Genomic DNA, 72089 nt, shown 5'->3' on the forward strand with positions numbered 1-72089 from the left:
ATTGAAAAAAAAGGAAAAAAGAAAGATCGATCCCCAAAATGGGTAGGACATCGATCCCATTTTCTTGGCAGAGAGCAACAAAAAAATAGGCCAAGTGGATTGATCCCCCGTCCAAAGGGATCGATCCCATTTTACTTATGTTTCTCCCTTCTTATTAAACAGTGAAGGGGACATTTTTTGCCTAAAATTGTCGATCCCCCATCAAAGCAGATCGATCGCACTTTAGCCCTTGAAACCACGAATACATCCCTCTCTGTTGCTTGAAATTCTGCTTCTTCCCCCAAAAATCTCTAAACCCAATTTCATTGTCCAACCCTCACGGTTCGCTTTTCTCTTCTCTTGGCTGTTCATAGTTCTTCTCTGGCGTTGAGGCTGAGTTTTTCCAGCGATTTAGGCTGGTGTTCTCCAGCGATCAAGGCTGTTTCGGCCTTTATTTTTCCGCCGTCAGATCTGGGTCACGGCTATTTCATATGCCGGCGAGACCTAGCAGCGGATTCGCAGCTGGGTTCATCTTTCCGGCGATCTGTTTCGTCATCTGATGACGCGGTTGTTCGTTGCTTTCTTGCATCGCATCTGGGTTCGTCTTTCCGACGCCATTTCTGTTTTCTGGGTTCGTTAGCCGGTAATTCCGGCTGGTGGGTTCGCGGCTCGTTATTCTCCAGCGAGGTCGCGGCTGCATCGGCATCATATTCCAGCGATCTCGGCTTCATCGGCGTCCCTTTTCTCCCAGCGATCGCGGCTGGTTTACGGCTGCATCGGCGTCGTCTCTCCGCCGATTGCTGCTGGTTCGTCCAACGGCGTAGTGGCTGGGTTCTTCTCCGATCGCTGCTGGGTCGCTGTTCTCCGGCGAATGTCGGTTGCGTCTCGCCGGCAGCTTTTGATTAGGCTTTCTCCGGCGACCTCGTGTTAAAAAAAAAAAAAAAAAAAAAAAAATGGTGTCTGAGCCATTTTTCCGGCGTCGCAACTGGGTTCGTTCTCCGGCATTGCGGCTGTGTCTCTCTAGCAATTTCGGCTGGATCTCTCCGGCGTTTTCGACTGGATCTTCGCCGGCGAGTTTGCAGGTTCCTTCCAGCCGTGCTTCATTCTCCGACGAGCACGTGTTGTCAATAAATTAAAAAAAAAAGATAAGAAAAGAAAAGAAAAAAAAATTTAAATAATAATAAAAAATGAAAAAAATAAAATAAAATAATAATAATAATAAAAAATAAGAAAAAAAAAACAAAAATAAAAAAATAAAAAAAAAGTGTTAAATTGATGATTAAAAATAAATAAATAAATAAATAAAAATGGACTTGATTATTTAAAAAAAAAAATGTGCTTTCATGATAAAAAAAAAAAACAAAAAAAAAAAACAAAAAAAATAAATTTTTAAAAAAAATTTAATTAAATTGTTGACTCAAACTAAATAAATAATAATAAAAAAACCAATTCAGTAGATTTTGAAATAATGTTTTTATTTATTTAATTATTTCTTTTAAAATGTCCAAAAAAAAAAAAAAAATTTCAAAATTTTTCAAAGTCGCATTCTGTCTTACTAAAGACGTTAAATTTAGTCCATGTTATTTATTTATTTATTTATTTATTATGTCTTGTATACTTATTCTTTTTCACAAAAAAAAAAAATAAAAAATATATTACTAGTATACCCTTATGCTTGGTTATACATGTTCATCTTTTATCCAGAGTTTCATCTCGTATCTCTTTGCATCCTGTTCTATATTGTTTTTGATTGTATGCATTGCTTATCCTATATGATATTTGATGTGAGTTTGCTAGTATGGTTCTACGGCTAGGTTTTTGCATCCAAGTTTGGGGGAGACATCTTTCCTACTGGATCATTGCTGGACTTCATAATCTTTGCCATCACGGTATACTCTTTCCATCATTTTTCATTGTTCTCTTTACACATTGGGGACAATGTACAGTTTAAGTTTGGGGGTAAGGTTATCATGCTTCATTCTATTTTAAGTCGAGTTTTAAATGCATGATGCAATTTGAGATGTATTTGGCAATGATTTTGAACTTTTGAAGCATAGTACTTTTAAAAAACAAGTTGTTAAAGTCTAATACTTCTTGTATGCTCTAGGATGCCATTTAGGGGTAAATTTTTAATTTTTGATATCATGTTTGGTCTTTTGGTACACATCATCTTGTTGGTTGAAAATGCTTTGAGAGTTGATTCTAGAATTCTACATTTGCACTTGCGCACACTAGCATTCAATTTGTGGGGTACATGCTTAGTTGATTATTGTCTTGGTTTGTTCCAATTGAGCTAGTATGCTTTGAAAGCTTTCATTCTTGATAAAATGACCTTGCAAAGAAAAGAAAGAAATAAATTAAAAAAAAAAAAAAATTTGCATTCTTGTCTACTGATTAAAAAGGAAGACAAGGGAAGAATGTAAGATGTATGATTAGTTTGAGTTCGTAGCCTAGCCATTCCGAGTCATTACGCCCTTAGGAGTGTCTTTACACTTAACGCCCTAAGACCATCTGGTTTGGGAGTCGTTGGCTCAACGCTTGTTACATGGGGTGATTAGAGAGCTTAATGAACTTGGACATTGCACATAGTCATACATAAAAAATAAAAAAAATAAAAAAAAAAAAGTAATTAAAAAAAAAAAAATGAAATCAATAAAAAAAATGTTTGATTGAATAACAAGGTTCATTCAATGTCTTGATGTCTGGTACTATATCTGTATGCTAGTTTGAGGGTAAGGCTATGCCATTACTTTGATTTGCTAAGATAGCAACACATTTTGATGCCGGTTCACTAAAAAAGGATGATAGAATTGATTCAATTTGCATGATTAACTTGCTTGATGTGTGGAGGACCATTGTTGCTTACATGATGTTGAAATATTGAGAATAGCTTAGAAATGGCAGAAATTTGCATACTTGAAGTAGTCTACTTTAAACACTTATTTGATATATGTCGTTGCTTCTCAAGTAAGAAAGAACTGTTGATGTTTGTGGGTATCATTTCTGCAAACCCTCACGAGACTTCACTCGTCCACTAGGGGTAACCTAGGGGTTTAAAAGGCTTGTTACATATGCTAAATGCAACCGTGATCCCTACGAAAGTGGTGTTATCTTTATTTGCTTTATTAGTTCATAATTGTATATATGTTTGTTTCATTTCCATGCTGTAGTTTATTGCTAGGGACTAGCAATATCTAAGTTTGGGGGCGTGATAAGTGCTTAAATGTTGCACATTTCAGCACCTAAGCTAAGGTATTTTAGTCTTTGGATCTATCTTAATTTTATGTTTTAGTCCTAATTTATGTTTATGTGTATTTCATGGCAATAAAGTTAAAATGAGCTAAGAACGGTCCAATTAAGCCTCTTTGGAGTTAAGCAAAGATTTTCAGACAATGGCACAAAGTGGTCAATTTCGGGCCTTTGATGATGTTCCCAAAGATGGAGAAGCAAACCAAATAGCCCGGGACAAAAATGGAGCTGAATAAGGCTTAAAGGAATTTGTCAACTCTGGGGGGATCGATCCCCAGGGTGGGGGATCGATCCCCCAGGACTTAGCAACATTACAGTTTTTATTTAATTTTTGGGCTCATTTTGGGAACTGTTGGGCTTTAATGAGATTGTTACTTAAGGCCCAGTGAGCCATTAGATTAGGGTTAGTTTTAGTTTTTATTTAAGTAAAGATTATTAGAGAAAAAAGGAAGGAAGTTTTTGTTTTATTTTATTTTTTTCCTGTATCGTAGTATCGTATTTTCTCTCTGGAAAAACACGCGAAGAAAGGGAAAAAGCAAGAACAGGCTAGGGTTTGGAAGAAAAGTTCAGAGAAGATGAAGCAGATGATGGGGATTGTCCTGTCTTCGACTCTATCAACCATGAGTGGCTGATTCTTCTACTTAGGGTTGGATAAACCCTAAGCATGTAACCTATTCTCTCTCTCTTTTCATACTTTTTGGGGATTAATTTATGTAATTAGTGTATAGTCTTGAATATTATGAATTAAATTCTTCCAATTGATTATCTGTATTAATCTCATATTGTCTTATGTGTGGTTGATTGATAAACAAATTTTACACATGAATTCTTTGTTAATTGATTCTTGTGATGGCTATGCATGGTATTGCTTAGTTGTAATTGTGTTTCAAATTGATGAAAAATGCTTCCATTTGATAGATGGTACTACATGTTTAGGTTAATTTGTTGTCTAATTAGTTTTAAATTCATGTTTAATTAGTTTAATTTAAGTTTAATTAATTTAATTGCAATTCAATTATTATGTAAGTAGACCATCCATACTTATGTTTGAATTCCATACTTTTTGTCACAATTGCATTATCTTCTAGATTAATGTGTGTTAAATTTGTAACTTGGATTGATAAATCATACTTTGAATGGGTGAATTGCACTACACTTAGTTTAATTGTCATTAGGTAGTTGATTCATGCTTGAAATTGATGGTTTACACTTTTCATTGCACTTGTTAGCCACATATAGATTACATAGTATTATTTCCCCAATTAGTTGAAAGTGAGTAAGTTAGGGAATGTGCTTAGTGGTGAATCCTACACCCTAAGTCTCTTTCCAATCTCTTAAACTATATTTCTTTATTGCAATCATTTAGTTTAAAATTAGTTTTAATCACAAACAAAACCCTTTTGGCAATCACATAAGCACTAAAGTAGAATTCAATTCTGGAAAACCTATAATTGTTTAGATCTCTTGGGACGATCCCTGCTCACTTCATACTCCATAGTATAAGTGTTTAGTGGTTTTATAAATTTTAAAATATGGTGCCCACTTGACATTATTTCTAAACTTAAAGTGTTGTGCATTATTTTGTGCACACGCTCGGTCGCACCAACATAGATTCTCAAAATTATCAACTTGAAATCTAAAAGTGTGAAATCAACTAAATATAGCAATTTAGTATAATTAGAATTTCTAATACCACACATCAAAACATAGATTCTCTAAGTTATCAACTAGAAATCTAAAAGTGTGAAATCAGCAAAAATGGATATACTTGGATATCAGACGGATCAGACAGACACAGGACTTCTTTTAGGCTACTAAACCCTGGGCAGTCTACCCAACGCGCGTACTTTTGACTTACAGGACTCTTGTTCCCGTACTAGAGCCAAACCCTAGCCATCACACAATGTCCCAAGCAGTTCCAAAATAAATAAGTTAACAACTTATATACGTATTAAATAATACATGAAACTACCTTTATGCACAAGTAGGTTGAAACCACACAATACATGCCCTAAATCCACAACTACTATAGGATGACAATGTCAAATCTTCATAGCGCGATTCGTTACGCGCTATAATAACATCACATGTCGAATCTTCAGTATGCGATTCGTTACACGCTATAACAATATATTCCAATATTGAAAACATAAAATAAAGAATCTAATACAAGTCCAAAATCATGCTTTAAACATACTACCAATGTCAACCACATGATTTAAATCAATAATGCAATAGAAACGGAAATTAATCACATAACCTAATTAATTTCTCTAAGTTTCAAATCTCAACTAAATGATCCCTAATTAACACATGTTAACAACATAGCATGGTCATTACATATACCACATCAAAACTTGATTAGGTCCTTGAAACAATATGATGGAATTTAATTAATCATGATAATTAAATTCCTAGATTCTAAAACAACATTAAATGGTCCCAAATTTATGCATGCTAGTACACAAGTCCTAGTCATCTCAATATCAAGTCAAAAACTTAATTAAACCAATGGACCTTTAAAATAGATTTTAATTAATCATTTTAATTAAAATCTCTAGATTTTCATACTCATCCAAATGCTCTCAAATTAAAGTATATTAAAGAACATGCGAAGACTTAATTTAATAACCTATCACAAGTTAATTCCATGCAAGGTACGTCCATGATAATTAAACTTTCACAAAAGATAATTATTAAATAAAAAGTGCAATTCTTTATCAAATACTTCCAATTTAATATATGTTAACAAACATACCAAAGTCAAGCTTTCTAGCATGCCACAATTTAATTCTAAGTTATACATCATCATAAGAATTAAATCTTAACCATAGAAAATAATTAAATTAAATTCTAATACTTATACCAAAGCATGCATACAAGTTGTATAATCATGGGAAACGCTCAATACAACACATATATAATCCTAAAACATCCCCTACCTCAATTTGAGATGAAAATCTTAAATGCCACCAAAATGAAACGGCCTCGAATCCGACAATACTTCGGGGTTTTATCGGGGACAACGCCGTGAACATTAAACTCCAAAGAGGAACTACCAAAATCCTAACTTGACCTCAAACCCGAACTCAAAAATCGGCCAAAAACGGGTTCTAGTAAGGGTGAAAGAAGCGCGTAGTCAAGACAAACACAAAACGTGAAGGTACTATGACTTTATAATAAAGGGAATGAGATATAAATGAGAGGAGAAGGGTGGCAGCCCCCCTTGGGCTGCCATGGAAGATCCAGGTCGTGCATGAAGAGGGGAGAAGATCACTTTTTGACTTTAAGTCCCCCTATTTATAGAAAATCTCAAAAAGTGCCCCAAACGGGTCCCGCTAAGTCCGGAAAAGTGGAATTTGAGTAGATGCGCTTAAACGGATAAACTCTGTGAATGAAAAAGATTCAAAATGAAAAAATATGAACAATAAAAGAAATGGCATTGAAAACCGAGTTCCGAGCAGAAAGATATGCCTCGAACAAGTTCGGCGGCAACCGGGGCCAGAAACTCTGAAACTGGAGAAAAACGACCAGAAGGGAATTCTAAGAGTACATGACTCGACAAAAAGTGAAAATGAGTCCCGTACGAGGACCCAGGCTCAAAATGAGGTATTTTTGCAATAACTTTCATTAATTGCACAATGGCCACTCCAAAAAGTGAAAACTGCACTAATGACCCAGAATGAAAATATCTTCCAAAAATATTTTCTTAAAAACCCCTAAAATAAAATATCTTCAAAAGATATTTACGAAAAACACTCTAAGAAAAGAAAAAGATTCTGAAAAACTATTCATCCATGCCCTATGGACATCGGGAATAACTAGAGAGCTTTTCTACAAAAGCTAAGATACGTATTTCATGGAAACCACTTAGAATGAAGATACGTGAAGTCAACAACTAACTCTGAGCATGAAAAGTGAGGTTGTGCCAAAAAGTGACAAACGGGAAAAAGACAAAATAGGGAAAAAGACGAAATAGGGAAAATGATGAAAAGTGAATAGTGTCGAAAAATGAAAAATGTGAAAATGACTCGGTCCTTAAAGGAAGTTGTCAATCCAAGGAAAAGAGTCTCGAAAATCAATCCAGAGCACTCGAGACGACACTAAGTGATGAAAAACTGAACTCAAAGGAAAAGAACAACGGAAAAAAAAAATATCCGTGAAAATCTGAGGAAAAGGAAAGGAAGGAAAATGACCGGGTCATTACAACATATGTTGGGATGGCACTTAAAACTGCCTTAATTAACACTTCTTTTCCACCCTAGAGAGCATTTTTTTTCTTCCACGACGCCAACTAATCTTGTACCTTTTTAGCAAAGAACTTAAAAACATCTTTCTTGGAACGTCCAATAATTGCCGGCAAACCCAAATATCAAGCTTGTAATCCTTCTTCTGTAATGCCCAGCAGACGACATAGTTGTTGCTTTAAAACCTCATTTGCATTTTTAGAGAAAAAGACAGCTGATTTCGAGTAGTTAATCTGCTGACCTGATGCGTTTGCATATGACTGTAAGATTCTTTTGAGTGAGAACACCTCAAAATATTTTGCCTTGCAAAAAATGATTGAGTCATTCGCAAAAAACAAGTGCAATAATTGAGGGGCTCCACGACAAATCCGTAACCCTAACAAAATTTTTGCCTGCATAGTGTGATGACCCTGTGGATGGGTGTACCGTGGGCGGGTGCGAAACACGAGCTATGGGTGCACAATCCCACATCACCTGGGTAAGGGAAAGGTGAAGTGCTTATATGTAGGTGTGTCACTCCAATTGGCATGAGGCCTTTTGGAGTAAAGCCCAAGAGTAAAACCGTGCGGGCTCAGGCCCAAAGCAGACAATATCATACCATGTGGTGGAATGTGTCATTACAAATGGTATCAGAGCTTGACCCAGCCGAAAGTGTGCCGACGGGGATGTCGGGCCTCTAAAGGGGGTGGATTGTGATGACCCTGTGGGCGGGTGTGCCGTGGGCGGGTGCGAAACACGAGCTACGGGTGCACAATCCCACATTGCCTAGGTAAAGGAAAGGTGAAGTGCTTATATGTAGGTGTGTCACTCCAATTGGTATGAAGCCTTTTGCGGTAAAGCCCAAGAGCAAAACTGTGTGGGCTCAGGCCCAAAGTGGACAATATCATACCATGTGGTGGAGTGTGTCGTTACACATAGCTCGGTGAAAAGTGTGAGACAAACTCTCTGTGCATAAAATAAATTAATAGGGAGACAATGGGTCACCTTGTCTTAAGCCCCTGGAAGGGTTAAACAAACCCACAAGGTGGCCATTCAAAACAACAGAATATCAGACAGAAGTAATGCATACCTTTAACATAGTAACCCATTTAGAATTTAAACCCATTTTTGTGACCAATTTAAAAAGAAAAGGCCATTCTAGGCGGTCATATGCTTTGCTCATATCTAGCTTTAAATCCAAAAAAGCATTATCACCCTTGTGCTTGTTTTTCAAATAATGCAACACTTCATCGGCAATTCAGATATTATCCGTAATATGTCGTCCCGACACAAAAGCACTTTATGTCTCACTAGTAACAGAATGCATGATGGATTGTAATCTATTTGCAAGTATCCTAGCAATTATTATGTAGGCAACATTACATAGTGAGATTGGGCGATACTGAGTCACGTTTGTCGAAGAAGCAACTTTTGGAATAAGAACTAAATTTGTATGATTTAAATGTGAGAGCATAAATCCGGAATGCATAAATACAGAAATTGCATTAAAAATGTCATCTTTCAGTAACAACTAATATTTTTGGTAAAATAATGGAGTCATACCATCCAGACCCGGAGTCTTGAGAGAAGCCATGCCAAAGATTACATGATGGATTTCAGCCTCCGTCAAAGGAAGTTGGAGCTGCCTATGCATTTCTTTAGTAATGCATATTGGAATATACTGAATAAATAGAAGAGGGTCTCAAAATAAGATAGGAAAATATGATGCATCTCTGTTTCCTCGTCAACCCATCCGCCATTCATATCTTCGACTCCTGAGATTTGATTCCTTGCCCTCCTCCTGATTATTGTGGCATGGAAAAACTTTAAATTATGATCACCTAACTTCAGCCATTGAACTCGAGATTTTTGCTTCCAAAACAATTACTCCTCTTACCAACATTTGTTAAGCCTTCTCTCTGCTGCCTGAACGGCTTCATGGTTATATGACTGCCCATTATCTTTTAATTTCTTCAACAAGAGCTCAGCATCCGCAATATTTTCTCTTGCATTTTGATTTCGAGTTTTTGCCCAATTCACCAATTATAGCTTACATAACTTCAACTTAGTGGCCCAACCAAAAAGTCTGGACCCTAACACCCTAGATTGCCAAACATTTGCAATAATTTCCTGGCAGTCCAGATCAGAGATCCATCTAGCATCAAAATAAAATTGTCTAGCCTTCTGATGCCATGGAGGGTGAAAATTTAGCAAAACAGCGGTGTGATCAAAACTGGCCACAGCTAGGTGAAAAAGCATTACGTTTGGAAAAGCCAGTTGCTAATCCGGTGAGACCAAAGCACGATCCAACCGTTCTTTAATATTGGCCATGCCATTCCTTTGATTGTTCCACGTAAACGGATACCCTTGAAAACCCATATCCAACAAACCACAGACATCAATTAACTTTCAAAAGTTCTAAAGGACCCAAAGTGGTATATCATGACCTCCCATTTTTTCCGAGTTATTTGTTATTTCATTAAAATCCCTTATTAAGAGCTACAGAAGACTCTAAAGTTGTAATAGATTCTGAAAATAAGACCATTGTGCTGCTCGGATACTATCTTTGCCACTGGCATACACCACCGAGAAACCCCATTTCTTACCTTGCACGTCTGTTACTACCCCTGAAATATGAAAATCCATTTGCGCAATTATTTGAACATCCAAATCCTCTTTCCACCACAATGTAATACCTCTAGCAAGACCAGATGGAGGAACAACACAGCAATTGCAAAATACATCTGGTTTTGGAGATTGTCCAAAAGATGTGGTCTATTTTTAGTTTCTAAAATGGTGACCATACTTGGGGAATAAAGCTGCTGTCGAACTATCAGGGGGTTCCCCAAACCCTGACAGTTCCACCTCAAAGGCTTCATTGATCCCCATGGGGCGAGTTTAGGTTGGCTACCACCACCGTGAGTCGGTAAGCCGGAGCCACTCGTCATAGCACATCCCGCCATAGAGTCCAACAACTCGTGTTTCTCCTCCACTGCCCAAACACCAACAACTCCAACATAAAAATAAATTCCCACCCAACAATCAAACCACAAACACAATGGAGTATTGCAGACCTCTACAAAACAACCCCACAAAGATAGACCAACACCCAAAAGAATGGTTGCCACACAATCAGGAACTCGCCCTAAAACACTTGTAAAACACGCAGTCAATAATATAGACTTTTCACGACTCCTTCAATAAGAGAATGCCTTTACATGTCGTGAAAACCCTGTAACGACTTGCATCACATGTCATTAAAAGCCTTTTTCCTTGTATTGGTGTTTGCGTCTAAAAATCAAAACCTTTCTTCTTGAATGTGGAACTCTTGTAATAAGGAGATGAAGGATCTTCTATAAGACTCAATTGCATTTCAAACGTTTGTTTTTAATGCTCTCTATTTTTTTATTTTTTTTTATTTGACGAAAAATAGGAGACTTTTAGATTCAACGGAAATCCTTCTTTCAAAAGCACATCATTATAAAATTGAAGAAAAAGAAGAATCTAGAAAATAAAAAAATGACGTGGTCACCCTCCTAGAACTGATGAACTCATATATATGAACTAAAAAAATTGGGCAATGTAATTTACTTTTTTTTTTTTTTTTTAGGTGTAGCAATGTCGTTCTGAGCAATAAAAAATCTTAGCCTTAAGTGTTTTTCACGGTATGTGTTTCCCAATTCCTCATAACTACTAACTCTCTTAAAAAAAACTAATAATAATAATAATAATAATTTACCTTCCTTCACAAGTAGAAGCTTGAGAAGTAATATTAGTAAACAGTAACAATAACCTTTAAATTCCTTTGCAATTTGAATTTGGAATTGGAATAGGAATTGGGTGGTAATTAAAATAGAATTCTTAATTAAACTAAAATTCTCTTTCAGGTTTTGAATAGACTGAAATTAGTAAAAATAAATTTTGTACGACATAGAATTGTGAAATAGAATTGTGAAACATAAAATTGTGAAAGAAGTTTATAAGTGTGAAATTAGTTTATAAAAAATAATGGGTAATTTGAACACATACCCCTTTAGGTTACAAGTAGATACAACTTAGGGCAAGTGTGATCCAATTACCCCTCAAATTTACAAACTTGAATAACAACCCCAAACTATGATAAGAGTACCTAATTGTCTTTTGACTTCTAAATTAACTCATTTAAATTATTAAAGTAGAATATTAATCTTTATAGTTCTTTTATTTGAACCCAAAAAAAAGCAATTGATCAGTCATTCAATTGCAAATGGGAAAAAACACTACTATAGTTTGACTAGCGAAATCTCGGAAGTGATTCATTTCCTTTGAAATGGCTTATATTAGAGAATATTTTGTATGAGTTGATTTATAAGGCTCCACTTTCTGTTGACGCCTATTTTGGCAAGTCTAAAATGATGACGTGGTGAAAAATTGTTTTATTGTGTGGTATAATTTTATTGCAACCAGATTGCTACGAGGGTTGATATAACGTTTCGAAAAGGTCCAGCACCTCCCTAATTATTGCCTAATTATTGGGTATAATTCTTCCAGTTTAATTTAGTTTCCTTGTTAATTAGATTGGTTATTGCATTCCTTTTTGCAGTATTCCAGATTGTTAGCATATTCCTAGTAGTATTATAGCTTTCTATTTCAAGTTCAGATTTATAATTTTCAGTTTCTCTAGACAGGCGTAAATCTTTTATATCATCATCAATTCATACACAAACTAACCCCTAAATACGCAATAATAATAATAATCAATTTCTTTTATTTGAATAAAAAGGGTTGTACCAAAACGTGTCATAAATATAATAACTTTATTTTGACATTAAATGATGCTTATATTAAAATATCATTCACGAATATGTGACCTATAAATAATGATTTAAGGTTATGTTATTGACATCAACAATTAAGGTGATATCTGAAAGAAAATTGAGGTATAGAAATGAAATACATGAAAGCATATATTTTGATGATGGGGCTGGTGATGTTGATACTCATAGAGCATTCAACAGCAGCTGTATCGTGCGAAGCCGACTGTATTGTTGGATGCTTTGACCCAATCCTAGGTCGCATCAATGGATGCGTGAATGACTGTTTAAAGAGATGTTTTTCTCCTCCTCCTCCTCCTCCAATGGTATCTCTGTCTCACAATAGAGATGCTCATATTTAGTGTACGTTTTTGTTTTTATGTTTATGTTGCAGGAAAATCCAAAAGGTGCAAGAAAAGTGATTGAAAAAGTTCTACAAATATAGAAACATATACGTATGTTTTACGCCTCCATATTCAATAAAAGATTTTCTCTGCTGGGCTAATCTTAATGTGTGTGTTTTTTTTTTTTTTTTTAGTTAAAGGGGTAAGCTTGTGTAAATGTAAAAGAATGTACAAGAGAGTCCTATAAGATAGGAACAAGAAGTTGCACAAGGAATTTTAATGTGTTGTTGTCTCTTCTGGATTGGACGATTTCCAACTTTTTTTTTTTTTTACCTGAGCAACCAAGAGACATGAAATATATAAACCCAAAAACCACTCTCAATTATATATATGTATCACTTCTGCAGATATATATTGACAAACAAATGAGGATGTATCATCATGTTCCTACTCCATGTCATGTTCTTATTTTGTTGGTTCAATATGAACAACAACAACGTTGGTGTACGCTTGCTTCTATATCACTACAAGAATAGCAAGGAGAAATATATTATTGGAAAGATTTTCCTTCTCCCTTTTGTTGCAAAATAAAATTGGATCACAATTAATTTTGAAATTGCCATAATAGATTTAACAAAAACTTCAACTTGATAAACATAATTTAGTGCACCTACATTTGTACACATATTTAAATCCTAACATAAAAAGGCATACTACGTAAAGCCTTGCAAAATTTTAAAATAAAAAATAAGAAGAACTAAACACATGCCAATGTTTATTATCACAAGCAAAAATATCTTCACAAATTAGAAAGCAAGCTAAATCAAAGAATAATCTATTTAATAATAGCGCATATATATTTCACTCAATTACACGAGCAAAACTTTAATTTTTTTTTTTTTAATTTAACGAAATATAGGAGACTTTTAGATTCAACCGAAATCCTTTTTTCAAAAGCACATCATTATAAAATTGAATAAAAAGAAGAATCTAAAAAATAAAAAAAATAACGTATATAAAAAAAAAAGGACAGTGTAATTTATTACTATTATTTTTATATAAGTGTAGCAGGGTTGTTCTGAGTAATAAAAAATCAAGTTTTTAGTGATTTTCATGATATGTTTTCTATTCCTGGCTAACTACTAACCTAAGTCATATAACCATTTTCAACAGGTGTCGCTCTCACGCTCCAAGCGCGCTCCCGCTCTCATACACCCTACGCTTGTTCTTGCTCAAATTCTCCCACCGCTCTCACGTTCCCACTCTCGAATTCGCTTTCGCTCCCGCACCTACTTTACGTGACTTAGTTACTAACTCTCCTAAAATAAAATTAATAATAATAATAATAATAATTTACCTTCCTTCACAAGTATAAGCTTGAGAACTAACAGCCACAATAATCTTTAAATTTCTTTGCAATTTGAATTTGGAATTAGAATGATCGATCCAACTGGGACGGTTAAAATTTCAAATATCGTGCTTTGGCGTTTACCTCCCAATCCTAAATTTTTTATATTTCTCTCTCCCTCCTCTCTCCTCTTTTTCTCTCCCGCCTCCATTTTTCTTTCTCCTCTTGCCCTTCTCATCTCTCTCAAGCTCTCACCCACTCCTTCACCGAACCAAGCCACGACTCACCCTCACCTCAACACCAAACCACCATTATCCAAAATTCCTCTCATATCTCTCAATTCCGGCCAAACCCCATCCACCCGAAGCCATCTCTCACCTTGCCGCCGTTCTCCATTACTCCGGCCGAAAGTTCTTGGCCAAGGGCCGAACTCGCCCTCCCTTATCTCGGTCATCTCTCTATCTCTATTCTCTATCTCCGACCGAGAAGGCCAAGGAGATACGACTTCACTTCTCCGGCAATTTTTCCAGCGTGATCCTTCATCTTCTCCGGCCACGGTTGGCCGGAATCTCTTGGGAAGTTCTTCAAATTTCTCCTAGCTCTCTGTCCATCTCTCTCTCTCACTCGGGTATGCATATATTTTTCACTTTAATTTTAATTTTGATTTTCATGATTATTTTGTTTTAATTTTCATTTCATTTCATGTATATATTTGCTTCTTGTTTAATTGAAACTGAAAAATCAAAAGAAAATGAAAAACAGAAAAAATTAAAAAGAAATAATTGGAATTATTGAATTTGGAATCACTAAATTTGGGACTTTATTCTGGGACTTGGTTGATATATGCACTGTGATGTTGAAAAGGAGGATGGGCATTATTCTGAATTTGTGGGCTGTGTCCCCTGTTGTTGTGTTTTGAATGGAGAATGGGATGAAACTTGGTATAATGTGGTTGTTATGTTGTTTTTAAAATTGAGGATGGGCATAATTTTTGGATTTGTTTGCTGATTGGATTTTGGAATCAAATATATATATATATATATATGTGTGTGTGTGTGTGTGTGTATTGTGTTTGCCTTTGTTTGAGAATTCTGGAAATTGAAAATATGATACATATATGCCAATGTTGTTGGACATTTCTCTGAATAAACATATTGATGTTGTTGTGTCCAATTTGCCATGACTAAGATTTTAAAATGTCATGTTGAAAAGTTGAATTGAGTTGAGATGTTGTGATCTTCTTGAAATTGACAAAAGATATAACACTTGTGTTGTGGTTTAGAAGTTCAAATGGAAGTTTGTTGGAAAAACTGGAATTGTTGCCTTTTCGAAGCATGATTGTCTAACATGAAAATTGGACTTGAAAGGTTTTGAAATTGGAAATAAAAGTTGCAGAGTTGAATTGTAAGTTGAAATGGAAAATTGTTGAAATTTTAAACTTGGAAAGATTCTTGAAAATTCTTGAGTCAGCATTGTTTGGCATTGTAAGTTGAATATTTGTGAGCATGATTCCCAACTTGATTTCATTTGCTTGTTCTAGGTGTGAAAATGCATGGATGTATGTTCTAAGTTGTGTTGAATGCATGAATATTGTGCTTTGAAATTGAAACTTGTTTTTCTAATCTTGAAAATAAAAAGTCAAAATGTAAATGCATGAAATGGTTATCAAATGGAACTTTTTGCACTGTTTTGAACTTAATTTGATAAATGCTAATGGTTAAGGTGCAAATCTTGAAAGATGATTCTTGGAAGTTGGAAATTTCATTTGTGATCACACTTGTTGATTTTCAAAAGTTGAAAAATGATTTTTGAACTTTGAATTGAATGTGAAGTTGAGTTTCTAAATTCCTTCAACTGTTGAATGTTCAATGCATCATTCTTGTTATGATGCGTATCTACGATACATCAACCCCAAAGTTTTCAAAAATTCTATTTTTGAACCAAAAGTGTTGAAAATTTTCAAAGTTGTCCAAAATGCCCTTAAATGAGTTGAACTTGGTTCCATTTGCTCTAGTCTTCATCCAAATGCATGTTTAAATTGCCATTGAGTTTATTCAATTAAGAACGGCACACTGTGCTTGTTGTTGTTCTTCTTGGAGTTTTGAATGTTTTGGAATTTTAAATGTTGGATGCTTTAAGTGTTGGATGCTTTGAGTGTTGAATGAAGAATTCGGCAAAGCTTTAATGGTCTGTTCGAGTCATCTCCTCCTCCTCCGCTTTCTACCTCCCCTCCTCTATTTATAAACCTAATTGAGGGGTGAAATAGTAAATTGTGCTTGTCTTGATAATTATCAAATTGATAATTATATATATATATATATATATATATATATATATATATATCTTTGATAATTATCTATCTTTAATCATTATCTTCTAATATGTATATATATTAAGAATAATTATCGTTTTATCTGGCTAACCCATGAGGATAGGCTTGGATCATTGTATATTTTGTTGTGATCCATAATTTTATATTTTGCAATGGACTTAACTTGCTCCACTTATTGGCCCGTATTTTGCAATGGGCTTTATAGTTAGACAAAATTATATCCACTATATTTATTTATTTATTTTCTTTAATTATTTTTTTTAGTGTTTATAGTAGGTAGGTAGATAATTCATGCTAACCGAAGATAGGTTATTGTTAGTTGAAATTCATGAAACATCTTTATTTAAATCTGAATTAAATGAATGATATTGAGTTTAATTTTATATGATACATAAGTGTTGAAATCCTAAGGTGGGACAGGTGATCATAGTATGAGATTCGTGGTGAAGTCAATCCCTAAAATTTTCTCTCTCTGATCTCATCCTTTTATTTTAGTTTAATTTTATTTTATGTTTGTGACTAGCAACCAATCAAACAATCTTTTCTCTCTGAATTAAAATCGTATTAATTGAACACTTGATATTCCACCATAGTCTCTATGGTTCGACCCTCTCTAAAAATACGACATGGTAAAGACACGCGTTGATGATGGTGATGACTAATTGGCTGTTTAAGGGGTATTTTTGTCCAAAACATAACCCCTTAAATGGACAGAAGTTAAAATACCCCCCTCATGATAGTTGAGAGGGATTTTTTTCTAAAACAATTCAAAAGGGAGATTTTTTGCTAACGGGGTGAAAGTCGAGAGAAGTTTTTTGCAATTCGCCCTAATAAAATTTATAAGAAATAAATTGAAGACAAAAATTTTCTAACTTTTATTATTTTCTCAAACTAACAATGTCCCTTAACCTCCTCTACATATGTCCCTATTTATAGAGTTTAGAATGGAACGAGAGCGAAAAATTCTAATTACAGAAGTGAAAATAAAATAAAATCTTCCTAACATCTTGTTGCTTCCAATTTGGCTTATTTGCTTTTTAATTTGGCTTGATATCTTTGACTTGATGTACTTTCCAATTTGGTTCGATATATTTTCCAATTTGGCATCTTTGTTGATTTGATGGAAAAGACAATTTTGAATTTGACTTTAACTGATCGTATAATCCCACATTTCTGCTATTTTTGTCCCTTTTCTTCTTATTTCGAATCAGCCCCTATAAAATATGAAAAGTAGATATAAGCATATTTATTTAATAGAAAATATTAATTAAACATTTATTATTGAGTATAAAAATATAAGTTTTGTGCATTTATCCCCTATAATGCATAGCTGGATATAGTGGATAATTGTGTACCCCAGTAGAACATGGTACTCATGCCTACTGATGTGTGATCTATTTTATTTATTTATTTACAACTCGCAATAGAACGAAAGCATTAGCTGGACTCATACGCAGAAAAGCTCCATTACTAGAAGCATCAACTTTGTTTCTATAAGAATCAGAAAGACTATCATAGAAAATTTGAATCAAGTGCCATTGTGCAATATTATGGTGTGGACACTTTCTACAGAGTTGAATTGTAAGTTGAAATGGAAAATTGTTGAAATTTTAAACTTGGAAAGATTCTTGAAAATTTTTGAGTTAGCATTGTTTGGCATTGTAAGTTGAATATTTGATAATATTATTCGCAACTTGATTTCATTTGTTTGTTCTAAGTGTGAAAATGCATGGATGTATGTTCTAAGTTGTGTTGAATGCATGAATATTGTGCTTTGAAATTGAAACTTGTTTTTCTAATCTTGAAAATGAAAAGTCAAGTCTAAATGCATGAAATGGTTATCAAATGGAACTTTTTGCACTGTTTTGAACTTAATTTGATAAATGCTCATGGTTAAGGTGCAAATCTTGAAAGATGATTCTTGGAAGTTGGAAATTTTATTTGTGATCACACTTGTTGATTTTCAAAAGTTGAAAAATGATTTTTGAACTTAGAATTGAAATGTGAAGTTGAGTTTCTAAATTCCTTCAACAGTTGAATGTTCAATGCATCATTCTTGTTATGATGCCTATCTACAAAACATGAACCCTAAAGTTTTCAAAAATTCCATTTTTGAACCAAAAGTGTTGAAAATTTTCAAAGTAGTCCAAAATGCCCTTAAATGAGTTGAACTTGGTTCCATTTGCTCTAGTCTTCATCCAAATGCATGTTTAAATTGCCATTGAGTTTATTCAATTAAGAACGGCACACTGTGCTTGTTGTTGTTCTTCTTGGAGTTTTGAATGTTTTGGAACTTTGAATGTTGGATGCTTTAAGTGTTGGATGCTTTGAGTGTTGAATGAAGAATTCGGCAAAGCTTTAATGGTCTGTTCGAGTCTTCTCCTCCTCCTCCGCTTTCTACCTCTCTTCCTCTATTTATAGACCTAATTGAGGGGTGAAATAGTAAATTGTGCTTGTCTTGATAATTATCAAATTGATAATTATATATATATATATATATATATATATATATATATATATCTCTTTGATAATTATCTATCTTTAATCATTATCTTCTAATATATATATATATTAAGAATAATTATCCTTGTATCTGGCTAACCCATGAGGATGGGCTTGGATCATAGGATATTTTGTTGTGATCCATAATTTTATATTTTGCAATGGGCTTAACTTGCTCCACTTATTGGCCCGTATTTTGAAATGGGCTTTATAGTAAGACCAAATTATATCCACTATATTTATTTATTTATTTTCTTTAATTATTTTTTTTAGTGTTTATAGTAGGTAGGTAGATAATTCGTGCCAACCGAAGATAGGTTATTGTTAGTTGAAATCCATGAAACATCTTTATTTAAATCTAAATTAAATGAATGCTATTGAGTTTAATTTTATATGATACATAAGTGTTGAAATCCCAAGGTGGGACAGGTGATCATAGTATGAGATTCGTGGTGAAGTCAATCCCTAAGATTTTTTCTCTCTGATCTCATTATTTTATTTTAGTTTAATTTTATTTTATGTTTGTGACTAGCAACCAATCAAACAATCTTTTCTCTCTGAATTAAAATCGTATTAATTGAAGACTTGATATTCCACCATAGTCCCTGTGGTCAGACCCTTTCTAAAAATACGACATGGTAAAGACGCGCGTTAATGGTGGTTGTGACTAATTGGCTGTTTAAGGGGTATTTTTGTCCAAAACATAACCCCTTAAATGGACAGAAGTTAAAATACCCCCCTCATGATAGTTGAGGGGGATTTTTTTCTAAAACAATTCAAAAGGGAGATTTTTTGCTAACGGGGTGAAAGTCGAGAGAAGTTTTTTGCAATTCGCCCTAATAAAATTTATAAGAAATAAATTGAAGATAAAAATTCTCTAACTTTTATTATTTTCTCAAACTAACAATGTCCCTTAACCTCCTCTACATATGTCCCTATTTATAAAGTTTAGAATGGAACGAGAGCGAAAAATTCTAATTACAGAAGTGAAAATAAAATAAAATCTTCCTAACATCTTGTTGCTTCCAATTTGGCTTTACTTGCTTTTCAATTTGGCTTGATATCTTTGACTTGATGTACTTTCCAATTTGGTTTGATATATTTTCTAATTTGGCATCTTTGTTGATTTGATGGAAAAGACAATTTTGAATTTGACTTTTACTGATCGTATAATCCCACATTTCTGCTACTTTTGTCCCTTTTCTTCTTATTTCGAAATCAGCCCCTATAAAATATGAAAAGTAGATATAAGCATATTTATTTAATAGAAAATATTAATTAAACATTTATTATTGAGAATAAAAATATAAGTTTTGTGCATTTATCCCCTATAATGCATAGCTGGATATAGTGGATAGTTGTGTGCCCCAGTAGAACATGGTACTCATGCCTACTGATGTGCGATCTATTTTATTTATTTATTTACAACTTGCAATAGAACAAAAGCATTAGTTGGACAGAAAAGCTCCATTACTAAAAGCATCAACTTTGTTTCTATAAGAATCAGAAAGACTCATAGAAAATTTGAATCAAGTGCCATTGTGCAATATCATGGTGTTGACACTTTCTGCAGAGTTGAATTGTGAGTTGAAATGGAAAATTGTTGAAATTTTAAACTTGGAAAGATTCTTGAAAATTTTTGAGTTAGCATTGTTTGGCATTGTAAGTTGAATATTTGTGAGCATGATTCCCAACTTGATTTCATTTGCTTGTTCTAAGTGTGAAAATGCATGGATGTATGTTCTAAGTTGTGTTGAATGCATGAATATTGTGCTTTGAAATTGAAACTTGTTTTTCTAATCTTGAAAATGAAAAGTCAAGTCTAAATGCATGAAATGGTTATCAAATGGAACTTTTTGCACTGTTTTGAACTTAATTTGATAAATGCTCATGGTTAAGGTGCAAATCTTGAAAGATGATTCTTGGAAGTTGGAAATTTCATTTGTGATCACACTTACTGATTTTCAAAAGTTGAAAAATGATTTTTGAACTTTGAATTGAAATGTGAAGTTAAGTTTCTAAATTCCTTCAGCTGTTGAATGTTCAATGCATCATTCTTGTTATGATGCCTATCTACAAAACATGAACCCCAAAGTTTTCAAAAATTCCATTTTTGAACCAAAAGTGTTGAAAATTTTCAAAGTAGTCCAAAATGCCCTTAAATGAGTTGAACTTGGTTCCATTTGCTCTAGTCTTCATCCAAATGCATGTTTAAAGTGCCATTGAGTTTGTTCAATTAAGAACGACACACCGTGCTTGTTGTTCTTCTTCTTGGAGTTTTGAATGTTTTGAAACTTTGAATGTTGGATGCTTTAAGTGTTGGATGCTTTGAGTGTTGAATGAAGAATTCGGCAGAGCTTTAATGGTCTGTTCGATTCTTCTCCTCCTCCTCCGTTTTCTACCTCTTCCTCCTCTATTTATAGACCTAATTGAGGGGTGAGATAGTAAATTGTGCTTGTCTTGATAATTATCAAATTGATAATTTTATATATATATATATATATAAAGAATAATTATCCTTTTATCTGGCTACATGAGGATGGGCTTGGGCTAGATAAATGACTTGGATTGATCCATGAGGATGGGCTTGGATCATAGGATATTTTGTTGTCATCCATAATTTTATATTTTGCAATGGACTTAACTTACTCCACTTAATGGCCCGTATTGTGAAATGGGCTTTATAGTAAGACTAAATTATATCCACTATATTTATTTATTTATTTTCTTTAGTTATTTTTTTTGTGTTTACAGTAGGTAGGTAGATAATTCGTGCCAACCAAAGACAGATTATTGTTTGTTGAAATTCATAAAATATCTTTATTTAACTATGAATGAAATGAATGTTTTTGAGTTTAATTTTATATGATACATAAGTGTTGAAATCCCAAGGTGGGACAGGTGACCATAGTATGAGATTCATGGTGAAGTCAATCCCTAAGATCTTCTCTCTCTGATCTCATTCTTTTATTTTAGTTTAATTTTATTTTATGTTTATGACTAGCAACACATCAAACAATCTTTTCTCTCTAAATCAAAATCATATTAATTGAACACTTGATATTCCACCATAGTCTTTGGCGTTCGACCCTCTCTAAGTAGCCTTATCATGCAAATGATTCGTTCTATTGCGAGTAGTAAATAAATAAATAAAATAGTTCACACATCAGTAGGCATGAGTACCATGTTCTACTGGGACACATAATTATCCACTATATCTAGCTATGCATTCTAGGTGATAAATGCACAAAACTTATATTTATATACTCAATAATAAATGTTTAATTAATATTTTCTATTAAATAAATATGCTTATATCTGCTTTTCATATTATAGGGGCTGATTTCGAAATAAGAAGAAAAGAGACAAAAATAGTAAAAATTTGGGATTATACGATCAGTAAAAGTCAAATTCAAAATTATCTTTTCCATTAAATCAATAAACATGCCAAATTGGAAAAGATATCAAGCCAAATTGGAAAGTATATTAAGTCAAAGATATCAAGCCAAATTGAAAAGCAAATAAAGCGAAAATTGGAAGCAACAATATGTTAGGAAGATTTTATTTTATTTTCACTTCTGTAATTAGAATTTTCCGTTCTCGTTTCTTTCTAAACTCTATAAATAGGGACATATGTAGAGGAGGTTAAAGGGACATTGTTAGTTTGAGAAAATAATAAAAGTTAGAGAATTTTTGTCTTCAATTTATTTCTTATAATTTTTATTTGGGCGAATTGCAAAAAACCCCTCTCAACTTACACCCGTTAGCTAAAAATCCCCTTTTTGAATTGTTTTAGCAAAAATCTCCCTCAACTATCATGAGGGAGGTATTTTAACTTCGGTCTGTTTAAGGGGTTATGTTTTGGACAAAAATACTCCTTAAACAGCCAATTAGTCACCACCACCATCTACGCGTGTCTTTACCATGTTGTATTTTCCAACCATCCTACGGTTCCCGCAAACGACCCTCGCCGACCACTAAAATGGCCATGACCACCACCATAACCGGTACGAAAAACTCTTAAAATGGGTGTTTTCCCTTTGTCTAGAGGACGTCGTCGGCACGCTGGACAACAACGCGGGCAAACTGTTATGAGTGCCGGTAGAGCTCTCCGGATTTATTACCGAACTGTCTTTACTATTTTTATCGCTACAATTAGCCTATCTTTGCTAGGTTTATGTGTGTGTGAAATTGACTGTAACATACCCATACAATAACACCACCACCACCACCGATCTGCCCCTAAATCCCTTAACCACTGTTGTTGCCATAACCACCAAAAAAGCCGTCGCCTTAAACTTTTTGATCTGGTTGCAGCGTCGAGGTCGTTGCCCAAGATAGAGGCGAGACCCATCCTTGTAATTTTTGGATCCTTCTTGAGTTTGGAGCGAAGGTTGTGATAGTGTCGGCGTCGCCTTCGCCTTGGCCACTGTTTGAAGTACAAATCTGGTCCAGCCACCAATTTCAATGAGAAAGCCAACTGAACATCAAGTACTCAAACCACCATTTGCCTTCATGATGTTGTAGGAATTCTAAGTTCCTCATCTCTGTTTCTTAATGAATCATTTTTTCTCTCTACTTTCTCATGAACTTGTTATAGAACATATACAATTGAAAACTTAGTAGATTAATATATAGATTATACATTGTTGTAGAATATACATATATTATAGATTAACATATACTATATATTTAGCATTGGATTGGAATAAAGAACGTTTACTTTCATTGCCACAACTTGTCTTGCTCATTGATGTATAATTTAAGCCAATAAAATTACTGTTGTTTCAATGAAACACCATAACAAAATTTTCACCTTCTTTACTATATAATTCCGGGTGATAATTATTATCTTAATAAAATCTGGTCTGGATGGCTTCCTTTCTGTTTAAGGGGTATTTTCATCCAAAACATAACTCCTTAAACGGACAGAAGTTAAAATACCCCCCTCATGATAGTTGAGGGGGGTTTTTTGCTAAAATAATTCATAAGGGGAGTTTTTTTGCTAACGGTTGAAAGTCAAGGGTTTTTTTTTGCAATTTGCCCTTTTTTATTATAAAGATTGTTTTTATTTCTTTATTTTGTTTTCTTATTATGTTAGCTTAAACACCCTTTCTCAATGGAGTGATGAAGCCATCATAGTAAATTTAGTTTAATTCTTCTATGAAATTTTCTCTTTAGAGCATTATTTTACTCTTCTATTCTGTGTTCTTATTTTGATTAAAAATTAGGAGTATTCTTTGTGTGTGCCAATTAATGGTAATTCGGAGAATGCCTACTTCTATATACCAAAGATATATCAGATTAAGTAAAATATGTTATCTCATATATTATGAAGCATGGACACGGACATGGGACACGGATACGACACAACATGGATACGGTGACACGACAAATTTCAAAAAAATAGGATACGGACACGGTAGGGATATGCCTATATATATATATATATATATATTCAAAATATAATTATTAGAACCTTGCACATTCATTTTCCTAATAACAAACAGACAGCTATATATAAATACAAAATTGCAAGTAAAACAACAACAAATAACATGACCAATTTCAATAATTTCATCTCTGCTATAAGAAAAACATAAACAATACAAAACAGAAAATAAATGAAAAATAAAGTTGATCCAAATTCCAAACGAAGATGTGCAGAAAGGATATAGCTATAATGGGCTAAATATGTACATTAATAAACATGTATACTTTCAGTCTTTCACAAAGTCTTGTTTATGTAACTTAAAAAAAAAAAAAAATTTTAAAATGTCTTGTTCATGTACAAAGATAATTGAAGAAGATGAGAGATTGAGAGAGGAAGTGAGAAAATAAATTTTGTGTAATACTATGTTGTCTGTAGTTATTTTTTATTTTTTTCAAAATTTTATTTTTAAACTTCTAAAATTAGTAAATTACATTAGGTACCCCATTTATCTTTAAAAAAATTACAAAAAATACCCCGCCGTGTCCCTCGCTTGTCCTCCGCGTATCCGAGCCGTGTCCACCCCGTGTCCGAGCTATGTCCATCTTGTGTCCAATAAAAAAGACACTTCACAGAAGTGTCAAACATGTGTCCGAGCCTCAGACACGCGTGTCCGTGTCCGAAAAGTGTCCGACACTGGTACTGACCCCTGGGAGGAGTGTCCGTGCTTCATAGCTCATATATAAACAAAGTGTTATTTCATGCTATTATTTTCCTTCATCTTTCCTGTCATGACCCGGAAATTTCCCTTCTTTTCTTTTTCAGTAAATTAATTTTTTTGTCTTTTCCTTATTTCGTCTTTTAGTTATTTTTCGTTTTTCCTTGCATAACCTCACTTTTTGTGCTCGGATTTGATTCCGGCTTCGCATATGTCCATGACATTTAAATACCACGACATCTACATCTACATCTACACTTTTATAGAAAAGCATGTTAAATGCTTACTTTCCTTGTAAAAGGCAAAAAAAAATAAGACTTTTTGTAATTATCCATAACTTGAGGGGTTTTAGTGTAATTAAGTAAAGTAATTATTTTTCGTCTTAGGGACCATTTTGCAATTTAATTTGGAAGATATTTTCAAAAAGGATTTTTTTGTAATTTCCCAAAAATGTGACAAGTGTCACATTCCTATGGTGCCACTTGTTGATTTTGTGGTGTAACCACTTGAAGGCTTAATCTTATGATTCATGGAGGGTGGAGATTCACCCACTTGTTGGCCTAGGATTGGTTCACTTGTTGGCATAGATGGTTGACAAGTGTAGGGTTGATATTTAATCTTGGAAGCTCACTTAGATTCATGACAAGTGTAGGACCACCTTTAGTCTTGCAAGTGTGTGTGTGAGAGGTAGTGCAAGAGCACCTAGTGAGTGGAGATCTCCACCATTTTTACTTAAGGCTTTCCAATACATTTTATTGATTCACCACCTTTCTTCCAAGAACCTTAAGAAATCTTTATTGAAGCTAAGCATGAATTAAAGCTTTAAGCTTCATTTTGATAACCTTCCACACACCTTAGAATTTGGAACTTGGAATACAATAGTATCCTCTCACTCTCCTCTATATAAAACCTAGCTTGGTTTTCCATTTTGAGCTTTGTTGCATAGGATTATAGAGATTCAATTCTCTATCAAGGTAGGGGGTGTTCTACTTTATTTTTTTAAGTGGATATAATGTTCTTGTAATGATATACAACTTGTATGCATATCCTATGTTAATTTAAGCAATGAATGACTAATGGTAGCTTGTATATAATTTACTTTGGACTTGATATATGGCATAGCCATGACTTGAATCTTGTTGTGTATTAAATTGACATGATTTAAATAAGCTTTTAAATCTAGAGCCATGAGTAATTTAAATTGATTTTAAATTCCATTTAATTCTACCATGCTTGTATTTCATTTTTGACTTGATAAATGGCATGGTCATGACTTGGTCCATGATATATATTCATTTGAGAATATTTGAACAACTCTTGAAATCTAGAGGAAATTAACTAATTAGCTTAATTGGTTTCTATTATATTGTTCTAATAATTTAGTCATTAAATTCATGAAGCTTTTACGCTTGTAACATATATCATGATTTGTTGCTCAAATTGTTGATTTTGGAAACTTGGGATATTATCAAGAACTTGACTAGGCTAGGACTTGGTTCTAGTACGGGGAATTATCCTCCTACATATAGTGCACACTAGGGGAAAGGTACCCATGGATTAATAGCCCTAAAGTGATCTCAAGAGTACGGTTTTAATCCGGGCAATATCCAAGTATCCACTTGACTTGATTTCGTATTTTAATTTCCAAGTTGATAACTTTGTGAAATTGCATCTTATTGTGCTATGCTGAAAGTTCTCATGTCATTTTAAAAGCATAGATTACACAGTATTGATTTGTAAGCCTTGTAAATGAATTAAGCATATGCATGCTCATTCCCTACGAATAAACTTGTTAGACTTGTTTATTCACCCCGAAGTTACTGGGTGTTTTGCAGGTAAAGAAGCTTTGTTGTGGGATACACAACACTCTTAGACATGCTAGACGTCTTGAAGTATTTTTTTTGGTGACATTGATATGCACTTGTTAGCATATCATGATCTTTTTGGTGTAATATGTGAAAACTGTACTAGTTGTCTAAACTATGTAATGTGCACTTAAGTGCACTTTTTGTTACTCCTTATATGTGTTTGTAATGAGGCCAAGGGCCGAAGATACTTTAAGCTATGTATGCTACTTCACTTTTATAGTTTGTTTATGAATCATATGAAAATTCATCCATTGAAGGGTCAAATTTTGCATATGATGTCCATTGAGGCTGTAGACCATTGTAGCGCGTCCATATCATCTTTTTACGTTTGCGTGCATGCTCACATTTCACAAAACTCATAAGTTTTGGCTTTTGAACTAATTATGGATGGATTATAAAGTTTTATACAAAAATTCATGCATTAGTTCATGTTCTAAGTTCCCCTTTGATTTAGCATGTTAGAAATGCTCTTTACAAGCTAGAGAATGTTTCTAAGTATGTTTGGATTGTTTGGGATGCATACACAACCTTAGAATTGGACTAAGGATCATTTTCCTAGCAATATAGCAACTTTTTAAGGTGTTTCGGTCAACCAAAACATCATTTCGGTCGACCAATGATTTTTGGGAACCTCTTTGCACAGTAAAACACCATTTCCAGTAGCCTTTTACCCTGTTCAAGGCCATTTCGGTCGACCGATGCATCACTTCGGTCTACCGAAGCAATAAGCACTTTTCTTCATGATTTTAGGTCTCAGCATATTCATTTCGGTCGACCAAAATAGGTAGATCCCGAGAGTAGCTTCAGTTCAGTTTTAGCACTGCTCTTCCAACTTCAAAGGGCCATAACTTATTCATTTCTAACCCAAATTGGGTGATTCTTGAGCCTAAATTCATGACCTTGAAGTCAGCTTTCCAATGGAACAACTTTGTATCAAAACTCCAACTGTAGTGAGAGTTATTATAGTTTTAGTGAGATAGGGTCTTGGAAAATCTTAAACAGAGGATGCCACTACTTACTAAATTCATATATTTTTCGTCCGGACTCCAAATCAAGTGATTCTTGAGTCTATTTTCATTAATTTTTCATTGTATTTCCAATGGTGTGCTTGGTAGTACCCACTTCCATTTTAAAAAATACTGTTTTGCCCCTAGGCTCATTCTTGCCCCTTCTTGAAACACTGTTTTCGCACTTGTTCTCTTAGGGCTATGTGACTTCATTGAGGGTCGCATTGGTGTACTATAAACATGTAATACCCCTAGAGGTCTTGGTTTATCTTTTGCTTCTGCATCTGGATCTGTACACGGGTTATTCCTCGGTTGATAGCTGATCCACCGGGTTGAATAAAAATCCGGGTCACGACATTTCCAAGTTATAATTGAACTGGTGAGATGATTTACATAAAAAGAAATATACAAATTTATTTATAGTAAATTGTGGTGGTGGATTCTTTCCTTGAGATTTTTCCTATTATTTGATCAGAATTTATTTAGTTGTATTTATTTATTTATTTTATTTTTAGTTCATTAGTAAAAAATCATCAAATTGTTTTAACAGCGTTGTTTCTTAAATTTTGAGTTCAAATCTTGAATGTGTGTTCAACCCTGCTTATCACTATTTAATTTTTAATTTAGTCTTTGCAGGTATTTCTTTTATTTCTGTACAAAGTGTAGAAGAGTAACAACAGATTCTATAAATTTACACTCGTCAAATGGCGTCATTACCACATTAAGATTGAGAATTCGAAGATCGATTTAGCACTGAAATTTTTGGAATCCCACCAACATAAATATGCACAGTCAATCCAAGCATTTGTCAATCCCTATCACTTGTAGCTGAACCTATGACACCCGTCTCGCCGGTGTAGCGTCCACACCATGGCTTTGATAAAGCACAGCTAGTCCAATTCTTTTATAAGGGGCTTTCACCTATAAACCGAACCATGATCGAGTCTATGCACCAAGGTAAATTCAAGGCTCAAACCCCTGACCAAGACTACACATTTTTAGAGGAACTAGCTAATAATGCCCAAAATTGGAATTTGAATACTGATGAATTTTCTAGGAATGACCAAACCAATAAAACATCTTCTTGGTATGAGATCAAACCTGAAAATGAATGAAAATCTATGATGCTCAGTCTAAATGAAGGAGTCAAAGACTTGACCAAAAAATTCAATGCTTTTGCATTCATGTCCACAAATGCGCAATGCAATGTGTGTTCTAGTTCATCTCATCATACTGAAACATATCATGTCTATTCTATCTCTGAACCTTGAGATGCTCAAGTATGCGCCTTTAATACTTATAGGAGACCGACGGCTAATAACTTTAGCCAAACTTACCATCCTGATACTAGAAACCATCCAAATTTTTCATGGCGACAAAATTTGTCTCCCCAAAACTTAGGTGGTCAAATCGGTTTCCAAGGTAATTCTAATAGGCAGCCTCAATCTCAAGGTTTTCTTATTCCTTAAGGTCAGTTCCCACCGGACAACCAGTTGAACAAAAATCGTGATTTAGCACTTTATCCCATGAGCAATTATGTTCCTCCTGTCCCACAGAACCAACATGTTTCCAACTATGAGGACACTCTGAAGATGTTTGCCCTTAATCTCGACCAATCAAATAAGCAATCTAATCAGAGAATCCAAAAGCTAGAAAGTCACTTTGACCTTTTAACTCAGAACCAACTGCAATTCCAACAATCACATTTGACGAGTATAAATTTATAAATATTGTCGTTGCTCTTCTACACTTTGTACAAAAATAATGAAATACCTGCAAAAGATTAAATTAAAAATTTAATAGTGATAAGTAGGGTCAAACACACATTCAAGTTTTGAACACATAATCAAAACCAAAATTTAAGGAAGAACACTTCAAAAAAATTTGATGATTTATTAATAATGAACTAAAAACAAAATAAATAAATAAATGAATAAGGCTAAATAATAGTTTTCTTTTCAAATAATGAAAAAAGGTCTCAAGGAAAGAATCCACCACCACAGCTTACTATAAATAAATTTTTATATTTCTCTTAATGTAAATTTTCCTATTGTAAGCAAATCACTTCACCTGTCCAATTACAACTGGGGAAGATGAAGGAAAATAGTAGCGTGAAATAACACTTGCTTGAAAACATATTTTACTTAATCTGATATATCTTTGGTAAATAGAAATAGGCATTCTCCGAATTAGCATTAATTGGCAAACATGAAGAATCCTCTTTCTAATTTTTTTTTTTTTATCAAAATAAGAACACAGAATAGAAGAGTAAAGTAATGCTCCCAAAAGAATATTTCATAAAAGAATTAAAATAAATTTAATTATATTTCAGCCATGGTGGCTTCATCACTCCCTTGAGAAGGGGTGTTTAAGCTAGCATACTAACAGAAAAATAAAACATAAAATTAATAATGCATTTCATAAAAATAAAATTATAAGAAAATAATTAAGACAAAAATTCTCTAACTTTTATTATTTTCTTTTACTCACAATGTACATCCTACCTCCTCTACATACGTCCCAATTCATAGAGTTTAGAATAGGACGATTGAGATGAGAAAATTCTAATTACAGAAGTGAAAATAAAATAAAATCTTCCTAAAATCTTGCTGCTTTCCCATTTGGAATTATTTGTTTTCCAATTTGCCTTGATATCTTTTAACTTGATGTGCTTTCCAATTTGGCTTGATCTTTGCTGATTTAATGGAAAAGGCAATTTTAAATTTTGACTTTGATGATCGTATAATCCCATATTTCTGCTATTTTGTCTCTTTTCTTCTTATTCCGAAATCAGCCCCTATAAAACATGAAAAGCAGGGATAAGAACATTTATCTAATAAAAAATATTAATTAATAATTTATTATTAAGTATAAAATAACAAGTTTTATGCACTTATCAAATTACCCCCAAACAAGCTTTTGCTAGTCCTCTAGTAAATAAAGGCAAAAAGAGATAAGTTCACAAAATTGTTACTTTAACTGACTCCTAAAAATTGTGCCACTTTCACAGGCTATTTTCGATTGCATTTACCATATGCAATAAGGCCTTAAACCCTTAGGTTACCCTAGTGGACGAGCTATAGCCTCGCGAGGGTTTCTAGAGATGATACCCACAAACATCGAAAATTGTACACAAATTGCACTTAACTCAATTACTTCCATGGAATCACCAAGCAATCCTAAACCTCTAATTACATGCAATAATACTATAGTCCCCACACAAAGTTTAATTCAACATATTTTCAATATCAATCAATCTCTAGTTTCCTTTCGAAGTGAACTAGCATCTAATTATATGTTTTACACTTTTATCCTTATATTACACATCACAATAGCTTCAACTCATTAATATTCCCTTCCAAGTTAGAGTACCTAAGGTATGAATTCATGACTTTACTTATGCATGCAAATTTTTTTATCATTTTTTTTTTCCAAGAACGATAAGATGTGCAATGTTTAAGTCCCTTAAGCTTTCTACCTATGTAGTGAGCTTTAGGCTAATGACTCCCAACCAAACGGTTTCAGGGCATTAGGAGTAAAGACACCCCAAAGAGCTTATTAACTCAAGTCAATTAGGCTTAGGCTTTGAACCTAAACTAGCACTACCACATTTTCATTTATTCCTAACCCTCCACTTTTTGACTTAAACACTCACTGCTTACTGAGGCAAGAGGCCCGGTTACTTCGTGAAAGGCATTAACCAATCATGCATATTTTTATATCATCATACCAAGGACATCTACTTTTCAAGGTTTACTAACTCGTATTCAACACATGTAATATATCACATAAGGTTAGGCTTATAACCCACAAAAAGATACTAGTGTGCATCTATGAGAAGTGAAGTACACTAGAGACTAATTGTTATTAATAATAGTCAAACTGGACAATGATGTGGACCACATATACCAAAACATGAATTAAAGATTCAAAACTACCAAAAAATACCAATTCTCAATCCTACATGAACAATAATTTACCCAATTTTGACATGACATGCAATTCAACTTGTAATTTCCATAAAAACAAAATCATTGCCCCACCCCTAAACAAAAGACAGCACTATCCCTAGTGTTGGCACCAAAGAATATGCAAACTAAATGGACAAGGTAGAGACATATAGGGAAATATTGGTACATATTACCTCACTTGTTTCGATGTGGAAGTACAATCTCTGCAAAGATGTTATGGAAAACATTTGAAAACCATGTCAAACAAATATTGTACTTCCAAACAAAATATTACAATATTCAACAACTAAACAGTTATGGAGCTAACGAGTATGAGTGAGATACAACTGGTTAAGACTCGAAAATCAATCTAAAGTAACTGAATAGACACAACCGGTTGGGTTACCTCTCAGGAGCGCTAAGTTTAACGTCTTCAACTAGATGCAATGGGGGAAGTACCCCCAAAAAGATCAACTGCAGCACATGCGACTTCCTTCAAGTTATAACATCATTGTGCAAGTGATTGCGATGTTCTACCACTAAATAACTAATACATTTGGCATCATCAATGGACCAACCGATGCCTTCTCGATTCGTTTTAAGAACCTTAAGTACTTGGGTATCTTGGTGATCGGTTAAATCAGGGGCTATTACCAGAGGAAAAGTATCAACCTCACTTAGGTATGAGCATGTAGGATCCTTTTTAGGGTAAGATTAGTTAAAGGTGTGAGCTTTTAAAGACTCAATAGAACAAAAGTCTTTAATGGAATCTGAGTCAGGGAGCTGTTGCATCAAGCTAAAGACATTGACGTCCACTTTTATATTTCCAAAGGTCAAGGTCATGTTACCATTTCTACAATTGATCAATACATTAGCAATAGCTAAGAATGGTCTACCTAAAATGATTGTAATTTATTTACCTTTAGTGGGTTGGGTATTTTTCACATTGAAGTCTACGGGATAATAAAAATCAGCCACTTTCACTATCACATCCTCAATAATACCCCTCGAAATCTTAATTGATCGATTAGCTGATTGGATTCTAACATCGGTTTTCCTTAATCCTAACTCTTGGTAAAGAGAATAAGGTAACAAGTTCACACTAACACCTAAATCCAATAAGGCCTGGTCAGCTAAATTTTCACCAATTCTACAAGTGATATTCCATTTCTCATTGCCATTAAGCAAATTCCTTCTTATGCAAAGTTCGTCAAAGACTTAGTCAAGAGGAAAACCAACATCCCTAAGGAAGCCTTCATAGCCCAACATTGTTTCTCATTCCTATAAAACTAAGCTGTGGTCAAACATAAAGACCCTGGTAGTCCAACTATCACTTATAAGATTGGTGAAAATTTTACTGACCAGGCCCTATTGGATTTAGGTGCTAGTGTGTACTTGTTTCCTTATTCTGTGTACCAAGAGTTAGGATTGAACAATTTGAGGAAAACCGATGTTGTAATCCACTTAGCTGATCGATCAGTTAAGATTCTAAGGGGTATCATTATGGATGTGTGTGACGGCCCAAGTTTTATAAACCTGATGCGTTAGTGATGACCAAAAGATGATCCGATAACGGATCCGAAATGCGGAAGCAAAATGTTCAAAAAGACCTTTAGAGATGTACGTCATCCCTAAGGCACCAAAATGACTCCACATGAAGCCATAGAACTCAAATAAGCCAAGTGATGAAGCAAGAATGTCAAACCCATTAAGAAATGAACCAAGGGTAAAATGGTCATTTCAGACTAAAATGGATGCTACCGTGCATACCATTGGAAAAAAAATAAAAAAGAATAAAGTTAGACTCAAGAATCGCCTCATTCGGAGTCCAGTCAAAAAGGATACGAAAAAGGAACGAAGTGGCATTCTCCATTTAAGAGATACCACAAAGCTATCTTACCAAAACTAAAATAACTCTCACTACAGATAAAGCTTTGATGTGTGGGTGGTACCATTGGAAAGCTATCTTCAAGATCTTGAATTTGAACTCAAGAACGATCAAGTTTGGATCAAGAATGAAAGAGTTATGACCCCCTGAAGTCGATGCAAGGAAACTGTCTAATGAAGAATGAAGTGGGATGGTTCCAGGGAGGATCGGTCAACCGACGGCAAGGACCAGCCGACCAAACCTCAACCTTTGGTCGGCCGAACCCCAAACATCAGTCGGCCGGAACGATGATTTCACTAAAATGGCTACTGGAATGGAACTCGAGCATGTGTCAGCTGGCTGATGGCCCTCATCAGTAGACCGACGAAGTAGACAGCAGTAAAAGCTACTACTGCAATATGAGGAAAACTCACCCGGTCCAACCTTGATGCAATACATGAGTTCCAATTGATCCAAAATAGGTTTGAAAACATTTTCTAGCCTTAATCAAGCATACATAACATGCTAAAACAAAAAGGGAAGCTTGAAACTTACTCCCATGCATGAATTTTGCATAAAAATTCATAAACCATTCCAAAAATAGTTCAAAAGATGAAACTTGGGTGTTTTATGAAATGTGAGCATGCCCGCAAACGTAAAATGATGTTTTAGATGCGCTACAATGGCTTACGGCCTCATTTCAATCCATTCACAAAATTTGACCTTTCAAACCTCCATTTTCACAAATAAGCTATTTAGGCAAAACATGAGTTTGAAAACATACATGTAAACCTTAAAGTTTAATGCCTTTGGCCTTATGTTGTACATACAAATATGCATCAAAAAGTGTACTTAAATACACATTACATGTCAAAGAAGCCATATTTACTTGCCAAAATACCATACATCCATGGTATTCCAAAAATATAACATTCAAAAGTAAAGCATGCTAAACAAGTGCATGTCAATAAACAAAAATGTTCCAAAGTGGTCATGAGCCTCTAAGGATGATGAGCATCCGAGAACATAATCTCCTTACCTGTAAAATAACCCAAATGACTAGGGTGAGTAATCAAGTTACTCGTAGGAAGAAGCATATGCGTATACCTTAAAGTTTCAATGTCATTACAAGATCAATATAGACGAATACAAGGGATCATTACACTTAACGTCTATGTTCAAGGTGTTCTAAGGGATCATCCTAAACTAATGCAATGATTCCATCACAACACAATAACAATATCAATGTACTTAACAACATCAAATCACCAATAACCAAAATCACAAGTCACAATTAAGCATTGGTTGTCAACTTGGAATTGAATGTGAAATCAAATAATGGAAAACTTGGACATCAAATCTTGGATAAAGCCAAGACCTAAACGGTTATTCCGGGCATTAACCCACTAGGAATACCACCCTAATGCGCACTATAAATGTGGAGAACTCATACCTCCCGCACTAGAGCCAAACTCTAGGCATGTCACTTAAACAATGTCCCAAGAAAATCCAAAATATATCAAGTTCAAAACTTATACACTAATATTAAGGCATATATACCACCTTCCATGCACAAGTATTTTAAAACCACACAAACCATGTCTTTGGGTTCCAAGTCTAGAATGACATAATAAATGACAAGTTCTCATCATGATATAATGTACAAAATAATATCACCAACTTATCAATTTAAATCATGCCTCAACAATAAGCTTTATATACTAATTCTTAACATTTTAACAATAAGCTTCTAAAATAATCACAGTTAGTCATCAACAAGAATATAGAATTATCACCACCATAAATTTAGCAATTCAAGTCAATAGGAATTGTATATAACATTAATAATTCTATAAGAATTCTATATCACTACCACATGTGAAAATACTATAATTTAGAATACTACTAAATCATATAATCTTTCTACACAAGGTATATATATATATCATACATACTTAAATCAATAAACCCTAAGTCAAAAGTGAGGGTTTCCTATAATATGCAAGACTATCATATTAAAAGCATGTACACAATATATATTAAACCCCAAAGAACTTAAAACACTTAAAGTATAAACATATTACTACCTCTACCTCAATAGAGAATTGAATCTCTATAATCCCAAGCAACCAAGCTCAAAATGGAAAACAAATCTAGGGTTATTGAAGAGAAGAGTGAGAGGAAACTTTTGCTTCCCAAGGTTAATGGTCTAAAGTGAGTGGAATGAGGCCAAAATGAAACAAGAAGCTCTAAACCAAGCTTTTCATCAATGGTGGCTAGGTTAGGGTTTTAAAGAACAAGTGAAATGAAAAAGATAAAGTGAAAAAAATGGTGAGTGGAGGATCTTGTATTCCTCCACTCACTATGTGCTCTTACACTACCTCTCACACACACACAATGAGAGACTTAATTGTGAGCCTACACTTGTCACAAATCCGTGGCTCCTTCCTAGGCTTAATCTTAAGCCTACACTTGTCAATCATCAAAGCCAACAAGTACACCAATCCTAGGCCAACAATTGGGTGAATCTCCACCCTCCACATGTCACAAAATTATGCTTCCACGTTTCCACACCCAAATGCCAACAAGTGGCTTCATGAGAGTGTGACACTTGTCACACTTTCCAAAAATTACAAAAAGGTTCTTTTCCAAAATATCTTCCAAATTAAATTACAAGATGGTCCCAAAGATGAAAAATAATTACTTTACATAATTACACAAAAACCCAAAAAATTAAGAATAATTTCAAGAAAGTATGCATCCATGCCCTTTACAAAAAAGTAAGCAACTAGAATGTATTTTCTACAAAAGTAAAAATACAATTATCATGGAAATCAATTATTATGGATGCATGCAAAGTCGGAATCAAATCTGAGTACAAAAAGTGTGGTTATGCAAGGAAAAATGACAAACGGGAAAAAGACAAAACAGGGAAAATGACGAAAAAAAAATTCCCAAAAAAAAACAAAGGAAGGAAAATGACCGGGTCATTACAATGTGATTGTCGAAGTGGCCAATTTTTATTATCCAATCAACTTCATTGTTCTAGACACCCAACCTACTCAAGGTAAACAGATTCCCATCATTTTAGGTCGACCATTCTTAGCTACCACTAATGCTTTGATCATTTATAGAAATGGGAACATGGCCTTAACCTTTGGAAATATGAAAGTGGAAGTTAATGTGTTTAGTTTGATGAAACAACTCCCCGACTTAGATTCTATTAAAGAAGTTTGTTTTGTTGAGTCGTTAACTGCTAAAACCTTTGAGCAATCCTACCTCGAGGATCCACTCCAACAGTGTCTAGTATATTTTGGTGCTGATTTTGATGAGGATAATTATATTGGTGAGGTTAATGCCTTGTTAGATTCCACTCCAAACTTTGACACACCCAAGCACCGACTCAACTTTGAATCACCTAAATCTGAAATAGTGCAAGAGTCCCTTAATGTGACAACCCTGGATTTTTCAACCCAGTGTGCCTGTGATGACCCGAACCGGATCCAAAAATGCGGAAGCAAAACATAAAATCAAGGTCTTTAGAGATATAGATCCTTAAGACACAAGTGTAACCTTCCATGAAGTCACGGAACCAAGGAAATAACTAGAAGCGAAAGCTAGAATAAAAAGGTCAAATGGTACCCTATGGCACCAATGACAACTAAAGGAACAAAATCTCGTTCAAACTAGACAATGTATGCCATTAAATGGCTTAAACGAAATTGACAAAATCTAGTAAGAATGAACGAACGATAAAGGCCTGAAGAAACAATCAACCAAACAAAACCTACAAGGCAGCTCCATTTCGGTCGACCGAAATGGAGCTTCTGTCTGCCGAAATGAGCCAAGAAAAAGAAGGAAAAGAGCTTTCATTTCGGTCAACCGAAATGACAAACCGGTCGACCGGTTTGAGGCTCGAAACTAAAAAAGGCTACTGGAATTGGACTTTTACTATTCAATTAAAATTCAAAGGGGTTCGATCGACCGAAACAGGTAGAAAATGCAAAGAATGAACCTGTTATGCACCAAAACTGAAAAAGACTTTAATTCTCATTTGAATCGCCCATAGTATGATCAAATTGAATTATACGCAAGTGTGTGATGATGTGAACATACACGCAAGTGTAAAATGGCATACTAAACATGCTACAATGGCTTACGGCCTTATTACAATTCATTTACAACATTTGACATGTCAAACCTCCAAGTTAGAAAATTTACATTTCATAGTCAAACTCAAACATGCTAACACTTGCATGTGAACAAGAATGCATATGAAGAAACCTAAAATCTACAAATCAGCCAAAGCAAGTGCGAATCTCCAGATCTTGAATCCTGTACTTGAAATATGCCCCAGTAACTTTGGGGTGAGCAACATAAAGCTACTCGTAGGAAATGAGCATGCATCGACCTAACGTTTTACAAGTTTGCATGATTTAATCATTATGGTTCATTCCACCTAGCATCTATGTCAAAGGTAAGACTCATGGAGCATCCTAAGCTACCTTAGATCATTTCTAGCATAATTCACATCATCCATGCAATTTCAACAACGCAAAAGCATGCTATACAAGCAACAAGATATAGATTCTCAAAGTTACCATCTTAAAATCTAAAATGCAATAACAACTAAATATAACAATTTAGTACAATTAGAATTTCTAATACCACACATCAAGACATAGATTCTCTAAGTTATTAACTTGAAATCTAAAAGTGTGAAAACAACTAAATATAATAATTTAGTACAATTAGAATTTCTAATACCACACATCAAGACATAGATTTTCCAAGTTATTAACTTGAAATTTAAAAGTGTGAAAACAACTAAATATAACAATTTAGTATTGATGTACTTAACAACATCAAATCGCCAATAGCCAAAACCACAAGTCACAATTAAACATGATTGTCAACTTGGAATTGAATGCGAAATCAAATAGTAGAGGACTTGGACATCACGTCTCGGACTAAACCAAGATCAAAATGGTTATTCTGGGCATTAACCCGCTGGGAAGACCACCCTAGTGCGCACTATCTCAATTGGGAAGAACTCATACCTCCCGCACTAGAGCCAAACTCTAGCCACATCTCTTGTAATAATGCCCAAGATTACAAAATAAACCAAATAAGTTCACAACTTATACATAATTTATATAATGCACGAAATCACCTTTCATGCACAAGTAGATTGAAACCACACAATACATGCTCTAAATCCACAATTACTATAAGATGACAATGTCGAATCTTCAGTGTTCGACTCGTTACACGCTATGACAATATAACCCAATATTGAAAACATAAACTCATAAATCCATTATTAGTCTAAAATCATGCTTCAAACATACTATCAATGTCAAACACATGATTAAATCATCAACGCAATAGAAACGGAAATTAATAACATAACCTAATTAATTTCTCTAAGTTTCATATTTCAATCAAATGAACCCTAATTAACGCACGTTAAACAACATAGCATATTCATTACATGAATCAAATCAAAAGCTTAATTAGGTCATTAGATCAATAAGATATAATTTAATAAAAACATGATAATTAAATTCTCAAATTCTAAAACAGCATCAAATGGTCCAAATCAGTATATGCTAGTATACAAGTCCTAGTCATCACAAAAATCAAGTTAAAAACTTAATTAAGCCAATGGACCCATTAAATAGATTTTAATTAATTTTTTTAATTAAAATCTCTAAATTGTTATACTCATCCAAATGCCCTCAATTTCAACTATGTCAAAGAACATGCCAAGACTTAATTTAAAAGCATATTACAAGTTAATTTCATGTAAGGTACGTCTATGAGAATTAAACTTTCACCAAGGATAATTATTAAATAAAAAGTGCAATTCTTATTCAAATAATCCCAATTTAATATATGTTAACAAACATACCAAAGCATAATTTTCTAGCATGCCACAATTTAATTCCAAGTTATTTATCCACATGAGAATTAAATCTTAACCATAGAAAATAATTAAATTAAATTCTAGGACTTAAACCAAAGCATGCATACAAGTTGTATAATCATGGTAAACACTCAATACAACACATACGTAATCCTAAAACATCCCCTACCTCAATTTGAGATGAAAATCTCAAAAGCCACAAAAATGAAATGGCTCCGAATCCGACAATACTTCGGGGTTTTGTCAAGGACAACGCCGTGAACATGAACCCCAAGGAAGCCCCATCAAAATCACAACTTGATTTCAAACCCAAACTCAAGAAATGGCCAAAACGAGATTCCAATCGGTGGAATCGAAGGCCTCGCCAAGGCGAACATAAAACACTAAGGCACTACGGTGTTTCACTAAGGGGAAGAAGCTCAAAAGAGGAGAGATAAGGTGGCAGCCCATGGCTACCATGGAATCCGGCCAAGAGAGGGGAGAGAGAGAGTGAAATCAGATTTTTCAATTAAAGGTCTCCTATTTATAGAAAATCTCAAAAAAGTGCCCCGAACGGGCCCCACCGGGTCCTGAAAAGTGAAATTCATGTAAACGCACTCAAACGGAAAAACTCCATGAACGAAAAAGATTCAAAATGAGAAAATGTGAACAACGGAAAAAACGACATCAAAAACTGAGTCCCGAGCAGGAAGATATGCCCCAAACAAGTTTGGCGGCAATTGGGGCCAGAAACCCTAAAACTAGAGAAAAACGACCAAAAGGGAATTCCAAGAGCACATGACTCATCAAAAAGTGAAAATGAATCCCGTACGAGGATCCAGGCTCAAAACAAGGCATTTAGCAATAACTTTCATTAATTGCACAATGGCCCTTCTAGAAAGTGAAAACTGCACAACTGGCCCAGAATGAAAATATCTTCCAAAAATATTTTCTTAAAAACCCCTGAAATAAAATATCTTCAAAAGATATTTACGAAAAACACCCCAAGAAATGGAAATGTTTCTGAAGAACTGTGCATCCATGCCCCTGTGGACACTAGGAGCAGCCAGAGTACTTTCTTACAAATGTAAAGATACGTATTTCGTGGAAACCACTTAGAATGAAGATATGTGAAGGTAAAACCCAACTCGGAACACAAGGAGTGAGGTTACGCCAACAAAGTAACAAACAGGGAAAAGACAAAAAGTGAATAATGTCAAAAAAGTGAAAATGTGGAAATGACTCGGTCCTTAAAAGAAGTTGTCAATCCAAATGAAAGAGTCTTAGAAACCATTTCTGAGCCCTCGAGATGACACTAAGAGGCGAGAAACCGAACCCAAAAAGGAAAAGAGAACGGAAAAAATTTATTCGCAAAATTTGAGGAAAAAGGGAAGGAATGAAAATGACCGGGTCATTACACCTAAGGTCAAATTAAAGCCCCTCCCTGAGACTTTAAAATACTCTTACCTAGGTGAATCTGATACTTTTCCTGTGGTGATAGCCTCTGACCTAACCAACAACCACGAGACCCAGCTACTTGAGGTTTTTAGGGCGCCTAAAGAAGCCATAGGTTGGTCTATTGATGATATCAAAGGCATTAGTCCTTCAGTGGTGCAACATTGTATTCATTTGGAGAATGATGCTAAAACCTCTAGGCAACCCCAGAGGAGAATGAATCATAACTTGAAGGAAGTTATCCATACTGAAGTTATCAAACTCCTTGATGCCGGTATCATATATCTAATCTCTGATAGCCAGTGGGTAAGTCCAGTCCAAGTGGTTCCTAAAAAGTCAGGCATTACTGTCAATCCCAACGATCACAATGAGTTAGTTCCTACTCGTGTCCAAATAAGATGGCGAGTTTGCATTGACTATCGAAAGCTCAATAGTGTAACTAGAAAGGATCATTTTGTGCTACCATTTATTGACCAAATGTTAGAGAAATTGGCTGGTCAGTCATTCTATTGCTTCTTAGATGGTTACTGCTTCTTAGATGGTTACTCTAGCTATAATCAAATCCCTGTCCACCTTGATGACCAACACAAGACCACTTTTACCTGCCCATTTGGTACATTTGCTTATCGTTGTATGCCATTTCGCTTTTGCAATGCACCCGCTACATTCCAGCGGTACATGCTGAGTATTTTTAGTGACATGGTTGATAAGTTTATAAAAAATTTTATAGATGATTTCTCTGTCTTTGGGTCATCATTTGAACAATGTCTACACCATCTTACTCTCGTGCTTCAGTGTTGTCCTGATACTAACCTCGTTCTTAATTGGGAAAAATGCTATTTCAAGGTCCAAAAAGGAATTGTCCTAGGTCATACCATCTCTAGTGCCGGAATCAAGGTAGATAAAGCAAAAATTGATCTTATCTCCAATTTACCTATTCCCAAAACTGTTCGCGACATTAGAGCTTTCCTAGGTCATGCTAGTTTTTAAAGGCGTTTCATCAAAGATTTCAGTAAGATAGCATGACCTTTGACCCTTCTTCTAGCTAAGGATGCCCCATTTGAGTTTACCGATGCTTGTCACTCTGTTTTTGAGCAATTAAAATCCGCCCTCACTACTGCACCCATAATCCGGTCACCTGATTGGAACCTACCTTTTGAGATCATATGTAATGTGTCTAATTATGCAATCGGGGCTATTTTAGGGCAAAGAGTTGATAAAGCACCCCATATCATCTACTATGCTAGTAAGACCCTTCATGATGCCCAACTCAACTACTCGACCACTGAGAAAGAATTGTTGGTGGTAGTGTTTTCCTTTGACAAATTTCGCTCTTATTTGTTAGGATCTAAGGTTGTGATACCCCTCGACTCCGAGACATGGGTTGATCAGGCCCAAGCCCAAACCCGAGGGAATATCAAATAATTAAAGTATTTAAACGAATACAGAATACAAAATAGATTTAAGAATAAAGAATAAAGCTAAACGAATACTAAATAATAAATCCTCATTAATTAATCCAATAAAAACCTTCAATTAACTAAATCCTCTGATACCAGTAATTAATTAAAATTACAACTTGGGAATCCATCATGTGGATCCCTAACCTAAAATCCAGCAAAAATAAAATAATATCTGACTAAAACAATAATAAGGAAATCCAACGTTAAGACGGAGGAGTGAATAGATCGTTTCTGCTCAGCAGGAACAATCCCTAAGCCTGAAACTGATGAACACCTAGAAAATAATGGTGGGTCAAGCCCACAAACAAGTTCTAATCTACTATATCCCAAATAGAGACTCAGAACTCATACACATCCTAGTCAATCCAATAATAACTACATATTCCATATATATATAGATACACACTAAAGGAACCTCATTAAACTATAGGGTTGTTTCAACTAGAATAGTAAATAACATGCAAAATACACATATTGTGGGCATGAGTACCTAAACCTACCAGGGTACACAACTACACTATATCTAGCTACACATCCCTGACAATATACGCGCCCTAACCATGATCCTGAGACTCAAGCTAATATCATGACATATAACTATATATATATATATAATCCATCATATCCAAACATAAAATAAATATCTAGTATGTCATCCAACTGATTCAGTTGACCTGACATGAAAATATGTAGGATTTAACATTTTAGTTAATCCATTCCGTTATACATGAATAGGTAGGACTTAACATTTTTAGTTAATCCGTCCCTAATATGCCACCATCCCATACTGGTGCATATAATGCATACAATCCATAAATGATGCTACAGTTATGATATCGCATCAAATAAACCCATACATAGCATGATATAAATCATACAGATATTCCTTTGCATTTAATTTAGCAAAATATAACAATTCTAAGTAGTATGCATTGAATTTATCTCATAAAAATTAACATGCATCTCAAATAATTGTACTCATCTACAATCTGATCAAATTTATTTAAAACCAAATAATTGATTAAAATAATTTAGTCCAACCATATTTAATTAATTTAACCTTTTACAATTAAATTTCATACTAAGCACGTAAACTTCTATCATACATATATTTAATTACACATTTTATCTAATTTCACAACTTCTGAATATGGTTTCTACTTGGGTTACATAAATATATGTTTACATGTATGTGTATAACCCTCCTAATTTTTGGTACACTTTTTATATATTAAGAAGGTTTAAAACATAAAATTTTGAAAGCATAAAAAGGTAATTAACCTTTGTCCAGTGTACTCGGTACTAAAAAAAAAATCTCTAATGTTGAAATTAAAATCTTTCAAATAGAAAATAAGTTCATTGCAGCAAAAATTGAAGTAAAAACAACAATTTGTGAACCAATAACTTCAACATCCATTACTTAATTAGATCAGGTCACAGATGCCCAAAATCACATTAACCAGACATTGAGAAACAACTAATCCATTAAGTGCCATAAACTAGAATTTATTTTTGTATTTTTTTTTAAGAAAAAGAGAAGTCAATAAAAAAAAAAATAATACTACAATTGACAGGTATGATAATTTAATTGAGTTGCTGAACATCAACATTATAATCAATAAAGCAGAACCCAATTCATGTACCAATTTACCAACCCATGTAATATTAACACAAACCCATTAGTATTTACATGAACTGTAAATTTAGATACAATCATATAATCCAGTTCAATTAATTTAATTAAATTCTTAGAACTAATCTAGTATGTATAGATTATGAATCAAAGGAGAAGAGACGAAATAGAACTCTCCTTTTGGGATTTTTAGACTTGAAATCCCAACCTCTTCTTCCTTTTCTTTTCCTTCCTCTTCCTTCTTTCTCTCTCTAAATTCTCTCTCCTTTCTATCTCTCTGTTTTGCTCTATAATATGTGCCTCTACTATGCTATACCTTATACGTAATAACCTAGCAGACAACTATCAGTTTATATATATATACTATTACAAATCCTATCAGGTACCTAAGTTTGATTCCTTTAAGAGAAAAAAAAAAAAAAAAAAGGAAACTATTAAAATAAACATAAATATCTATACTAATTTACTAACCTGCTACGTGATAACTTATATATATATTTAATACACACAATATATATAACTATATATATATATATATATAAACTAACTACCTTATTATTACTACTATTACCAATTATGATAATTAGATAATAGTACTAATAATAAACCATATATATATATATATATATATATATATATATATATATATACCCATATATTTATATATATACAATTATGGGAATTATTCATACCCATCTAAACTACTATCCAAGTAGTCCTTGGGACCCAAATAGTTGGTCCATTACTACTCTCCATATCCAATTCCTTTAAATAAATAAATAAATAAATATATATATATATATATATATATATATAAATAAAAATAAAAATAAAATAATTAAATTCCTAAACAAATACACATCATCACATACAATTTAATTTAAACAAAGATATCGAATACATATAACTTTAGTACACAATTTAATTTAAACAAATAATTCAATTAATACATAAACAATTAAATCAATTAAACAAGTAAACAATTAGCCAAGAAATCAAATAAATAAATAAAAATGCAATTAAAACATTTAATATAATATCGAGACTATCCTTTTAAAATTAGGGGTATTACATTCTTCCCCCCTAACAAAAGGAATTTCGTCCTCGGAATTTGCCCTTACCTTCTTCCATTATTTTTGGAAATGTTGAGTGAATGACATCCTCTCGTTCCCAAGTAGATTCAGCCTCATTGTGATGGCTCCACTGGACACGAACCAAAGGTATAACCTTATTACCGAGAATTTGATCCATACGGTCTATAATACGACACAGTGGTTCCACATATATTACATCCGGTTGCAATTCAATCTTACCAACATCAATATGTTGATAACGATCCTCATCTCGCAAAATTTTCGTAACATGGAAATATGAAACACATTATGGACACGATTATCGATCCATAATAATAAAAGGACTTACAAATTATGGTGACAACTTCCTTTTCTTTCCAAAATGCATTACTCCTTTCACAGGAGACACTTTGAGTAAAACCTGATCTCCAACCTAAAACTCCAAAGTACGAATACAACGATCTGCATAACTCTTATGCTTACTCTGGGCAGTATGCATGCGATCCCTAATAAGAGTAATCTTTTCCAAGGTATCCTTAATAAATTCAGGACCCAAGAATCTACTCTCTCCAACCTCCATCCAACAAACAGGAGATCGACACGGTTGGCCATATAATACCTTAAACGGTGCCATATCAATAGTATTCTGAAAATTATTGTTATATGCAAACTCCACAAGTGGCAAATACTCTTCCCAGTGGCCCTTAAAGTCAAGGACACAAGAACGAAGCATATCCTCCTTTATCTGATTAACCCTTTGGGTTTGTCCATCAGTCTGAGGATGATAAACAGTGCTAAGATGCAACTCTGTACCCAAAGCCTGCTGAAAACTCTTCGAAAATCCTGACACAAAGCTCGAATCCCTATCCGATATAATAGATAACGGTATGTCATGTAACTTCACAATATTTGTAATGTAATGTCTCGCCAACTGTTTCGAAGTGAAATCAGTTCGAATAGGCAAGAAATAAGCTGATTTGGTCAACCTACCCATGATGACCCAAATGGAATTGTGATCCTTAAATGAATTAGGCAATTCCTCCACAAAATCCATAGAAATGCTCTCCTATTTCCACTCTGGTATATATAGTGGCTGTAAAGAACCCGTCGATCTCTGATGATCAAACCTAACCATCTGACAAGTACTACACTTAGAGACAAAGATAACAATGTCTTTTTTTCGTACCTGCCCACCAAAACTGCCGTTTCATATCCTGATATACTTTGTCTCCTCTTGGATGAACAAAAAACTCGAAATAATGAGTCTCAATCATCACATCCTTCCTTAAATCTTTAGCAGAAGGTACCACTAAACATCCCTTGTACCTTAAGCCTCCATCAGTCCCAACATAATAAAATGGAACCTCTCTAAAAGCTAATTCTACAACTTCGTCAATACACTTCTGATTCTTGAGTTGTGCCTTCAAAACCTTGTGAATGATAGAAGGTGTAACTACCATGCAAACCATGAAAGTATCGGAAAAATCATCAACTATCTTCAAAGCATTCCACTCAGTGGTAAATAATGTAGATAAACTAGCATAGGTTGGCAACTAAGTGCATCTGCCACCATATTTGCGCTGTCTCATATTCAGCTCCTTCTGAGTGAACAAATACTATATACTCTTGTGATCACTGAATAATCAGAAAGACTCTCCCAACAGATAATGCCTCCAAATGCGTAAGGCAAAAACCATAGCTGCCAACTCCAAATCGTGCGTCGGATAATTAAGCTCATGAGTCTTAAGCTTACAAGATCCATACGAAATTGGTCGCTCCTCCTGCATCAAAATACACCCAAGACATTGTAAAGAAGCATCTGTGTAGACAAGATACTCTATCCGGTTCTGTGAAGTAGACAAAACAGGTGCAGAAGTCAACTTATTCTTCAACTCATAAAAACCATATCTATTGAGAAACGTTGTCCTAGAAACATCATGCTCCCTAACCCAAAGTTTATGATATCCAGAACGTAACTTAATCTTAGAGAAATAAGTAGCTCCCTTCAATTGATCGAAAAGATCCTCAATCCTTGGTAAAGGATACTTATTATGAATAGTAACCTTGTTCAACTCCCTGTGATCTATACACAAGTGAAGTGAACCATCCTTCTTCTTTACAAACAAAACTAGTGCTCCCCAGGGTAAAGTACTTCTACGAATAAAACCCTGACTTAGTAATTGCTGAATTTGATATCTCAGCTTTTGCATCTCCACTGGTGCCATCCTATATGCTGCCCTAGCAATAGGCGTAGTGCCTGGAGCTAAGTCAATAACAAAGTCTATCTCTCGACTAGGTGGCAACTCTAAAATCTTTTGAAAAACATCCGAAAATTACTGTACAATTGGTATATTATCCAATGATACAATAACCTCCTCCTCAGTCTCTTCCTCAATGTAAAATAAATATGTGCTAGAAACCCCGTTAGAATGTGGCATAACGACGACGTACATATCCTGACTAGGCAGTTTCTATGTAACGCTCAGGTCTATTAAGCTTTCTAAATCACCCATGTAACAAACTTTCATCCAATAACTCCCAAACCAGGCAGTTTTAGGGCATTAGGTGTCAAGACACCCCTAAGGACCTAATTGCTCAATAATCTAGGCAACCTAAACCTTTTATGTAGTGAACTTTCAATCAATGACTCCCAAACTAGTTGGTTTTAGGACATTAGGTGTTGAAACATCCCTGAGGACTTAATTATTCAACCAATCTAAGTACAGACCCAAACTCGACCTTTTGTTTCTCTCTTTTCATTTAATTCTTTCACATTAGTGAAGAACTTTTTTTTTTTTTCATTGCATACATACCATTTTATTTCTTTTAATTTTTTTTTTTATACCTTGGTTCTAAAAATCATTAAATTCACCTGCTCATCTCAGTTTAACACAAAACAGAACAAGACTTCAAGTTTATACCCCATAGAATGCATGCAAGTGTGAACATATGCAAAGTGAAGTATTCTAGGAATCAGAATCATCAAATTGTAACTACTCTGACAAAATGGACCATAGGCCACCTCAAAAAATTTTAAAAATCCCTAATTAGCATGAATTCGTCATATAAATCATCTTTAACCAATATCAAAAAGCATATGGACATCATAACAATCAACAGATCTAAAATCATGCTTAAATAGTAAAAATTGCATCCTCTTGTGCATATCATATCATTAGTAAAATTTTAAAGGACACTGCCTTACCCCCAAACTTAGTGTGCACATTGTCCTCAATGTGTGAAAATAGATGTAGAGATAGAAAAATATTACCAAATATGTAGAACTAGCAAAGATCATGAATTAAATCACAGAGGATGAAATTGTCACCTCACCCCCAAACTTAGGCCTTTGTACTTGACAAAACAATCACACTCTATAGCACACATCAGAGTTTCAAGTATATGGAGTAAAACAAATATATATCATTATGCACAAGTCAATCTCAATTTTTTTGTTTTTTAATCAAAACAAACCTAAACTAACCTAATCTAAAAATAAAAGAAAAATAGACAAATAAACTAAAAACCTAGAAAAATAAAAATAAATAAAATAAAATAAAAATAAACTATGGTACAAACATACAAGTGCTAAGTTTAATGTTGATAGCTCGACACTATGCTAAGTTTAACGTTGCTAGCTCGACAATACACCACTCCCTAGCCTGTATCCAACAGCTCAACTACCTCCCTCATCCCAAAACCAGTCCTATGGGTGATTATGAAATTCGAAACAAGAGGAACCAATGTGGTTCCATCAAAACCCAAGAAAGAATACTCAAGCTTATCTGGTGGTTGCTTAGGCTCAAGTTTGTGAGAAGACTCATAAGAAGGACAAAGAGGACTCAAAATCAAAGGAGGAGGATCTTTTGTTGGAAAGATGGGGACTGAATCCTCATCAATGATATCAATAAAGAAGCACTACTTTCTCTGAGGACTATGGAATGGCATTGAAGATGTTTAATTTGAGCATCAGGTTCCCAAAAGAAATATCCAAAGCCCCAGTCCTACAGTTAATATCTATTGGGATTGTGGATAAGTTCTGTATCCAGGACAAAAAAGTCAACCAAAAAATAAAACTTGTCCACTTTAATGAGAACATCTTTAATTAACCCACGCGGTTGCTTCATAGATCGACCAGCAAGTTGCAACACCACTGACGTGGTTTTAAGCTCTCCCAAACCTAATTGCTCATACACTGAGTAAGGAAGAAGATTAACACTTGCTCCTAGATTAAGAAGTGCTTGGTCTATCACATTGTTTCCAATGGTGCATGAAATGGTGGGAACACCAGGATCTTTGAACTTAGGACGAGTACTATGCCGAATGATTGCACTGACTTGCTTAGTGAGATAGATTTTCTTAGAGACTTGGCTTTTTGATTTTCTCTTTTGAGTGCACAAATCTTTTATAAATTTAGCATAGGCTGGGATTTGATTGATAGCATCTAGGAGAGGGATATTGACTTTTACCTGTTTGAAAACATCCATCATGTCTTGGATTTTCTCTTCTTGCTTACCAAAGTAAGAGGGTCCCTTGAGACATTTAGGAAAAGGCGTTCTTGGCTCATAAGCTGTCTCAAGGTTCGGAATAGATGAAGAAGTGACTTTACCTTCAACTCTTTTGGAGCTTGATGGAGTAGGATGTAGAGTTGGAAGAATGGGATTGATAGGAATCTTACGCCTCTCTTTTTTTACCTCTTGTTCCTCAACTTAATTATCAATGACTTTTCTACTTCTCAAAGTGGTTGATAAGTGCCGAATATTACATATTCAAACGCCCTTATTTGCATTAGTTAAGTCTATTAGTTGGTTCTATTGTATAAGTTATCTTCATTTGCATGTTTTTGTTTATTTTCAGGTTTGTTTCCCAAAAAGGAATAAAAATGCAGTTTTGGTGAGTTCTTTAAGATCAAAGCATGCCGGGCCGGGGATCTACAATTTGCAAAGCTAATTTGTGCCATTGAACTCATGGCACTCTCCGCAAAGTGCTAAGAAGAAGGATAGCGTCATCGGGCCTAGCCAAAGGTCAAATTAAGAGAAGTATTTTTGACCCCAGGAGCATTGTGGGCACCCGCCATTTTGTGATCGAGGCAATTAATTTCAAAGGAAGAAAGAATTGCATTCCAGTAGGTTTTAAATTTGGCGAGGCCCTGCCAGCTGCTGCGGGTGCCAGCCATTTGCCATCTGCAGAGCCAATGATGCCCCTTGCCAGCGCGTGGAAGCCAACTTTGACACCTCGCGGGCGTCCGCCAAGTTGCAGACAACAGGTCGTGGGCCGCATTATTTCACCTAATGTTATCCCCTTGATTTAAGGGATAGGTCTGCACTCTCTTAGGGATTTTGGGCCACGAATTAAGAGTTGTTGGGAGGATATGTTTGCTTGTTCGAAGGCTTGAAGCATTGTATTATCATGATCCAACATTGTAAGGTTTTCTAGAGGGAGAAATATTGGGTTCTTGAGAGCTTGGGTTGGAGCTTGCTTCTGGGTGCGAAAATGGAGGGATTGGTCATCTCAACCTCCTCCTCTCTTGCTTCTATGTGTAACTAACTCCCTTTCTAGGGAGGTGATGAAACCCTTCTTTGTAAGCATGCTTTTGTTTTATTTTTAATTTGGGGAATGAATCATGTATATGGTAGTTTCATAATCTATAGCACTACACATGTTGCAATGGATCTTAATTTCTATAAATGATTATGTTGAATCTATTATCTTGTCTTAGATTATATTTTCTCATGATTGTATGGCTTGCATTTTCATAGTGAGAATGGAAATGAGATTGTGAAATGGTTTCTAATGGCATGTTGTATGAGAAGCTTGTTAGTTCATAGCTTAAGGCCTCCCTTTGATGGATTATTCTTGGTTCTTGACTTCATGTGCTATTACCATAGTTATTGAGGGGTTTGATAGTCCCTAGCTTAGTGAGCATGTTATAGCTACACTCTAATTTAGGTAGTTAAAGCATGTGGAACTTTGAAGGATTATACTTATTTCTTGATTCTATGAACTTCTTGAAGATAATGTAGCAATCTTGTATTGCTACATATCATTGCCATATATATAAGTTGTTTCCCAAGTTAATCACAAGCTAGCATGTTTATATGGTTGGAGGTGGATTCACTTCCCTAGCCCTCTCTAGATAAATTTCATCTCCTCTTAAATTCCTTCCATTTATTGTTTTATGCAATTTTCTATTCCTAGTTCTAAGTGACAACAACCAAAAACTCTACACCTCTTTCATTAAACAAAGTGATTTTAAAGACCTTTTCGACTTACCCCTATGATAACCCTATTTTACAATGATTTGTGCTATTGCAAGGGTTGATTATTATTGGTAACATATAACGACCCACCAATTTTTAGCGCCGTTGCCGGTGATTGCAAACGGTTTCGTAACCGAGGTTCAAGGATTAACTTTGGTTTGATTGTAAATATTGTGTTTGGTGGATATTTTTCAACTTGGTTATGTGATTTCTTTGTTTTAAGTACTCTTGTGAGATTCTAGGGACTCGAGGTTTGCCGAGGAAAACTAAAAAAAATCATAAGTCTAGAGGACTCCCGGTAAGTTTTTCAAAGTTCTAGTCTCAAAATTGTGAATAACTTTTATATGTTTAAATTAGTGATCTTTGATTTGTGAAGCCTTTGTCGAGGTTATTCCTGTTTTACTTTATTGCAAAGCATCGGTCCTTGTCGTGGCCATTTATTTTCTGTCTTGTTGATAATTGAGGAGAAAAGGAACATTGTATGTGGATGTTATGGTGAAGGGGTGTTGTGCTTGTTGTGTAAATTGTGTTGTTGATGTTAGGCCATAGGTCATTATCTTTGCCAACTCTAGAAGAACCAATTAACATAAATTCACTTAAAAGGACTTTTAGAAGAAACCTGGGAATCTGAAAATATAAGAGGAATTGAACTTGAATTTAATACAATGGCAGCAAATAAAGAAAATGTAAGGAATGAGGAAATTAATAATGAAAGGGCTGCAATTCCAAATGTGGTACCTATGACTCTCAGGGACCACTTCATCCCTACAACTTATGCCTCTCCTTCTTGCATAGTGATGCCAAACATCGATGTAGCCCAATATGAGATTAAATCTAGCACAATTCAAATGCTTCCATCCTTTCATGGCTTTGAAAATGAAAACCCCTATAAGCATCTTGATAAATTCCTTGAAATCTGTTCTACCATCAAGCTGAGGGGCTTCCCTGAAAATGCACTCCATTTACGTCTCTTCCCATTCGCCTTACAAGATAGGGCAAAATATTGGTTGAACTCCCTTGTTGCAAATTCCATCACTACATGGGCTCAATTGCAACAAGAATTCCTAAAAAGACACTATCCAGTGAGTAAGACCAATCAAATGAGGCGATCCATCCTTAGCTTTTCACAAATCGATGGGGAACAACTCCATGAGACTTAGGAAAGACTTCAAGGCCTCTTTAGGAAATGTCCGCACCACCTAATTCCAAAATGGCAATTGGTGCAAGCTTTCTATGATGGTTTAACCGAACCACATAGACTCATGGTTGACTCATCATGTGGAGGGATGTTCATGTCTATTAAATTCAACAATATAATACATAGAATCAAGTAAGGGCATACCCTCACTAAAATAAATCAAAAAGTCCTAAAAAAGGACTAAACCACACAAACTAGCAAGCAAGGAAATTAGAAGATGTCTTAGAGGTTAACCCCCAACACATCAATCACTTCCCAAAAAATACATTTACCTAGATCTTCAGCCTCTCTGACATTTTTATCATGTAATCTATTATTCCTTTCCCACCAAAGAAAATATAAAGTAGCTGTGAAACAAACTCTGGCCATTTTCCTAACATCTTTCCTTTGGAAATCTTGATTAAACTGATCCGCCAATTGTTGCACCACATAAACCTTTTGCAAATTCTATGAACATAACTAAGAAAAGAAGTTCCAAACCTTCCATGTATACTCACAACAACATACTAAGTGATCCACTGATTCCACCTCCTTGTAACATAGATAGCACCTTGAAGTCAATGAAAAACCCCTCTATTGTAAAAATACCTGTGAAATGAGTGCCTTATGCATAACCAAAACTGCATGAACTGACCATCTAGGACGACCACCATTCCAGCACAAATCAGCCCACACCACCTCTTAATGTTTCACTCTACCTGTTTCCCAAGCAACTTTGAAACCAAAAGTTGTTTTCCATTGTAACTTATCTTCCCCAATAACCTGATTCTTGAAAAGTTGTAACATATCATGAGTTGTAGTGCTCAATTTCTCTTCATCCCATTGCCCCCTGTTATCCGGTTTTCAAAACCATTTAATGAAACATTTTCACTTTCCCTTTCATTCCAACATCATCCCCATGCTTATGTAAGATGCATGTACATTTGTATAACATGATATACAAGTAATGAAATAAATATGGAAATCTCAACTCATATACAATATCATGGTATTGCTTTTTAATCCACACACTAGCATGTTGAATTAACAAGTTAACTAATCCATGCTTTCTAACTCACTTTTACCACATAACAACATAAACAGTGCTTAATAACATTTAGAAAATCAAGTACAAAACTTCCCATTTTAAGAAATATTAAAACTACCAATATTCTAATTTTCAAGTAGCAGCCTATGTTTACAAGGTCATAACTTTTTTCACATTTGGAATCTAAGGGTGAAATTCCTATTATTGGAAAGATTGTTTCGAGCTAATCAATTTAGACTCAAAAATCGCTCAATTTGGATTTAAAATGAGGAAGTTATGATCAGTTGAAATTCAGGTTGTTGTGTAGGAAATTCTGCAGATTAAGGCGCGAACCTTAAAGCCTTTGTTTGAAGGGTCATAACTTTTTACACAGTTGGAATTTAAGGCTAAAATTAGTATCATTGGAAATCTTGTTTCGAGCTAATCAATTTAGACTCAAAAATCGCTCAATTTGGATTTAAAATGAGGAATTCATGGTCAGTTGAAATTCAGGTTGCAGTGCAGAAATTAAGGTTGGCAAATTCGTTTTTCAGTAATGTTTTAAGCACAAAACACATAGAATTGATTCCTTAAAGATAAAGGGTGTGAGAGTTAAGTAATCCTACCTCAAAGAAGCTTGAAAATCTTTGCAAGAACAATTTAAAGCAACCAAAAGATTGAATCAAAGCTCCAAAACTTGCAAAAAGTGAAGAACACTTTCCTTCTTTTGCAACAAAAGACTCCCTTCTTTCAAACAGATTTTCAAACCACAGAAATGAAGAACTTAGCACAAATTTGATACCAAAATAAAGCCCATAACATCAACCACACTTTTTATTCACAAACCTTCCTCAAAATCCCAACCAAAAGGCATCAAATTTGCATGTAAAGAGAATGACTATAAAGGGAAAAACAAAGGCACGAAAATCAGTTTAGCAGATTGTGCTATTTTTGATTTATTCATTTTAGTTACATTACATATCACAGATGTAAAACAAAGCTTCATCATGCATCTAGGTGTCAAGCTCTCATGAAGTCAAAAAGCAAGACCTAATGAAATGACTAAAACACCCTTCCTTCTTTACCAATTTCCAAGTATGCCATTTGCATGCTAAAAGTCCACACTACCCCCATGAAATAACCAAATGCCAAATATGCCATTTGAAAAATAAAAGTCAACTTTGCCCTTTATAAAATAATCAAATACCATATATGCCATGTGTAAAACAAAAAGTCCACAATGCCCTTTATGAAATACTAATTGACAAATATGCCATTTGCATAATAAACTCTATAATACTTTTTAACACATAATGATGTTTAATTGATTTAACACACATTTGCAACATAATCATAATTCCGACAATAAAAAAAAAAAAAAAAAAAAAAATGCATGAATGTCAAAATGACTAGAAAAATGAGAAAAATGCAAATGCTCACAATCTCCCCAACATACAAGGATTTCGTCCCCGAAATCAAGTCATACCTGGGGAAGAAAACAAACTCGGATATGGGGAATGAACATCCTATTCCCATTCCCATGTAGCCTCCTCAACACCGTGATGTCGCCACAAAACCTTCACGAGAGTCACCGTTTTACCCCTTAACACTTTGTCCCGAGTGTCAAAAATCTGAACGGGTCCCTCCTCGTAAGAAACATCCTCACCAATGTTAACATCAACCCAACTTAATACATGTGATGGATCTAGCTCATACTTTCGTAGCATCGAAACATGAAACACATTATGGACTCTGTCCATCTGTGGTGGCAATGCCAATCTGTAAGCAACCTCGTCCACTCTGTCCAAAATCTCAAATGGTCCAATAAAACGAGGTGACAACTTGCCACTCTTTCCAAACTGTAGCAATCTTTTTCGTGGAGAAACCTTGAGACACACGTGGTCTCCCACTTCAAAGGATAATGGTCGTCTCCGTCTATCTGCGTAACTTTTCTGTCGGCTTTGAGCAGTCAACAACCACTGTCGAATCAACTTAATCTTTTCAGTGGTTTCCAAGACAATGTCTGGCCCTAAGGCGGCTGTCTCACCCACCTCAGTCCAACAAATAGGAGAATGACAAGGCCTACCATACAATGCCTCAAAAGGTGCCATCTCAATGCTCGACTGATAGCATTGTTGTAGGCAAACTCAACAAGAGGTAAATGATCCTCCCAACTACTACCAAAATCAAGTACACAGGCCCGAAGCATATCTTCCAAGATCTGGATAGTACGCTTCGACTGGCCGTCCATCTGCGGATGGAATGTTGTACTGAAATGCAATGGTGAACCAAACGCTGCATGAAGCCCTTCCCAGAACTTTGATGTGAACTTGGCATCCCTGTCCGAAACAATGGACAATGGAACCCCATGCAATCTCACGATCTCTCTGACATACAATCTGCCAAGTGCCTCAGCAAAATCTATCGCCTTAACAGGCAAAAAGTGAGCGGTCTTAGTTAATCTGTCAATAATGACCCAAACAGACTCATTCCCTCTCGGTAACCTCGGAAGTCCTGTCACAAAATCCATAGCAATACACTACCATTTCCACTGTGCTACTGGCAATGGCTGCAACAAACCAGCAGGTCTCTGATGCTCTGCCTTTACCTACTGACAGGTAAGAAATCTAGCAACAAATTGAGCTACATCTGCCTTCATCCCATTCCACAAATACTGGCGTCTCAAATTATGATACATTTTAGTACCACCTGGATGCACAGTAAAACGAGAAGTGTGAAACTCCCATAACACATCCTCCCGACAAACCGTAGGAACCGCAAGCAAACCTCTAAATCGTAAACCACCATCTGTGTGTAAAGTCCAGTCCTTTACTGTGTCCCCACCTGAAATCAATTGATGAATGGCAGCTAAATCTGAGTTCTATCTCTGTGCCTCAATCACTCGTGTAACAAGAGTAGATTGAACCATAAGACTAAATAGAAAAGCCATCTCATAACCAACACTATCATCACAACACTGTAATCCCATCTCTGCCAGATCCTCCAACATCTTCCATTTCCGAGTGGCTAACCCAGCCAAAACTCCATGAGATTTCTGACTTAAGGCATCTGCTACCACATTCGCCTTACCCGGATGATACTGCGAATCAAAATCATAATCTTCCAAATACTCAACCCATCACCTCTGTCTGTTATTCAAGTCGTTCTAAGAGAAAAGGCACTCTAAGAGAAAAGGTACTTGAGACTTTTGTGATCTGAGAACACCTTGAATCTCTCACCATACAAAAAATGCCTCCAACTTTTCAAAGCAAAAACCACTGCTACCAACTCCAAGTCATGAGTGGGATAGTTAAACTCGTGAATCTTCAACTGTCTTGATCCATAAGCCACTACCTTACCACCCTGCATCAACACATAACCCAAACCATTCCGAGAAGCATCACAAAAGACAACATAACCCAAGCCACGCTCAGGTATCAAAAGTACTAGAGCTGTAGTCAATCTAGTCTTCAATTCCCGAAAAGATGACTCACAAGCTTTAGTCCAATCAAATCTGATCCCCTTTCGGGTCATCCGAGTCATAGGAGCGGCTAAGCGAGAAAAGTCCCTCACAAACCTGCAGTAATAACCCGCTAAGCCAAGAAAACTCTGAATCTCATACACATTCTTGGGACATTCCCAATTCAGAACTGCTTCTATCTTCGAAGGATCAACTAACACCTCATTACCTGAAATAACATGTCCCAAAAATTTCACCTCTTGCAACCAAAATTCACACTTTAAATACTTGGCATACAAATGGTGCTCTTTCAGCATCTGTAACACTATCCTCAGATGGATCTCGTGATCCTCCTGAGATCGTGAATACACCAAAATGTCATCCATAAACACTACCACAAACTGGTCCAGATATCTGTGAAAGACACGGTGCATCATATCCATGAGTGCTGCTGGTGCATTAGTCAACCCAAAAGGCATCACAATAAACTCATAATGACCATACCGTGTACGAAAAGCTGTCTTCGGAATAGCCTCATCCCAAACTCGTAACTGGTAATAACCAGATCTCAGATCAATCTTGGAAAAGCAAATAGCTACCCTCAACTGATCAAACAAATCGTAAATCCGCGGTAAGGATACTTGGTCTTGATGGTTGCATGATTCAATTTCCGATAATTAATGGACAACCTCATAGAACCATCCTTTTTATTTGCAAACAACACTGGCGTGCCCCATGGTGAAACACTAGGCCGAATAAAACCCTTCAGCCTCAAATCATCCAACTGCTTCTTTAATTCCTCCAGCTCTGCTGGTGCCATACAATACGGAGCTATAGAAATTGGCGTAGTACCAGGCATCAAGTTAATCACAAACTCAACCTCTCTTCTGGGAGGTAAATCTGGTAAGTTATCCGGAAACATATTCAAGAAGTCACAAACAACTGACGGATAAACTGCCCCCATATCACCATCTTCTTCAGCTAAAATGTTAGCTAAGAAAAAAGCACAACAGTCCTGACCACGAACACCATAACAAGCTGAAACTAGGGAATCACCTCGATCTCCCACAAACACAAAACAATCTCCCTCCGGCGTACACACTGAAACTCTACCACGGAAGCAATCAATCGTGGCACGAAATGATGATAACCAATCTATCCTAAGAATGACGTCAAACCCTGTCATCTTAAAAAGGATAAGATCAAAAACCAAAGTTCGCCCAGCAATCACAATGACGCAATCCCGTACCACTCTGCTCATAACTAATGAACCATCGACCAGCATATCAACACACAACACTCGGTCCAGAAAACCAACCTCTAATCCCGATGCAAGTGCAAATGTGCATGAAATGAATGAATGAGATGCACCAGAATCAAACAAAATGCTAGCCCAAGATCCAAAGACTGGAAACATACCCTTCACCACTGACGGTCCTGAAGATGTCTTAGGAAGTGCATACAATCAGCCCTAGGATATCTGAGCCTATGAACCTCCAGCTTAAACCCCAGACTACTGACCAGTCCCTGCAGAAGTACCCCTCCCGCTGGTCTAGATCCCTGTGAAGATATAGCTAGCTGTGGTGGTCTAAACCCATACTGTACTATGGCAGACTGAGATGGTCTCTGATGTGTACCACGACCACTACCAGAACCTCTGCCTGAGCCACCAATCCTCCTCGGAGAGTCTCTAACCCTGTGGCCCTACTGTCCATATCCAAAGCAAGCTCCCGTAGAAAAAGACTGCGGACAATCAGACACATAATGGCCAGGCTACTGACATCCGAAACATATGACCTCACTCCTACCTGCTCCTGATGGTATGGAAGTAGAAGGAGTAGGTCGGCCTGACTGCTGTCCTCCGACCTAGATGAACTCCCTTTCTGCCTCTTGCTAGACTGACCCTCAGCCCCTGAACTATTGGCTCGTCTTTGCTTCCACTGCTCCCGAGTCTGATTTTTATCATTAAGCTTAGCTTCAACAATCAATGCCCTTTCTACAGCCTCAGGATAAGTCTGTAGGCACTGTGCTGCCACAACAGTCCTAATTCGATAATGGAGTCCCTCTACAAACTTGTGGACTTTATCTGATTCCTTACTTACAATCTCCGGAGCAAAATGAGAAAGAGAAGTGAATCTATTCTCATAATCTGTCATTGTCATAGAACTGTTCTGGAATAGAGAGATAAACTCCTTGTATATCTCCTATCTTTTAGTAGTAGGAAAGAACTTATTGTAAAATAACTCTTTATAAGCATCCCACGACAATGTCTTCACGTTCATTCTGTTAGACACTGACTTCCACCACAATTTGGCATCCCAAGTAAAGTTGTAGGTAGCCAACAGAATCTTCACAGAATCATTTTCAACCGCCAGAGCATCAATATGCTTTTCTACCTAGTCGAACCAATCATCTACCAACAACGGTTCAGTCCTACCCTTAAACAGTGCAGGCATGAGTTTGACAAATGTGGAGATAAGTTTGAGACGTCTTTTTGTCTCATCTTCCCCTGCAGACATCACTGGCGATGGCAAACCTCCCTGTCCCACAGGGTGAGATGCAGAACTCTCCCTAGACCGTCTAATTGCAGGCCCAATCTCTTGGCCTCTCGGTGCCATATCCTTTTTACGAGGCGGCATACTACAATGAAATACAAGTCAATAACAATGTCACTATCCACAGTCTCAAACTGATTCATATGAATAAAAGCCATTAAATGCATAGCATGCTTTGTCATAATCAGATAAACATGTAATCACATATACACATAAGCATGTAAGCATATAAGACAATGCAAACCCCTACACACACAGCGGTAGACAAACCTCTACCCGTCGTCCCTAGGTTATAGGAATTATAACGACCCGGTCATTTACCTTCCTTTCCTTTTTCCTGAAATTTTACGAATGAATTTTTTTCGTTTAATTTTCTTTTCTGAGCTCTGTTTCATGTCGCTTAGTGTCATCTCGAGTGCTTGGAATTGGTTCCTAAGACTCTTTTCCGTGGATTGACAACTTCCTTTGAGGATCGAGTCATTTTCACATTTTTCATTTTTCGACACTATGCGCTTTTTCGTCTTATCTCCGTTTGTCAGTTTTTGGCACAACCACACTTCTCATGCTCAGAGTTGGTTTTTGACTTCACGTGCCTTCATCTTGAGTGGTTTTCTCGAAATACGTATCTTTACTTTTGCAAGAAAGTACTTTAGTTGCTCCCGGTGTCCACAGGGGCATAGATGCACAATTCTTCAGAATCTTTTTCATTTCTTGGGGAGTTTTTGTAAATATCTTTTGAAGATACTTTATTTCAGGGGCATCTAAGAAAATATCTTTTGGAAAATATTTTCATTCTGGGGCAATTTCGCAGTTAACTATTTTTGTAGGGGCCATTGTGCAATTAACGAAAGTTATTGCAAAAATGTCTCATCTGGAGCCTGGATCCTCACATGGGATTCATTTTCACTTTTCATTGACTCGTAAATTCATAGAATTTCCTTCTGGTCATTTTTCTCCAGTTTCAGAGTTTCTGGACCCGGTAGCCGCCAAACTTGTTCAGGGCATAACTTTCTGCTCGGGACTCAGTTTTTGACGCCATTTCTTCCGTTGTTCATATTTTCTTATTTTAAATCTTTTTTGTTCACGGAGTTTTTCCGTTTGAGCGTGTTTACTCAAAATCCACTTTTCCGGACCCGGCGGGGCCCTTTCGGGGCACTTTTTGAGTTTCTATAAATAGGTTGCCCTAATTTTTAAAATCAGATTTTCAGACCTTCTTCCTCCTCTTGGCTGGCAGCCATGGGACCCCAAGGGGCTGCCTTCACTCTTTCTTCTCCTCCACTTGATTTCCTTGGTAGAAATCCTTCGGCCTTAGCATTTGTTGTTCGTCTCGTCGTGCTCTACCATTACCCCTTATTAGAAACCATTTTTGGCCAAGTTTTGAGTTTGGGTTTGAGGCCAAGTTTGGATTTTCATGGGGCTTCTTGGGGATGTATATAGATCGTGTTGTCCCCGACAAAACCCTTCGGTTTCGGCGGATTCAGAACACTTTTTTTTCAGTGGGCCTTTGAGGTTTTCATCTCAAATTAAGGTAGGGGATGTTTTAGGTTTAAATTCTTGTTATATAGCATGCTTGTGATGCTTATACTACTTGTTTGCATGATTAAATACAAAATTTAGAGATTTTATTATTTATTTTTCTTGTACGGGATCTAATTTTTCCAGTTACTCATGACTTGGTTTAAACATGTAGCAGGATTTTATATTTCCCCTTGATATGCTCATTGTCGTGTATTAAAATTGGAACATTTGAAAAAGTATTAAAGATTTTATTTAATATTTATCTTAAGTGAAAGATTAATTTACATGGCCTTAACTAGCTTGAAATTAATATGTGTTAGCATATTATATTAGGCCTTAGCATGTTTTTCAACATAGTTGAATTTGAAAGTAATTGGAAGTGTTTTGAAAATTAGTAATTATTAATTAATTTGATTAATTAATTTACCCCGAGTGCACTATTCACTCCATTTGAATTCCGACTTGATATTCTTGATCTACATGCCATATAGCTTCACATATATTTGATTTAGAATATTTGGTGAGGTTTTGAAACCTTTCATTTAATTAATTTCCTTATTTAAGATTTAATCTTCATGGTGATATACAACATGGAATTGATTTGTGGCATACTAGAAAATTAGGTTTTGGTATGGTTGTTCACGTATATTAAATTAGGATTAATTTTATGAGAATTGCAACCTTTATTTTATATTTAACTTTAGTGAAATTTTCATTTACATAGGTGGAACTTGCATGAAATAAGTTTGTAATGTGATATTACATTAGTCCTTGGCATGTTCTCTAAGATATGTTAAATTAAGAGCATTTGGTTAAGTTTGAAAATTCAGAGATTTTAATTAAAAGAATTAATTAAAATCTATTTTGTGGTCCCATTAGCTTAATTAAGATTTTAACTTGATCTGAGTATTGGCCATGACTTGTTTACTAGTTTATATTAATTGTGGACCATTTGAAGTTGCTTTAGAACCTTGGTAATTAAATTAGCATGATTTAATTAGAGTTCTACTTTGTTGTTCCAATAACCTAATTGAGTTGTAGAATGGATATAGGTGATGACCATGCCATGTTCTTTAATATGTATTAATTTGAGGTTATTTGGAATTAAATTAGAATCTAGGAAATTTAATTATTTTTATTTAATTAAATTCTATCGAATTGAGCCACGGATTTAATTGTGTTTGAAAGTCGTTTCTATATCAAAATCCTGGACATGGACTTGTTGTAAATTCATTGGGTTATGTTTTGAGCATTGGATAACATAGTTGCAATGTTTGTACTCAAGAGAATATGTTTTCCTTGTTGAATATATTGTTGCCTTGTGTAATGATTTGCCCATTTCGTATTTAACATCATTCATGCATAGCGTGTAACTAATCGCACACTAAAGATTCGACATTCATAACGTCATATTAGTTGTGGACTTAGAGAATGTATTGTATAGGTTTCCAAATTTGGTTGTGCTTAGTAGATAGTTGATTATCTTGCATATTCCTGTTGATATATGCGTTGTTGCACAACTTGTTGATTTTGGAAACTTGGGGATGTCGTTGTTTGGCTATAGCTAGGACGTGGTCCTAGTACGGGGGATAGTCCCTCTATATAGTCTAGTGCGCACATAGGGAGGTTACCCATGGGCTAGTAACCCTAAAATAATTATGTTGTCGGTCTGATCCGGCGTGACGTCTGAGTATCCACTTTATTTGATTTCGCATTTCATTTTCAAGTTGATAACTAAATGACGTTGTAACTTGTTGTTTCTTAATTGTCGTTCCATTTTAAGTTACAGGATGTTAACTTTACGAAATTGTGCTTTATGCGTTGTATTGGAAGTTCCAATGTTGGTTAAATTGCATCGATATTGAAAATCGTGTTTTGACGTTCTAATAAAGCTTAGGATTGATCCTATTGACTCATTTATAACTTAGACGTTAGGTGGCATGACCCACTTCTATTGTTTTCGTGTTTTAATTTCAAACTGATAGCTTTAAGAAATTGTATTTTGTTGCCTTGTATAATATGCTTTTATGTGGTTAGATTGCATTGAAGTTGTAAATTGCGTTTTGATTGTTCAGTATGGCCTAGGATGATTCCTTAGACTTATTTAGAACATAGACGTTAGGTGACATGATAACTTTAGTTGTTTCTGTATTCGAGATTGCAAGTTAATACCTTTAAGAACCTATTTCTTGTTGCTTTGTATAACATGCTTCCATATTGTTTAAATGGCATAGATGATGTGATTTATGCTAGAAACACTCTAAGGTAGCTTAGGATGCTCCCTGAGTCTCATTTCGATATAGACGTTAGGTGGCATGAACCCCTTTAACATGTTTCACCTTAAGATGATACATTTGTAAAATGCTAGGTCGATGCATGCTCATCTCCTACGAGTAGCTTTATGTTACTCACCCCTACGATACTGGGGCATATTTCAGGTACGAAGACTTGGTTCGTGACGCCTAGCTTTCCTTGGATGTCGTGTAGCTTTCAAGTTTCCATTTCATGCAAATGTTAACATGAAATGTTATTTTGTAGACTTATATGTCAAAATATGTATATTTGATTCCATGTATGTAATGTGTACTTAAGTACACTCCTTTCAATGTATTTGATATGTATGAGATGAGGCCGGAGGCCAATGACCATTATATTGTATTCTATGTACTTTTTAACTTCATGAAATATTGTGAAAATCTTGAAAAATCGCAAGTCAATGCTTCACCATGGTTGCATTAGGTGTGGGAATTCCATTCTCATTCTTTCATAGAGTCTCATAAATTATGTTTGAAGTGTGGCCAATGGCCAAACGGTCATTTGATCCCGTTTTGTATTTTTGGATTCCGAGTTTTCATTCCAAGTTCCATTTTTGCGTTTTTGCCCGTTGGGGGGTCGAATTTTGCATCGGTGGTATTTTTAAGTCGTGGACCATTGTAGCACGTCCAAATAGGTAAGTTACGTTTGCGTGCATGGTCGTTTCCGGGCAAAACTTTATCGTTTGTGTTTTGAGCCTCTTGTGAATCATTTCACACTTTTTTTGCATATTCTGATCTAGGGGCATTATAAACTTTTCACGGTGCTTTTATTTTCTTCTTTCAACATGATTGAATAGAAAACATGATTTTAGGGGGGGGGGGGGGTTTCTTTTCCGTGTTTTTCCATAAAATGTCGTCTTGATATCGGAAATCGCTTACGAAGTTCAGCTCTTAGTTTTTCAACATAGCAGCTTTTTGGACCTCCATGACCAGATTTCATGGAGGGGCATTTCGGGCATCCTACATTGAGTTTTTTTTTTTAATTCTCTCGCGAGTCACGTAGAAAGCTCAATTTTGAGGGGGTTTTTTTCTTTGTGTTTTTGCAAAAAAATTCATCTAGGCCTCCAAATTCAGCCTCTGTTCTGGACTTTTCTAAAAAATAACCCCACAGCAGCTTTATGGGCTACTGTTGCCAGCCATGGTGCACCCAGCGCACGCGCGACGCGCATGGGCGCGCCTATGGGGCTATCATGGCCCCTCGTCGGGCCGCCGCGACGTCAATTCTTCTTTTGGGCTTTTCTCCTTCATCCGGACTCCGATTCAAGTGAATTTTTTTCTGAACTTGACTAATTTTTCGCTGTCTTTCCAACGGTGTACTCAGTTGCACCCAGTTCTTCCTGGATAAATATTAGTTTACCCTTTTTGCCTTAAGTGCTCGTTTTTCTTCGTCATGCCGTTTCTCCTTCGTCCGGACTCCGAATCATGCGATTCTTGAGTCTATCTTAATTAGTTTTTCGTTGTGTGTGCTCAGTGGTACCTGAATCTATAGTTTTCAGAAATGACTATTTTTCCCCTAAGGGCTTATTTGTCATATTTTTGATCTTTTGCTTCCGCATCAGTTCTTGTTGAGTTCCACGACCTCATGAAAGGTCATTTTAACTTCTTAGAGTCTTGTTTTCTGTTTTTTGCTTCCGCATTTCGGATCCGTTATCGGATCATCCTTACGGTTCATCACAGGACACGCTGGCCTAAAAATCAGGGTCGTCACAGGTGGTATCAGAGCGTCCGGGTTCGAATACCTTGGACGACGGGTTTTGGGTGCATATCATGCTCATGTTGTTTTACTTTGATATGTCATTTGTATCTTGATAACATGCCTTGTTTGATAACATGTCTTGTATGATAACATGTTCACAGGCTTAGGTGTTTTGAGACATCTATTATTTGTTAAGCTTACTTTATGTGTATATGTGCTTCTTGATAAAATGTTTTGATTTGATAACATGTCTGTTTGCTTATGTGGCACCTTGAGTAGATAGTCCATTACTATGATGCATGCTACCTGTCCCCTTTTATGTCTGGCTTTGGCATTGTCTCTTAGGATCTGTCGTATCCCTTGGATGCATTCTTGTTTCACGAGTTTCTTCCTTAGATAGGAGAAATTCATTCTGTAAGGACCTATGTCGGGAACCTTTTTGTCTGTTCTGTCGATTGATGCTAGTAAGGCTCATGTGAGCGTAGAAGACTGCGATTCACTTTTTTTTCCTTGTCTGGTGGATTGAGACGTGGCCAGGGAGGCACCGTTTCATTTCCTTTTCCTTCGTGCCTTCTATATCTAAGGCCTTAAGCGTAATGGTGCCAGTGTCATTGTTGTCAGAGTTTTGGGATTAGCTACCCCAACTCTCGCAGATGCCTGGTTTCCGTAGTGCCTTTGGTAATGACCATTTTCGATATTGATGTCATTTGTATCAAAAAGTTTCCTTCTGGGGCAAGATATGAACTAGTGCCTGAAACTGTCATGCTACCTTACTGACGAGTAAGTGTGGGCGGGTTCTGGTCGCTGTTCGTACTGTCTTATCACTCATTTCTTTCATCGCGTTTAGACGTTTCGTTTTCTTGGGATTCTCACGGTAGTTGACATTGAGTTAACGTACCTGTTCGTATGGGGTGTTGTCTCAGTTCAAGGTTTCGCGTTCCTTCAGTTGATCTTTAGACTTCAGGATTTGTCCTTCAGTGCGTTGTGAGCTATCCTTTGATTTGACCTTTTATTCGGTCATTATTCTGTTCTCTCTGGTATGTTCCTAATTTCGGGGACGAAATTCCTTTAAAGAGGGTAGGTTATAACGACCGGTCATTTGCCTTCCTTTCCTTTTTCCTGAAATTTTACGAATGAATTTTTTTTGTTTAATTTTCTTTTCTGAGCTCTGTTTCGTGTCGCTTAGTGTCATCTCGAGTGCTCGAAATTGGTTCCTGAGACTCTTTTCCGTAGATTGACAACTTCCTTTGAGGAGCAAGTCATTTTCACATTTTTCGTTTTTCGACACTATGCATTTTTTTGTCTTATCTCCATTTGTCAATTTTTGGCACAACCTCACTTATCATGCTCGGAGTTGGTTTTTGACTTCACGTGCCTTCATCTTGAGTGGTTTCCTCGAAATACGTATCTTTACTTTTGCAAGAAAGTACTCTGGTTGCTCCCAGTGTCCACAGGGGCATAGATGCACAATTCTTCAGAATCTTTTTCATTTCTTGGGGTGTTTTTTGTAAATATCTTTTGAAGATATTTTATTTTAGGGGCATATAAGAAAATATCTTTTGGAAGATATTTTCATTCTGGGGCAATTTCGCAGTTAACCCTTTTTATAAGGGCCATTGTGGCAAAAATGTCTCGTTTGGAGCCTGGATCCTCGTACAGGATTCATTTTCACTTTTCGTTGACTCGTAAATTCATAGAATTTCCTTCTGGTCATTTTTCTCCAGTTTCAGAGTTTCTGGACCCAGTTGCCGCCGAACTTGTTCGGGGCATAACTTTCTTCTCGGGACTCAGTTTTTGACGCCATTTTTTTCGTTGTTCATATTTTCTTATTTTAAATCTTTTTTGTTCACGGAGTTTTGCCGTTTGAGCGCGTTTACTCAAAATTCACTTTTTCAGACCCGTCAGGGCCTTTTCGGGGCACTTTTTGAGATTTCTATAAATAATTTGCTCTAATTTTTAAAATCAGATTTTCAGATCTTCTTCCTCCTCTTGGCTGGTAGCCATGGGAGCCCAAGGGGCTGCCTTCACTCTTTCTTCTCCTCCACTTGATTTCCTTGGTAGAAATCCTTCGGCCTTAGCATTTGTTGTTCGCCTCGTCGTGCTCTACCATTACCCCTTATTAGAAACCATTTTTGGCCAAGTTTTGAGTTTGGGTTTGAGGCCAAGTTTGGATTTTTATGGGGCCTCTTAGGTGTCCTTCGTCCAGACGCAAAGGCAGTCATCTCATATGCCATGGATGAGAGCAGAGATGATAAGTGAGAAATTATATAAATAATTTTTTATTTGCTCTATATTTACTTACTTTCTATGCTCAAACATATGTTATTGTTTAATTATAGTGAAATACTGGTGAACATAAATGATATTTTCCTCACAAGAAAAGAGATGAGAACAATCTCTTATAATCATTGGATATCAAATACGGTATGTTCACTTAAAGTTCATTGATTTTTCAAACCAATCACATGCATGCATTAATGGTTTAATTGTGATCATTGTAGGTGGTTGAAGTCTATTGCCAAATGTTCCAACTGAAACAAAGGCGTAGAGGAACCAAAATTTTCTTTTCGTCTTCGATTGGGGTAACAAATTCTTCTATCTATAATGAGTGTTTGTTTGACACATATTAGGTTATCAATTGTGTGCATTTTCAGATTGAACTTTCCAAGATACCTTCAAATGTGGTTGATAGGAAGGGTAAAATACAAGTAGTTTGGAACAAGTATAAAAGGATAAGGAATGTCGATGATAACAAAGTTCGTCAATTCAATATGGTAATATTTATCGCTTGGAAACATAAATAATTATTATCTTTTTATCAAAAAAATATGATTCTAAAAGTAATTAAATTTTTACATTGTTAAATATGCAGCTTTACTTTCCAACACTTGTAAATGAGAAACATTGGTGCTTGTATGTCTTTAACATTTGCGATAGTCGTATGGATGTGTTGGATTCAATGAAGCAATGTTCGCATGATAAGCGTACTCCAGACAAGATGTCAAAAGATTTGGTAAACGCTTATTACATATGAGCTCATTTTTTTGATTATATATTCATTTACTGTTAAATTAGGACGATAAAGTATCCAAGTTGAAGAACGTGGTACTGAATTTTTTACTCTAATCATTTATATATTGTGCATTTGTAGGTAATGTTGGTTGAGATATTCACCGAAAGAGATCTACAAAACTTCATATACAATGTGCCTAACGTACCTCAACAGCCCGATAGGTAATTTTATCACTTAATGTTCCTAATTTGGTGTACTGACTAACTTGACAATTATAATTGACAGATACCTAAACAATCTTTTATTCAGTGATAGTTGTGGTGCTTTCATGTTGGACTTCATGGAGAAATGGGATGGTTCACTCGTTCACCCAAAAGAGAAGGTGAAGCCCAATTCTATTTTTTACATGGGTCTTATTTATTTTTTTTCCCAAATGAAGAAAATACCAAATTACTAAATCACACAATCTCCCCGATACTCTTCATTAATCATTTAATTCTCTGTTTTCTTCTAAACCATTGGTGCAATGTTAATGTGAGCAATCACTGGTGATTAGTCTTCAAAAGAAGAAATGGGTCTTACCTTTAAAGGTTTCAAAAAATATATTTGTAAAACTGATCCACATTCCTACACACTTTTGTTCAAGGGTTGAAATTAGAGGGTCTTCAATTCCAATACATGCAAACATAATTTTAAAAATTAATGCAACCACAAAATGCATCCACTATAACGTTTTCCTTCCTCTTCACTGCACTCCCCATTATGTTTTTACACATTTTCCAGCTTATACCTTTCTTTTTTCTTTTTGCATCTTTTGAACCCATGTTTGTGTGCAAGTACTTCGCTTTCCGATCTCTCCCCGCTAGGCTGCAATGTCGTAGTCTCAGTAGCGGGAAGACCAGGGGACTACGGCACGTGTTAAAACAAAGAGAGCGGTAAGCACCCCCCTTAGCCAACAAAATTTTCAATGATGGGAACCCCCTAATGCAGTATACCCTTAATGTGTGCAATTTTTAGGAAAGAGAAAGCATCCAGCTTTAGTGAGTACGGATCTAACATGAAGTAAACAATAAAATGAACCATGTAACGAATGATATAGAAAATATTTGACATCCACTGTATAATGGGTCCGATCAAGTAGAAACCAGCTTTGCTAGATGAGGTTTAAATGAATAGCATACTCTTAAATATTTTCAGACAGTTTTTCATTGTCAAAGAATTTGATTGAGATCAGTAGCTTAAATCATCAGTCAACCTTGTTTTTCCTACATCACCTAACCAATTAGATAGGCAAATACTGGACTCCTGTCATTTTAAATGAACATATTGCAGGTTATATGGTCACTTGACTGTACTTAGTGGTGCTCATTAAAAATGAACCGAACACAAAAGATACTGAAACTACGACATATTGAAATGAATGATTAAAAAATTTCAAAATAATAAATGACTTTAAGATTACTTTTGGAATGTCAGAAAAAAAGGTGCGTGCCATTGAGTGTTTGGAATCAGTAAAAAGGGACAACTATTTTGGGACAGGGAGATCTTTCGTATTATTAGATTTGTTGTGGTTTTGTTTATGTTCTGTCTCTGTGCTGATCTGACCAAATTGCTAACATATTTCCCAAGGATGAAGCTACCTGTTTATGCAATATTTCACATATAAAAGTTTAGTATCACCGAGATTTTGTGCATATGCCAAATTCAACAGTGGTGAAAAAGTTTTCTTTATCAAATATATAGTTTCTGCAACACTAGATTCCTATCTATTTACACTTATATGTATTTACGCATGAAGTCCATTTCCCTATCCTATATTCATGATTTGTCTTTACCTAGTTTAATGTGCAGGTGGACATTGACAAATTACGTGCAATTATTGCTTCAAATTTGCTTTCAGATGACAATAACAAAATGAAGAATTTTGTAAAGAACAAAGCACTTTATCCATTTGGTCAACCACAAGTAAGCTTCCATCAGCTTACTTGTGGTTAGTAATTTTTTTATTTTTTTTATTTTTATGATTCTAACATCACCTCCCTCAGCCAACAAGGTACCATTTACCTCAAGGAACCTCACTATCTCCATCTTAATCCATCAAGGCGTATAAGATGTAATTTCCTCGACTTCTAATATAATTTTTTGCTGTACAACAATTTATTAGTATAAATTAGTTGTTAGTACTATAGCTTAATGTTCATTTGCACTTTTCCATGTGATATATTTGTCAAGAGCTCCAATGGAAATATTCAACCTCTTAAGTAAACTCAAAATTATTATGTAATTGTTCAAACATGTTTTAAATAGCAGTACTGCTAAGTTGGTTGGATAATGAGGTCAATTGCAGGGTGTTGGGCAAATTATAAATTCTTTTTTAATTTTGATGATTCTTTTTAAAATTATTATTATTATTCAAAGTCTCGAATTGTCTGTTTTTATATTGCTTTTGTTCCTTATTATTATTATACAATGCCTTAATACTTTAATTTTTATTGCATGTGACAGTCATAGAGACAAAGTGGTTATTTTGTTCCAACTACACTGAGACAGAAAGAATGCATGTCCATTAAATACACAAACAAGAGGACTCTCACTAGGACCACACAAAGGATAAGGGCAACAAATTGGTTTACCACATAAAAAGGAAATACATACCAGTATTTGCCCAATTGGAAGCTAGAGGAAGTAGGATAGGAGGATCGCTGAATTTTCTAAAAAGTGGTACCTGAAATGATGTGGGATATGGGACATTTGTAATGTTGAATAGTATCATTTTTTTTTACATGTATTTTGCACTCTGTTGGTGTTAGCTATTTTTAAAGTTTTAAAGAATAGTAGCTTTGCTATGTCTAATTGTGGATTAGGTTGGTATGTTTTTGCAACTATTATATGGCTTAATATATTGGCATCTACCTTACATAAAATCAAATGAAGTTGCTCTTTTGGGTTTTCAGGAATTAGTATTGTATGGCTTCTTATATTAGGGTCTCAATGAATTTTCTTTCACTATTATATTAATGTACTAATTTTAAATTTGATGGAGTTTAAAATTGAAGCAGTTTAATGAATGAAAAATTGGTTTGGATCTTCGTTGGTTCCATGGTGTCGATAAATGGATAGTTTAATGAATGAAAAATTGGTTTGGATCTTCCATAGAGAAAACGTGGTACCTTGATGCCAAAAACTAGTACCTTCAGTTCAAAAACGTGGTACCTTTGGAAAAAAAGTGGTACCTTCACAAAAGGGACTTATTTTTGCAATTGAAAATGGTATTACACCCCACATCGTTAATTAAGTTGCACATTACATCCATAAACAGCTCCATTAGCGCCATGAATAAGTGTTTAGAGAAAACGTGGTACCTTGATGCCAAAAACTAGTTCCTTCAGTTCAAAAACGTGGTACCTTTGAAAAAAAAGTGGTACCTTCGCAAAAGGGACTTATTTTTGCAATTGAAAATGGTATTACACTCCACACCGTTAATTAAGTTGCACATTACACCCATAAATAGCTCCATTAGCGCCATGAATAAGTGTTTAGAGAAAACGTGGTATCTTTATTCCAAAAAGTGGTACCTTCAGTTCAAAAACATGGTACCTTTGGAAAAAAAGTGGTACCACCGCAAAAGGGACTTATTTTTTAAATTGAAAATGGTATTACACCCCACACCGCTAATTAAGTTGCACATTACATCCATAAACAGCTCCATTAGCACCATGAGTAAGTGTTTAGAGAAAACGTGGTACCTTGACGCCAAAAAGAAGTACCTTCAGTTCAAAAATGTGGTCCTATTAGGAAAAAAGTGGTACCTTTACAAAATAGACTTATTTTTGCAATTGAATATGGTATTACACCCCACATCGCTAATTAAGTTGTACATTACATCCATAAACAGCTCCATTAGCGCCATGAATAAGTGTTT

This window comes from Cornus florida, unplaced genomic scaffold, assembly GCF_030987335.1.
Source record: "Cornus florida cultivar Cherokee Brave unplaced genomic scaffold, ASM3098733v1 CherokeeBrave_3.0.0_Hap2_Chr02, whole genome shotgun sequence".
NCBI classification, from domain to species: Eukaryota; Viridiplantae; Streptophyta; class Magnoliopsida; order Cornales; family Cornaceae; genus Cornus; species Cornus florida.